The sequence below is a fragment of the Crocodylus siamensis genome, chromosome 10 (assembly GCF_052110815.1).
Source record: "Crocodylus siamensis isolate JL-2025a chromosome 10, ASM5211081v1, whole genome shotgun sequence".
NCBI lineage: Eukaryota > Metazoa > Chordata > Crocodylia > Crocodylidae > Crocodylus > Crocodylus siamensis.
Genome location: NC_143404.1, coordinates 70,253,018 through 70,324,791, shown reverse-complemented (window position 1 = coordinate 70,324,791; position 71,774 = coordinate 70,253,018). Strand labels below are relative to the sequence as shown.

The 71,774-nt window shown below is 46.1% G+C and overlaps 1 protein-coding gene across 1 annotated transcript; it reads left to right on the top strand.

Annotated features, from left to right (window-relative positions):
- Positions 1–34,590: 34,590 nt before the first annotated feature.
- On the top strand, positions 34,591–40,424 carry LOC149856804 (uncharacterized). The gene is made up of 6 exons (XM_090064778.1): positions 34,591–34,969; positions 35,082–35,141; positions 35,398–35,742; positions 36,612–36,687; positions 37,347–37,433; positions 38,320–40,424. Exons 1-6 carry the CDS (start codon positions 34,795–34,797, stop codon positions 38,765–38,767), a joined length of 1,191 nt encoding a protein of 396 aa, XP_089920904.1. The 5' UTR covers positions 34,591–34,794; the 3' UTR covers positions 38,768–40,424.
- The last annotated feature ends 31,350 nt before the right edge of the window (positions 40,425–71,774 follow it).

Genomic DNA, 71,774 nt, shown 5'->3' with positions numbered 1-71,774 from the left:
AGGAGACAGAAAGTATTCCCGCTTGTTGCATATTTCATCGCACTTGTCTCAGTTCGGCATGCAGGCATTTGCCGGGGGTAGATCCTGTTCCATCCGCTTCCAAACTTCTGGGACTGCAGAGGTGGCTTCAGCTCTTCCTTAGGGATTTTGTATCGTTCTGCAGAAGGCCTGGGGAACGCGCTCGTCACGTGGGAGCCCACTCCTCTGCAGGTTGCACGATCGTCTCACTTCCAGGAACACTTAGTCATTGCAATCCGACTGCAAATAAATTCCTGTCTTGCTATAAATAAAGGAACAGTTGTTATCTCCCAGAAACCATGGAGCAAAACCAAAGAAACCTATGGGCAACGAGGCTGTAGCTATCAGCAGTGGCTCTACTGGGGGAAGACTGGCAGATGCTGTCTTTGCTTAACAAAAGAGGCTGGAGGTCAAGTTTTGTTAGTGTTTGTCTTCCCTGAGATCCTCCCCGGGAACTGGAGGCACAAAACTATATGCGCTCCTGGCCTCTTAACAAGATAAGCAAAATGGATCGTGCACACATGCATATGCGCGCACGCCCATGCGCACCATCACCTTTTCATCTATTTGTTTTGTGTCCAAATATCAGCTCTGACACAGCCGACGTAATAAGCATAGCACCACGAAAGGTAGTGGAGCTACCACGAAACTCTGCCCCCAGAATCCCCATTTGGAAATGAAAACCTCTTCCCTATGTCCTCACAGCCCGACAAGTTGCATTACCCCTCTTTCGCATCTTTTGGCTTCCAAGTGCTGTCACACTCACCTCTCCCTTTGATCACCTCCTGCCTTCTGGATAAGAAATGCATGTATTTCTGCTCCAGTTTCGGCTTTGCTTCCTGGGCTTGTTCACCAGCCCCGGGCTCAGGGTTTTGGCCTGCTCTGTGCCTACAGCTGAAGCAGTGCCATTTCCCTGCCTTTGCCCCCCCTGCAATAACAACCTCATCTGGTGGGAAGTCAATGAGACACGGCCCTGGGGGAAAGGGGCCTCTGTATGAGCATCTACAGCCTGCCGAGGTGTGGTGTTACCTAGGTTTTACTGGCAGTAGCTTAAGGCGGCAGCATTGTTCCCAAGCGGCGGAGGCACGAGATGCTCCCGAACGAGCACGCCGCCCCAGCTGGAGCACTGTAGGAAGCAGGCTGCTTTTCATCCCACCCTGCCTGTAAAGCCAAGTTGCCTTAGTTACAATGGGCCGTGGTTTTGAAGGGCGTTCCCTATTTTTCAAGCACTCTAGTATTACGTAATGCCCCCCCCCACCCCAGGTGCCAGAAAGGGGAGCAAGATTCATGTATTTCTAATTAGTTTTCACAGTGGCTCACAGCGCCCCAGCACTGCCGTGTGCCCATGAGCACGCAGGGGAAGGTCCCACTGAATCAAAGTCATAGAGACGCGTACCATCCTCCTAGCAAATAAACACCCGTTGTTCCTTTGTCGGTCTGTCTGAATGCCCTATAATGCACAGATTTATGTAAATTCCCTTAACATTAGGCTGGGAGGAAAAAAAAAAAGATGCTATTTATGGCTGCATCTAGCAGCAAAATTACATCTATTGTTACAAGCTCTCCTGGAAGAAGGCATACACCCAGGGATTACAGAATCTGTTTTCCTTGCTTTTCATAGTGGTAAAATCAAGTCAACATCAGCCCCAACAGCATATTTATATGTGGCATCTGCATCTTTCAAGCCAAGGGAGATGCAAGAGAGCATCTTTTATTCACCCCCATTTTGAAATTGGCACTAGTGTTTCAGACTAGTGGCACTGCCGCTAGTGCCACAGATTAGTGGCAGTGCCACTGATTGGCACTGCCATCAGTTTTCCCTCCTAATCCCCCTTTTTTGGAGAGCCATTGTGTTTCTCTTGTTCTTATTTATTCCAGTTGGTGAATTTATCCTTCTGGGGCTACTTCAAATAGCTGGGCTGTAAATCGGGCTGGTGGAAATTTAAAAATTTGCTCTTTCAAATATTTCTGCTGTGGAAGGCCTGGGTCCCTGTTTCTCTAATTAAGCACTACGTGTTTCCCAGCCAGGAGGATTTTCAAGATATCAGATTTCAGCTGATGCTAATCTTGGATTTAATACAGCAAGTGTAATCAAACCTCTGGTTTTATCCATCAGAGGGAAGGCAGGAGGTAGGAAGGGGGAAGGAGCCATTGCAAAAAATGTTTTAAAACATCTAAAATAATATAAAATATCTCTACTATGTATGGGGACATCAGCTTCTCACCCCCTCTGGAAAATATATATGTGCGTAACTTGCTTCATCTGACCAGCCCTGCTAAACGAACTGTGATTATTCACCACACTCACCCATGCTTACGCCTTGCACGGGTTCACCAGTAAGTACCAAAATCAATTGGTTTTAATTGTTATTGTACTGCTCTACAAGGATATATTCCAAGCCACAGATTATCTGAAGTCACTCAGTTGAAAAGCCCACTTGAGAAAGTCCATTGAGCCAACATTTCCATTTCTTCGACTTCAGCTAATTTGCCGATGCAGGCTCCTCATTCAGTTTGATCTGAATCCCTGTTTATTTGGTTGTGACAGATTCTGTCTTTATATTTAATAACTGGCGCTAACTGGCAGCCGGATGCATAGTGGGTATAACACTAGATGTCATTCCAGGCCAGAGGATAATTATTTAATTGCAGGCCTTGTTTGCTTTCATTTAAATAATGGACAATGAGCCTGTATTAAATTTTCCAGTGCAGTGAGAGAGATTTTCCATGGGCATGTTTCTGATGCCAGATCAACAGGAGAACTCTTACTGGCTCCAGAAGAGCTGAGACTTGCCCTTAAAAACAGGGGAAAAAACCAAATGAGGTCTAACAAGACCAAAAGTCCAAACACCCACATGCCATTAACATACTCTCATTCATAAAGGAGGCTTAACCAGCTCTGCCCGTGATCTGTAGATGCACCATACAGGGCACTTCTATTAAACAGCCTGCTAGTCGTGATACTGTGCCATGAAAATAACATCTTGAACATATGGGAGGGTGATGTTCAAGGGAATGTAGCTGCTCTGTGTGCAATGGTAGCAGCTTTTGGGGGCAGCCAGCTGCGACAGAAAGCTGTGCTGTAGTGAATGCCAGCGGGGAGAGTTTGTCCCATGTACAGCTCTGCATAAATCCCGTTGACCTTTACGACTGTCTGAAGCCGGATTTGTCCCTGGTATTGCAGAAGGAGAGCACGTGCGATGTGAACGGCCAGATTTTGCAAGACGGAGAAGATGATAGCAAGGTAACTAGGCTAGGCTTTGAATCCAGCCTCGTTGTCCATTGCAGTGGGGGGGCACAATGGTGCCTGGAAACACTGATCTACCAGACGGCAGCCCACGGGAGGCAAACAGAAGGCATCTCTTGCAGGGACATTTCCATGCTAAGAGACTGCCGCATTTCGAGATGATTTGCTTCCGTGGATCCAAGCAGTGAGTTGGTGGCTAGGAAAGAAAATGCTGTCCTTAGAGAGCTGCTCCTTGGAAACAAAAAGCAAGGTCTTCAAAGTAGATGGGAGTCAGACACGGAGGGGCAGTCGCCTACAGGGTGCGCAGAGCAGGCATTGACGCCTTCAGCCAGCAAGAAGAATCAGCAGAGCCAATGCTGCGAGGCTGATCAACGTTAGCTGGGGCTCTGGCCCCATCCATGGTCAACAAGGAACCCATCAACCTATCACATATATCTGCGTGATGCCCAGACGTCCACACGACCCCTGGGATATAGATGCCTGTGGGCTAAGACCTAGGTTGAAATAGCAGGGAGGGCTGAGCACGGGTGGTTGCGCACCTCCGCTGCATGCACGGCTCTGACCCAGCTTTCCCATAGGAGTTCATACCCTGCTTGGGTACAGGCAGCATTTTATTACCTCGTGAAGGTGGCAGACTGCTGCAGAGGGGCCTCAGCTGTTCTGCTAAAGGTCCCCACGCATTTTCCGTCAGTATAGTGGTGTCTTCTTGGCCTGAAAGTTCACCCCCTCCCTAATTGTGCTGCAAGGCAGCTGTCTGCTTCTGCTCCAGAAGCGGCTGCATGTCAGTAGCTGAACTGGAGGCATGGAGGTAGTTGGTAGTTTTAAAATCCCTTGTGAGAAAAGACAGACTATTGACCCTGGACATAGGGGTTTGGCTTTGAATTGACAGCAGTTAGACTAAAACTCAGTGCACCCCACGTGTAATTCTTGCTAATACTACAGCTTTCTAGCTTGTTCCCTTGGTCTAGAGGCAAAAGGAATCAAAACCCGTGGAAGAGGTGATATCTTTTATTAGACCAACTAGACATTTGCAAGCAAATTAGTTTCTTCTACCAGAAGCCACGAGGTTGAAGACTCTAAGGAGCTGATGCAGGGAGTCTGGGGCAGGTGTTTAAGACAGGGAGAAGCTGCTATTTGTGCCCTTCCTCCTCGCTGGAGAGGACACCGTAACATCGACTTGTCAAGCAGAAGTCAGGCCCAGCATGGATGCCTCTTCCCTAATGGAGAGCTGGACTGATTTGCCAATAACCCAATTTGTTCACATTTAACAGGAGCACTCTTCAATTTTGCAAGGAGCATGAACTTGCCTGATACCCGTATTCGGAAAGCTTGTGTCGGCGCTGCCTGCCGAACCGTCCCTTGATCTGAATGTGTCTTTCTTCACCGTGTGTACCTGCATGCTTCCCAGCCATTTGGAGGGATTGAGTTTGCATTGCCTGTTCTGACTTAAGGTTTACTTTTTCTTTGTTCTCCAATTCTCCGAGGGAACTTTCCACTTGTTCTGTGCCCATCATTTGTTAGAGGTATTAGGATTAATTCCTCCGCTGCAGCTTGACTGTCTCTGCATGTCTCAGTAGCTGTTTTCGGTGAAAGTAAAGGCTGGATGAAGTCTGTCTAGCTTTGCTTAAGAAGTGCGTTCTCTGAAGGCAACTACTTCCCTGCACACCTCCACCGGGGAGGAAGTTTTGGTGCGGAGAACAGGGTCAGGGAATGAGGGCTTTCCTCATTTCCATAATACTTCTGCTTTCATCCCTTTAACTCCTCAAGGCCGTTTCATTACAGGGAGGGTGAGCGTTGTAGGATGGAATATGCCCTGTGAGCAAGACTTGTGTCTCAAAGCAAAAATGCAAAGGCTTTTGGAGGAGATCTCTACCCTGTGTGAAGAGAGGCCTCAAGGCTTTGCTGGAAGAAAGCTGGTCTGTAATAGTCCCAGGCAGGAGAGGCAGGTACTTCATAGGATGAGACCCTAAGATGAGATCGGACCATTTTCTACTCTTATTCCAGCTGCACCCAGCCGCAGCTATCAACTGTCTAATATCATGGGACCTTTTGGGGTTGTCTGTTTGGGTTGTTTGCCCTTCCACCTCTTTCTAATGATACAGTTAGCACAGGAGAGCAGACAAAAGTCAAACCGTGACGTGCAGTGAAGTTCATTTGGGAAATAATGTTTATGGCATGCACATGGCATTCAGGACCTAATGCTTCATTCAGCTGGAAAGCAAGGACAGGACATGACACCACTCCATGCTGGTTGTCAGAGGATCAGAAACACCTTTCTTCCTATATTCTTGGGTTATCCCTTCTAAGCAGCGATGCTATGTTTTTCATCCCTGAAGGGTGAAGAAAGAAGGTCAGGGATCAGCAGAACTTCAACAGAGAAAGTCATTTCTTCTGTCCTGAATCCTTGCTCTGGATTGACGGGGCAAGGGAGGGACATGGAGCTGAAATTTCAAAAAATGTTTGCAAATTGTGTGGGGAAAGAAATGGCTTTGGCCAACTGGAATATTTCATTTTAGTCTGGATTATTTTGAAATAGTCCAAGGAAATATTCATTTCACCATTACTGATGGGTTTTGGGGAGGGCATTCCCTCCATGTACTCTCCCTACAAACTTCTCCCCCTTCGGGGAGGGGGGTGGGGAGGAGCAGGGGAGCCAGTGCCAGCACATTGCAAAACCCCGGCTCTTCCTGAAGGGCAGGTATGATGTTTTCAGTGGGGAAGATGATGGTCTAACATTGGGCATTGTAACCTGCCTCTGATATTGCAGTCTTTCAGTAGTGATGACCTGGCAAAGCCACCTTAGAGAACAGCTTTGCTTTCCTTGCCATGTTTGCCGGTGATTTTAACAAGGTAGGCATGCCCAGAGACTTTCTTCTCCACCCCTTCTACACCTTCAAGGAATCATCCTCACTTGGTGCTTTAGTTTCATATATCCCCTTTGCATCTGGCTGCATTTATTGCACCTCCGGACACTGGAAGAAGAAGGAAAGGGAGAGCAAAGGTCAGAACAACTCAGAAAAAAGCAGCTGTAGGGCATCCTCATAGGATGTGCCTCCCAAACCAAGCACAGGGGACAGGCAAGAGGCTGCGATGACTTAGCTAATAGAGCAGCCTGTACTGTGAAAGGCAATATTGAATGGGTTAAACACCGGATGAGTGCAGTTGATGTGCCAAAGACCCCCTTTCACTGCGCTGAGATAGCCCACGAAGACCTTTTAGTACCCATCTCTCTAGCACACAGCTGTCTGGGCTCGGGGCCGTGAGCCAAGGGACGAGGGAAGATAGGCAGTCGTCCTCTGCTTAAACCAGGTCACGCTGGAGTATGACGACACGCTGACTCGAAGGGGGCATCTTCTCCATTTATACAAGCAACTGTTGGGGAGTGCGTTGATGCAGATATACCTCAGTTTAGTGCCTGCCTGACTAAACAAGAAGTAGAGGAAAGCCACTACAAGAAATAAGAAAGCTATTGCGGACTTGATGGTAGGACTGGTTCTGGCCGAGTCAGGCAGGAAAGGATGGGACCAGATTCTCGAATAGCGGAAATGGTGAACTCAATGTGGATGGGTAAGTTTATCCCAACGGGGATGTGGTCCCATTGCCAGGGCTGTGCAGAAGAAAGCTGGATGGCAGGAGTTTCTCATGAGCTGGGTATCAGGAAGAGGGACACCAAGACCAGGTGCCTTGTCGAGTTGGACTCTAACCAGGCCCCTCAATCTTAATTGCAATGAGGTTAAAAAGTTGATGGCCAGGTGGGAGGATGGGGTTGTACCCACATGCTCTTGTGAAACGGTCTCTTGCAAAATGTACCAGTGGCCCAGAAATCCCACAGATTTTCTTTCCTTTAAATGAGGTAGAAGGCTGTACCGATGCAATCCCTTACTCTCCCTGCTTGTAGACAGATCTCACTAGTTTCTAGGCCTTTCCATGCTCCTCCTAACATGGAAAATACAGAAGTGGGCATATTTTTTCCTTCCCTTCAAGCTCTATTTCCACCATACTGGGTGAGAGAGGAAAGGGTGTGTGGGGATGGATGGACAGGAAGGTCTGAGGAGCGGTTACGTCTCTGTGCATGCGACTACAGGACCTTACTTAGAACAAGGCAGGCAGCTAACAAGAAGATAAGCAGCGGATCTGTTATATGTAGCTATTCAACATGATGAATTGAATAATGTATTCCCTTTAGTGGAAGTTTTCCCTCTCTCAATCACAGGCAAGATGAACATAAAAAAGAGAAGAGCAATAATCAAGAAATTTGTCTTGTAAGTGCACAGCCAAGCGTGAGCAAAGACCCTTGCTATGATCAATGTACAAGCAATCAGGTTCTGTCAAATTATGCAGTGACTTCCAAGCAACTGCTCTGAACATCTCGAGGGGACCAGCTCCGCGAGTTTATGGCTAGACTGCAACGTGGCATCAAGCACATGTGTTGCTGGAAGATGCTGCTACTCCTTTGGGCCTAGCATCGAAGGGGACAAACTGGAGGAGGTGGAATTAACACCGGTTTTCTGCCTTGGGAGTAGGGAAGAGGGCAGGGGGTCAGGACACTCAGTCTTACCTGCCCCAGGGACTCAGAGATCCTGGCTGCTGCTGCAGTGCTGTTGTCTGGTAGGCTCTGACTCACCAAAGGTGCAGGCAGAAGTGACAATTTTTACCTGATCTGGCCACAAAAAAAAAGCAGTTTAGAACTATGATCAAACACACGTGCACAGCTGTAAACAGCTTCAAAAATGGCCGATTGGGAGAAAATCTGACCCCTCATTGCATGACGTGTCAAATAAAGATGGTGCAAAGGTAGTGTCTTGTAATGTGTGTCTGGGAGCCAAGGGACTGGCACTCCAGTGCCCCCTTTAAGTTAGCACCCGTACTCACCCACCCCTATCTCCACTACTGCTGGAAGGACTAGGCATGCCGCTGCTGGGGCCAAGCATCTGCTTGGGCATGTGCCGATGGTACTTTCCAGAGGGAAAAGTCCCATTGAAACCAGTGATAGCAGAACCGTCTGTCCTGTCTCACACATCAACACCGAGCAGTGCTGGACCCTTAAATCACCAATATTCAACCACAGCCCCCTCATGCATGGGTGGAAGGAGAAACTCCATTACCTGGTAGCAGTCGGCTGTTGACTGGGTTGTTTTGAGGTTGTAGCCCTCCTGCGCAGAAGCAGATTGAATTTTATTAGTAGATGTTAAAAATCACGAACCAAAAAGATGCCAAAGCCAGAGAGGAAATACAGACGGCCCGAGCAAGGGGCTAACAGGAGGGGTGAGGATGAGGAAGGGGACGCAACTAGGTTACAGAAAATACAGCGTTAGCACCTACACCCGCTCTGCCAAGAACTTTACCTGAGTGAGAAACCAAAGTCTGCAGCAAATCTCAGGGTCCAAAATTCCCATGATACATAAAATTAGAAAATGATTGCTCTTCGGTATCTCTCAGCAAACATGGAAGGTATTGGGCCCATAGATTATATCACTTCCCACAGAGGCACTGTTGTTGGATGCCGATGTCTCACCTGACCTTTTTTCACTTTTAGAGGAGAAATAAACTTTGCAAGGCACATTTAAAAAGTGTTTTACTGTCAGATGCCAGGGCTCTGAGGACATTAATAAACTGAAATGGCTATCAAATATGTGGTATCCACTAAGCCATTGCAATTTGTCTGAAGGCAGCCTGATGAAGCCAGCAGTTAATGACCTAATGAGTAGAATTTAAAACAGCTCTGCTGAGACATTGCTTTCCTGGCACTGTATTCTGCAGGATATACCTATCAATTTTGTAGAGCTGTAAGAATTTGATAAAGGTTACGTGCATGAGGAGGCCTGCACACCCACTTGGTCTGTGTGTGCACAAGGCATTCTTTAGTGCATGCACATACAAGCCTCCATACACATGTGCAAGACTCCACACATCCCCCGTCTGTCTTGTTTCATGCATGGAGAACCACAGAGACAGACCTCTGGTGTGCACATATACATACATTAATGCATGTTCTCCATCTGTCTGTCTCTTTTGCACAAGCAAGTGTGTGTGCATGCGCGCACGCACACACACACACGCACACACTTTTTTCCAGACATTTAGAAAACCTCAGTGTGCTACCTGACTTCCCTGGCCACTCCACGTCTCGATATGGAGTTAACGGGAATTCCACCAAAACAAAAGTGAAGCTGAAAATCTGCAGTTTCTGGCCAGCTCCTTCGTTGCAGACAGCACGTTGGGCAAAGCTGAAGAGTCTGTAATTAAAAATCTTGCCCATCCATAACCTTTCTCCATAAATCCTTTATCACAGGCTGCATAATGTATGCTCTGTTAGAAAGGTGCTCTATCTCCAGCACCACCTGCAAATGCAAATGAAAGCCTTTATATGATCTACAATGCCTTGCACCAAAAGAAGCTGAGAAAGTTTAACTGGAACTTCTCAAACCGATGAATTTAGCGAGGGGGAGAGAGTTCTCCCCACCGACGGTGGATGAGAACAAACAAACAAGCAAAATATCAAGTTTTTTTTTCCCTTGATGAAGGGAATAACATTCCTCACTTGGCTGTAGTGGGTGCAGCTACACATGCAATAAATGTGACCGAATATACTCCAGCTCTACTTGAGAACCTGACATCACCATCTACACATGCATTTTAAGTGCAGTAATTTACTGCAGCATAGGAGAGTACCTGTGCTTTCCTAAACCAGAGTAAATTAATCTGCTGCGCACTAATTGCAGTGCATGTGCAGACAGTGATGCTTTACTGCGCATTAAATCAGTCTAATGAGCAGTAAAGTGCACGTGTAAAACCACCCAGTGAGAATGAAGGCAGGGTAGGTTTGCACCCTATAGACTAACCATAGTGAGAATGCCAGACCATCGTTTCTACAGCATCTCCTAGCTGCAGTGCCCAGGGGATCATAGCTGCTCTGAAAGGTGGGGGAGAAACTGGTGCTTCCACGGACAGATGCCTTTCGATTGCACCGAATTCATCAGGAACAGTTTAGGATGAAAGATGCCTTTTGCTGTATGTAGGAGGCCCCTGAACTGCAAAAGGAAATAGGGTAGGAGGGCGAGTTCAAGCTAGCTCCCGTGTGATTGGAACAGCACAAAACTTTCATTAGCTCCAGAGGAGAAACGGTCCCGCTCCCAGCTGCAGGCTCTACCTTCCCAGCTGGTTCCCGGCTTCCTTCTCTCTATCAGCCTTCTGCAGCCATGGTAACAGTCTGAAAGGTCAGTTCAAACCTGGGCAATGAGGCAGCGTGTCACAAAATTGTTAATACCGTAACCAGGGCTTTTTTTTTTTTTTTTTTTACCATCCCTCAGGATGTCAGGGAGCAGGAGACGAGCTGCCAGCAGCAGGCTTGGGGAGGAAAATAAAAAGCTGAGACATAGAGACAGCATCCCCTTAAATGCCAGGAGTTCCTGGTGTTGAGTCAACTGGAGCCTTGACCCCTTTTCAGAAAAAAGTGGGGAGTGATAATGGGGTCAGAGAAATATTCTCCTTTGTTGCATCGGCTACGTCTGTCCTCTCGTGAGCCGTCTGCAGCTGGCACAACTGTGCATCCCTCTAGAGAGGACCCATATGGGCGCGTTGGGGACAAGGCGACCTAGTGTGAGCAGGCAGTGTCGCTGCATGGAAAGGGCAGTATTGGGGCTTATCTTCTAGCCAGCAGGCCTGTACCCTTCTTCCCCCAAAACAGAGAAAAGTCTCTCCGGCTTGCAGCGGCTGCTGTGTCCCAGGCCACTGGTCATGGCTGAAGGTTTGAGTAAGGGAGTGATGTAGAGGAGGGAGACAGTCCTGTGCCAGCTTCCCCAGGGGCTGTCTTCATCACGTGCTGCCCACTGCCTTCGCTCAGCTGGAGAAATCAGGGCCCGTCTTCACTTGCTAAAGGGTAGCTGCGTGAACAAGAGGCCTGTGAGCATCCCTCTGCCACGTGTCAGTGAGGAGAGGACAAAATCATTAGCCATCTGCGCGGGAGGAATTAACAAGCACATCCTGGCACGTAGCCACTGGAGAGCAGGCCTCCGAACCCAATGATCCGCGGAGGTGATGAAGTAGCTAGACCAGCTGTGCCGCGGTCTGATCAGTCGGTGTTGACCGCAGCAGTCTCTTTGCGAAGGAGATGCCATGGCTGTGGCTTTCCCATATCAAGGGCCTGCTCAGCACAAGAAGAGAGGTGGGAAGGAGCAGCTGCCTGGTCCTCTCCCCGCTATTTTTGGAACCAGCCCTATCCCTCCAGCCCCAGTGCCCAGGATGCCACCCTGGCTGCTTTATTCCTGGCCCTGGGTGGCATATGAGGCATAAGCCTCAGCAGAGCATGGAGCCCTTTCTCTATGTCCTGCTTGCATTGATTGCAAACCACTCAGCATACCGAGGGCTCGACGTCAGACAGGACAGGTGACAAGATTCCCAAATCAGAAAGGGCAAAAACACACAAGCCAGTGCCTATAAGAAGCTTGCAGCACTGCAGGATTTCCTTGTCTGTGTGCATGACACTTGTACAGCCCTCATCTCAGGTTTCTCTACAGCTGACTTTCAACAGGGAAAGAAATGCAGCTGCCAGTTGGGGAAGGATAAATGTCTGGGAAAGACTTTTGAGAAGCAGGGCAGCATGGAAATGCCCTCATCTCTGCAGCAAGAAATAATCCCAGATGCCTAAGCCAGAGTTCAGGTGCCTGAAATCAAGAGCAGACAAGGTTCTTTGGGTAAATCCAGTGGTATCTTTTATTAGACCAACTCAACTAGTTGGAAAAATTCTTCTTGGCAAGCTTTCGGGTACCAAGAGGGCACCATGGCTTCTGACGCTGCTATGAACATAGCTCCGGCCAAGTACTAGCTTTGTCGCTCCGCTCCATCCAAGTCTGAATGTGAAGTGCATGGTTATTTTTCTTTTAATTCCACTAATGGAGCTAACACCTGTTTCATGGGAGTACGCTGCAGCTTTATCGTGTTAAGCCAATTTCTGCCACTTACTAGAGACCCGTTGTGGGGTGTAGCAATGAATAGCAAATGAAAAGCAAGTTGCCTGTGCTTTACATGGCCGGAGAGGCACTCAGCACGCTCGTCTCACCACGGCCAGGACTTCTCAGCACTAGGTCAGATGCTTGTGCAATGACATTAGCAAAAGCTCTCTTCACAATCAAGGCTACAGCCCAACATCTGCTCCACCTCTGAAATCTTTAGGAACTGCTCACACGAGCTTTATAAGGAAAATGAAAAAAAAATCAGATGACAGCAAAAAGGAAGCCAGTTAGACCCATGAGTGGGTCCTTGTTCCAGTTGGAAACCAGTTTTGTCCATTTCTAGGCACAATCTCTGTCCAGCCTCATGTGTGCCGTACTCCCGTGTCTTCTGAGCCCTGTGCCATGCAAAATGTTGAAGCAGAGTGAAGAAAGCACATGCTGTCCTGGGGATTCAGACAGGTTCAATGCACTCCATACATAAAACTCCCTGAAAGCAACGTACACCACTCCAAGCATTTTCCCCGACCACCTGTCAGATTGCTGCCCTGGCATAGACCAGTGTCTCCCGACTTTAACTTGAGTTTGGCTTCTGCTCTAACCATTTCTCCATACCCTAGTCCCTGATAGATGGCATGCTACTTGTAGACAGAAAGCTGGAAACGAGGATGGGATGGTTCTAAAAACTGAGAAGGAGGCATGCTCTACCTGATGAGGTCCCTTTGATGCGAAAGCCAGAGGTTGATTTTGGGATGGCTGCTCTGTTTCTAACTCACTGGCTGCATCAACATGTTCATAGATGCACTGTAGTTATTATGCAGTAAGTTTAGTACCTATAATAACAGGTACTAATTCCATGTGCAGTGACTGGTGCTACTGTGCAGCAGCACCAGCGCACGCCTTTTAAGTGACGTTAATGTGCAGTAGAATTAGTCTACTGCACATCAGCGTATTAGCGTGGTTTTTGCTGTGAAATGCTACTGCGCAGTAGACTTAATCTACTGCACATTTAGTGTCTCATGCATACGCGCCCACTGTGTAACACCTGGGCCAGTTCCAGGGTCAGCCTGGGTAGCACTTATGGCACTGACATTATAGGCCTGATCTTTAAATGAGTGAGGTGTGCTGTTGCAGGCTTATACCGTGCATGCAGATACCTCACTTGCACAGCTATGCAGGGCATTTTTGCATGTCCAAGTGCACAGTTACAATTATTAGCATAAGCATTCACACTCCAGCAGTGCAAGTGTAAGTTAGACATGCAGTTGTGGACTGCAGTTGTGGGATTATCAAATGTCTTGCATATGTTGGTAGGACCTTTGATGATATCGGTGAATGAGCTGTGTGAAACCCAGGCCTCCAGCAACTAAATACATTCTAAATAATATCTTCTGCTCCTGTTAATGGCCCTTCCTCCCTAATTGTGGCACAGGTGTGGAAGTTCAGTGTGTTATAATGTCTCATCCTTATATTCTTCGATGAGAGACCCTTTCTCTACTTTAATGAGCACTTATTCTTAGTTGGAGAGCCTGGTCCTTCCAGATATTTAGTTCTAATAACAGCCTATTTTCATTCCCTGTGCCGTGATGTCATTTGAAGAAGTGTTGCTTTTTGTGTTGAGGAGCAAACAGTTAGCAGATTTATTTGAAGAAGGCATTAAAAATTGGTGTCACCCAATGCAGCATGGAATGGGCTCCAGAAGCAGAATATCTCTGCTCCAAAGGAAGCACATGGAAAATCCCAGTCCTCTATTTCAAAGACATAGTATCCTCCAAAGCCTGCACTAAGCTCTTTCTGTGGAGATATCTATCTATCTAGATATATATGTGTGTGTGTGTGTATGTATGTATATAGATATATGTGTGTGTGTGTATATATATACTCTGTGTGTGTGTGTGTGTGTGTGTATATATATATATATATATATATATATATATATATTTCATCTCTAGATAAATTTGATGCTCAAGAATTGGCTTGTGAACAGGAAAGCTGTCAGCAGAATGAGTGAGTCCAAACAGGGAAAGCAAAAATGGAGGCGAAGGAGGGGAGAGACCCATAAACAACAGGATGCCGAAATAATTGAAAGAGCAGTAAATAAGGACAGCAAGGCATTAGCTAAAAACCTCTCCTTCCAGCTGCTCTGTGTCATTTGGAAACCTTAGGAAACTTCCTGTGATTAGTGCTTTAATCAACACACATAACACTTTGTATTCACGATGATCAGCTGAGCAGGTAGAGGGGCAGCAGCAAGGGATTTTTTTTAAAGCTGCTCTAGACTTGCATTTCCCCCTTTGTGTTTTGTTTTTAATGCACGAATGGGTCTGTAGAGAGAGCAAGATCATCAGCTGGTACAACATGGTGCAGCTCCCTTGCTTTTGTATTACTGATTTACACTAGCTGAGATTCTGACAGTCAAGCGGCGAGGAACAAAATTGGTCAGGAAATAATAAGGCAACTTCCTGCTGGTTCGGTGTTTTTTTCTTTCTGACACTTTTCAATAAACAGCAAAGCATCGCACGTCCTTTTGGCTTCCATCGCAACAACCAGGATCATCGCTAGGCTCCCGTGTGTGCGCGGGGCAACACCGCCCCTCCGGGAGTCCTTCCCTGCCCCACCTTTGACCGACCCAAGATCACTCTTTCCCAGGCTGGTGGCTAATGAAGGGTACATTTCTCTCATCATCTCATTTGGCTCATTCACTGGCACTGATGGATGTGACAGCAAGCTGGGATATCAGGCAGACAGGCTGAGTAGCCTGCTTGGAAAAGATGGGTAACTCAATGGCTTATCACGAAAAATCATGGACTAAATATAGACGTTGGATTTACGACACATTATAACCTGCCCGACATCTGACTCCGCAGGTACCTCGCCACTATTTTCCAGCTACATTCATTCCTCTTTCCCCCCCACCCCCACCTGTCTCTCACCCCTCGACTCCTCAATTTACATCTTCACTTTCTTTCTTTCTTGGCTTTCTTGCACGCAGGCTTCTTTACTATTTTTTCCGTCCAGAAGATCACACACCAACTGCAGATGCTTCCTCAGCCTGACAAAGGGTATTTATACCTGAAAGCTTACAAAGGAGAAATTTTCCAGCTACTTGAGTTGGTCTAATCAAAGAGATCAGGTTTACCCAAACAACCTCATCTGCCTATTACACCTGTATCAGGTGGCTAGGTTGTAGCCACATTGGTCTAGAGGCAAAAGCAATCAGGGCCTGGGGTAAGGGTGATATCTTTTATTAGACCAACTAGATTTTTGCAATTTTTTGCCATGAAAGGATTTTTTTTCCAAAAATCTAGTTGGTCTAATAAAAGATATCACCTCTACTACGAGGTCTCATTCCTGTAGGCATTCAAAGCTCATGCTGCAGGGAGCAAAGAGCTGTCACAGCCATCACAAAGGTATTTGCAACCATTTCCCTCCATACACTGTTGTGCAACTCTGCAAAATCTTTAGTGTTTTCTAAGTGCAAATGATACCCGCCAGTAAAGAAGCAATACAGTGCTACAAACGTCCCCCGTCATGGTGAAAAAATGGCAGTGCGTATATACAGCACTGGAGAAGGAACTCAGGGTACATGAGATTAAAGCTCTAGTTCGAAAAAGACTTTCTGTGCTGCCCTGGGCTAATTGCTTCCTCTCTGTGCCTTGATCCCAAGTTCCTCCATATATGTTGTAGTGCTTTCTCCAACCTGTTGTCTGTCACGTCTCTTTAACCCATAAGATCTTTAGGTTAAAGCCTGGTTCTTATTATGGGTTAAGTAAAAAAATGAAATATATACAGTGCACTGATCTTGATAGGGGCCTGTAGAAGTTACTTCAATATTGAAGAGCTTCCAGGTGCAATACAATATACATGCTAACTCTTTTACCTGTGTATGGACCAGGGTGATTTGAGCTTGCAAAAGGCAGGGTAATGCAGGAATTAGGTTAATCATGTGTGCTGGTGTGGCTAATGGTATATTTTTATTTCTTCATCTGTTTTGCAGAGCAGAGAGCAAGTTGCCGCAATCTTGTGGGTGAGATTACACACAATTTTCCTTTCTTGTTTTGATCAGTTTTTGGGCTGTGGCGTTTCTGTGGAGTTTTGAACGATGGCTTTGTTTGTTGCAGGAGCCCACGTGCAAATATGAAGCACCCTTCTCTTAAAAAAAAATGTTTGCTTGGGACTTTTGGGGCGCAGGAAAGCAATGGACGGTATTCCTCTAGGCAGTGGAAGGAGGGGGATCTATGCCCTCCTCTGCGACCGGCCAATCCAGGGGCTGTCCTCTTTACAACCATTGATCGTTTAGCAGGAACCGTGAATGGAAACTCCCTCAGAGAGGGGAAATGATTTGCACAGCAAATCAGGCTTGGCTCAGACCCATGCCTGAACATGATGCCTTGTGCTCATGCACACAGATAGATCAAATGCATGCATATGCACGCCCACCTACACTCACTGTGTTGTGTTTTATCCTATTAAGTGTGTATCTTCAGCTAAAATCAATCCCACGTTCTTAGCCGCTTCTCCACCTTCCCCCTCTACTGACATCCTCTTCTCTAGTGAAGTGGAAATCCATAAACAGGCTGCCTGTTAATTTATTTCCCCCACCCACACTCCCCCTCTTCCTAATCCACTCTTCGTGGAGGAGATCCTTGCTACTGGAGTGACAGGTGCTTTCAAATTGGCCTACGATGTGGCAGGCAGTGAGTTTCTCCAGGCAGCATGTCAAATTGCCAATGGCTGTCATGCTAAAAATAAAAGATCAATGATGTTCCCAGGGAAGAAAAAAAATTAGCAAAAACAATTTCATGTTATGAACTGAGCTTACATGACTGGAGAGGCTGGAGGTGGTTACAGAGTTATCTCTTGAGAGAAGGAAATCAATGCTGTCAGCTTAGCAAATTAGGGACAATATGTTTGCACCTGATAAGTGTGCCGATAGCACAGCACGGTAGGGGCACCAGCGCCTGGGATGTGGATCACAGGCTGGAGAGCAACTGTACAGGTAAACAGTCTTCATACAAACACCAAAAGCTTGCAAAGAAGAATTTTTCCAACTATTTTACTTGGTCTATAAGAGATATCAGATTTCCCCAAAGAACCTTGTCCTTCTTTGATGTAAAGCATTCAGAACTGGGCTCGACTCTAACTTGGTCAAAAGAACCAGCCCCATATTTGTGCAGTCCTTTATTTGATGCTTTGTTGTTGTTGTCTTTCTAGTAAATCATTTGACCGTGACCTTTATCTCTGCTCATCCTTGCAGTCCATAAGCAAGAGACTTCTGTTCATGTGTTTATCTGTCCCTCCATCCACCCATCCACGCAGTAACCCCACCATGTACTCATCTGGAATGCAAATGAAAGCAATTAGATGCCTGGAAAAACTGCAGAGCCCTTATTATTTTGTTTTAAAGCACTGAAAGGTTACAGGGACGTGCATGAATTATTCAGTGTTACGAAGGGGGCACCGTAAGAAATAATTAGTGCTTCACCGGGATCCAGTTTTGCAAGGTGAGAACAGAGGGCAGTCACTCCAGCTGTAAAGCAGTTATTCCCCTGTTGCTTTGCAAAAATGGGAGGGTGTCTTGGCACCTGGTCTTGGCCTCCAGGTATTTTCCTTTCTCTTGACACTCCCAGACTAAGAAAAATGGTAGTTTCAGAGTTGGGCAGCATCTCTCCCACTAATGTGAGCACAGATGCCCAGCCACATATGTCAGGCAGTCACCAACAGCCACACAGCCCCAGTGACACTTTAATACAGGAGTCCACAGAGGCAGGAGGTTAGGGGGAAATAGTTTCCAATTTACTTAAGGTGGCCAGTTATCCAGAGCCATGCCATTCAGAGCAAGCTGGCTTGCAGAGATGGGATCACAATTCCCCAGCTTTCTCCGAACGTCTCTTTGCCTCTCCCTTCTCTTCCCTCTGCACACAAAGGTAATTTCTGCCTAATCACATCCAGTCATCTCTGCCTTGTGATTTCAGTTGCCTGCTCACAGGGGAATCGTCTTTGGCACTTGGGAAGGAGGTTGTGATTATGGTCGAGGAAGAACAAGTGTCTCATTAAATAAATAGCAAACAGCTCTGTTCTCTGGAGCCCATTCTGCACCCCCTCCCAGGACAAGCAAGAAGTGGAACAACAAGAGTAAGCGTTTAATTAAAAGCGAGTTCATTCTCCATGGTGTAGTCATTATCGCAGGGTCCGTGGAGATGCAAAAAGGGCCGCAAAGCCAGGTCTGCCTCCGAGCTCTGTTCCTTGCTCAGGCAGTCACACTCCACTTGACACCGAGCAAGTCACTTAACCTCTCGAGAGCTGTGCTCTTGCTGATTATCCCTTGCTAATAATTAGCAACAGGTGCGGAGATTTTGCCACCGGCATTCTGCCAGCTGCCGATGAGGAGGAATACAAAACCCCACGTTCTCCTGGTGTTTTGGCTCTGAGACATTTCTGGCAATACCAGTGACGACGTTTGTCAATGTAGTAAGGAGCAATGACACTGATTTTGTTCCAACTGTATAAAACTGGCATTTAGCTTTTAAATACTTCTGGCACATCTTCATAGTTGAAGTTCCCTGGCGCACAGGCTTCTCCAAGGCTCACGACCCGGTGCAATATCTGAAGCAGAACTTTGCAACTTTGCAAACTATGAAACTATGAAACTGCATGATTTCTTGGATTATGGATGGCCAAGTGATGGTGCCTTCCCCAGCTGGCCTAGTCCCCGTGTTCATGCATTGCTTGCTGAGATAACTTTCCTGCTAGCTTGTCGGGCCTGTCTGCACTGGCTCTGGACCATGCTAGAGAGCACTGCAATGTGGTGTCCCCTTCGTGAACACTAAACCTAAACATGGGGGTGAGGTGGGCACCATGTATTGTCCAGGCAGTTGGAAATGCCTTCATATGCTATGGTAGCATCTCTATGAAATAACATGTTGCTGGCTGGTGTTGGTGGACTGAAACATTTTCAGCACATAATTTAAGAAATGCTGCCCCTCATAGTGGAGGTCGGGATTTTGTGGCATTCCTTCCATGTTCTCTCTAGCCCTAATCACACTCTCCTCACCCATGAAGCAACAGGAAAGCGAGTATGTTATTGGGCAAATGTTCCATGATGTATTTCTAGCCCCTTTTAATTTCACCTGAAGTCAGTCAAAAGACTCCCATATCATAGAAAATTAGGGTTGGAAGAGACCTCAGGGGGTCAGATCTAGTCCAACCCCCTGCTCCAAGCAGGGCCAGCCCCAACTATATCATTCCAGCCAAGGCTTTGTCAAACCAGGTCTTGGAAACCTCCAAGGATGGAGACTTCACCACCTCTCTGGGTAACCTGTTCCAGTGCTTCACCACCCTCCTCATGAGACCATTTTTCCTAATATCTAACCTCAACTTCCCTTGCTGCAACTAGAGACCATTGCTCCTTGTTCTGTCATCTGCTAAATGGTCTTGTGCATCCTAAATCATGGAAGTCTTTCTGCTTCACATGGGATTTGGCTTGGAATATGAACTTGGATTTGATCTCAGATTTTTTGACATGATTATGATAGTGGCCATGAATAAGGCATTGGTTTCTATCTTAGGAGACCTAGGATCTGGTCTCAGCTCTGCCACTGGCCTACTTTATGGCTTTGGACAAGTCCCTTTTCCTATCTGCATCTCTCTTTCCTCTCCTGCTCTTTATCTGCCTTATCTGTTTGGATTGTGAGCTCCCCTGGGCAGACACTGTTTCTGATTCAGTGTTTAACCAGTACCTAGCACAAAGGGGCCCTGTTCGTTGTTAGCCTGGCCGGGGTGCCACATGCAGTCACTTATTACATCCATCAGATGATTTGCTGTTCCTGCTTAGGTCAAAGATGTCCACAGAAAATCACGAAGCTGAGCTGCTATTGTGTGGAAAGCTACATTATGAAGCCATCAAGGAGAGAGTTCCCCCTCTGGACCCTCTTTCTTGGGGATAGAGAAGGTGGTGAGCCCAGAGAACCAACAGATGCAGTGTGAGAAATAGGCTTGCAGGGTTGCTATAACACTATTCCCAATGAAAGGGATTGAGTTGTGTAGCAGGATGTACATTTCAGGGGTTGCAGTTGATCTGTAAGCAATAGGAAAGTGATTGCAGGCCTGCCTAGGAGGACTGGGCCAGCTGATGAGGATAACTGGTTGGCCCAGAGGAAGTTGAAAGCTCCCAGGGAAGGGACCTGGGGAAGGCTGCGAGGCTAGAGATTGCAGCACCGAGCCGAGGCACTCTCTCGGGGTCTGGGAAAAGACTGCAGGGTTTAACTGCTTATCATTTATACTTAATGTATAATGGTTTATGGTCATGTTGGGTTCTGTGGGGTAAGCTTGCCCAGAAAAATAAGGACTGTGGCATGCTACCTGACAACCCACTGCAGGTCAGTGATGAGATTTGTGTTTAGAGTAAGGAAACACTGGAAGAGCAGTTCATTAAGCGTGGGCTGGTGAGAAGGAAGGAATATAAGGATTGGCTTTTAATATCTTGAAATCTTGATTGCTTTTGTAACTTCAGGCCCCAATCCAGCAATGAAGTGGGCATGCACTTACCTTCAGTTATAGGAATGGTCCTTGTTGCCATCCCAGAAAGTGCTGACATGCTTAAAGCCAAGCAGGTGTGATTGCATTTGAAGGATTACTGGGGCTTCATTTGAATGATAACCTCCCCCTTTTGCACACAGGGAGTCTGCCCTTTATGTCACATCTTCAGTTTGGTTGCTTCTTGCTGCTTATTCAAAAGCACACAGCAGCCCCAAGCCTATCAAGACTCTGGGGTATTTGGGACCTGGCTCCGTTTCTGTGGTTCCCCCCCTCCTCTAAATAAATTCTTCTCCTTTTTTCCCTGGCATGTGTTTTGGCAGTGGCAGTCGTGTTCGCTCGCAGTACAAATGTAAAAACAGGCCAAGAAAGCAGCCAGCCAAGCAGATAAGCAAACAGATGCAGCAGAGAACAAAGGTCAAATGCAATCCAGGAACTAAACTTTGCAAAAGCACAAGGGGGATCATGAATAAGAAAGAATATAAGCTCAAAAATAGAATTGCAAAGAGGAAATCCATCCAGAAAAACAAAAGCCACTTTGGTTACTGAAAATGCAAAAGAACAGAGGAGAAGCTATAGAAATAAATGTCCCATTCAAATCCTGCATTAAAAGAGGCTGAGCTCGAAAAGAAGGATGACTTGGATGTGAGCATTGCTTCCCATAAGCATTGGGATGGTGCATACACTAAGACCACTGCAGCATATTTGTTTGGCATTTTGTCCATGCTCAACTGACTGCTTATAATATGCAGCCATATGGGTTGGCTCTTCCAATAATCAACGATACCGCACCTTGGCTCTTTGCATGTGTGTTTATGGTGATGTCTGCAAGCGGTGGTGCATCAGTTTGCTTGTTCCTGACACACTCTTCCTCTCGTGTGCTCTGAATCCAGATGATAACAGAAAGGAAAAACACACCCTTTTAGAAAGCATAAAGAAGAACGGTGCCAAAGCTGGCTCAGTGTTGGGTACACCGCTTGATGGCCTTGTTTATTGGAGAGAAAATCCACTTCCCGAAACTCATGGGCTAGTTTGAAAATGATGTTTTCCCCACCCCCCCCCGGTTACTGTACATCCTCAGCACAATAAATGGTAGGAGGAATGGAGAAGCCTTTCCGACCGAGCATGCAAATCAACTCATATTGCTGCCAGAGGCAACTTCAGAACAAGCAAGCACATGGACAGTGACACAGATTAGAATAAATATTAGTTTTGGGAAACTCTAAAGCCTTCCAGATATTTTCCATGGTACCACTCTGTACTGTTCCCATCACTTCCTGTTGTTGGAGAGAGAGAAAAGAGCCCACAATGACCATGGCAACCTACACCTACCGAAAACCAGGAGGTTTCTTTTGGAATCTGCACTTAGGTACTGAGACACAGAAACAAAGAGGGTCACATAAATGTAGCTAGGGAGATGCCCATAGAGAAGACAATGAGTTTTAAATAAAAGCATGTGACTGGGCTACTGGTCCAAGGTCCCTTGTGCTTAGTGAAGACTCCCAGTGGACCTCAAATTTGCAAATAGAGGCATCTTGCTGGAACCTTACACCTACTTAAACTTTTGCAGCATTGGGTCACGAGGGTTAAAACTTGGCATCACTGAAATCAGGGAGAGTTTTGCCATGAATTTATGTCTGTAGCTTTGAGGCACTCACCTCATGTCAACGATTGTAAGTATGGACCCAGTTTGGCAACACATGATTATATATCCAGCTCCATTCAGTAAAGTGCACAAACAGATTGCAAACCATGGGATGAGAGTATCTGCGTACAGACGGGCTGCTAAGGGGGAATTATGTTCTTACTGGCTGTTTTGCCAGCCCTTTAACACAAACTCACTGCCCTCTTTTCAGATGTTTTGGCGTTTGTATTTAAACCACAGCTTGCATTATTATTCCGAATCACATTTTGCTTCTCTCCTTCCAACGTCAGCAGAGATGGCAATTGTTCTTCCACTTATTAAAAGTGTCCCGGGTCACCAGAGGGTCCCTCTCTGGTACAGGCAATGACTCATGCTGTTGTCACATCACTTATTAATAAACATCTAGTTCTAGTCTACATTCACGGGACATGAATCCGCCTGTATTCTCCCCAGAAGGGGTTGTGCACCACAGGGTCTCCTCTAATTGATTGAACCCCACGGCTCATCTTGTATCCGGACTCAGTTCAAGCCAGAACTTTGCACTGCGACATTACGCTACAGGGCAGTCTGCAATCTTGCCGCTTGCCGACGTGTTGAGTCCCAGGCTGGGATGCGATGCCACAAGAATAGGGCATGACGTCTTATTGATCCAGTCCCTTCCCATTCCTGATACTCAACAGGTTCTTCTTGTAGCTTTGCCTACAGCTCCCAACAGGCTTCACCGTTCATACTGCTATCTATACTGGTCTAAGCAAAAACTTTTGCTAGTCTGGACCCATCTCCCCAGTTTCTCATGAGGCTATTCCACGAAGGACTCCTGTGGGTGGCCCTCTATGCAAGGAGAAAAGGGCAAAGATTGTCCAGTCTATCCAAGCTCCATGTTCAGATCTTAATTACCAACAGTGGTTTAGGGCTCTCATATCACTGCATAGCAGCAGCAAGAATTAATGACAGCGACGTAGCTGTCAGGCTCCACAATTAGCAATTATTAAAATATGACTTCTCTCTAAAGTGGATGGTTTTAATATGTATTAAATGTGCCAGTGCTGCTAATGCCATGCCAAAGCACTATTAGAAAGTCACACAGATAGAAATCAAAGCGGGATAAAAAATACACCCTTTTATCCAAATTTCCCGCAACCAAACCATCAGTTTTCAGTCGTTCTAATAAAGATAGGTCCAGTGTCCAAGCAACTGCTCGTCTTGGTTTTGCGATAAGTTGAAAGTTTCCTCGTTCCATCTCTAGTGAACCTGGAAAAATAAGTTGTCTTTTGCCTACCATGGCATTTTAAACATGAGTTTCTCAAAGTGTACCTTGGGATACAGAAGGACGCAGGAGCTGTAATTTGTGGGACAAATAGTATGGCATCTTTTAACAGTTACAGAATACAGTGGTTAGTTTTCTTACAGATGTCTTAATGATGGCATAATGGTATTTTGTGTTTGTTTTTAGAAAGTTAATATAACACCCAAGTGGACCCAATGACTGTCATTCACTGCACAAAACTCCTTTGGCCTTGAACTTCAGAAAACTTTTTCCTCTGTGAATTCAATAAAAGTAAAGTACCTTTCAAAATATTTTTTTAACTTCCTTTTCTGTGGCCTTTCACTAATATTTGCTAACTGAAATTAGATCAAGGCTGTGTCCTTCTCTCAAGAATTTGCAATGGAACAGACATCTGCGCCTTCAGGGTCGGATATTCATCGCCCGCGCCTTAAGTATAGTTGATTTTCCAGTGGAATACAGGCAATGCGTCCAAGGAAAGCTACTTATGCAAACAGGTTGCATTTGGACTGGGTTTTACATAAAAAACGACTCTGATCCTATTTTTATTGCCAGGTCTTTCCATCAATCTGGCTTTTAGCATCTCTTTTTTTCATTTCTCCCTGAAAGGCAGTGCTTGCCACTTAGCAAAACTATTCAACCTGCCATACAGCTAAAACCCAGCTACGGCTTCTTTTATACTCCTGCCTGTCTGGATATATTTTGCTATCCCTGAAAGATCTCTATTTGAGCTTATTTTTGCCTGGGCTAACATATTCTTTCAGTCGTAAATATTATAAACCTCGATTTGGTTTTCTTAATCCACTTTTAAATCTAATAGAGTTCCTTTTTTATATGTCACCGAATGCATAAATGCCTGTTTTTTCCTCCTTATCTTTGACATTCTCTTCTACTAAACTAGAATAACAATCTTCATTTTCATATAGGTGATGGGGGAGGAGGAAATAGAGCAAGTTACTTTAAGGTGGAATCTTATCTCTTTATGGCTGTAGGCATAGGCTTGACTGAATAATAAGGCACTCAGCAGAAATGTGCTACTTTGTGAAGAACCCTTGTTTTTTCACACTTCATGCATTGGGGCAGATGAGGCTAGATACAGAAAATGTGCCTTTTTGATGGTTATAGATTTAGAGCCTGATTTTAAAATCAGCAGCCTTTAACAATGGCCTTGCTCTTGTCTAAGCAGTACGTTAGCGCCCCTTTGATATCAGTGGGACTGTATATAGATTACATACTTTTCTGTTTGAGGAAGGGTAGAAGGACCGATGCTCCAGCCCAGCCAGGAATCTGGTTCTTTTGCCTGCTACAGCTGACAGTACATGGACGAATATCTGGGAAGGAAAGAAAGGGGAATGGGGAAAGCGATCTTTCTACTACACCAAACAGGTGAGCCCAAGAATGCATAAAGCGAAGTCAGTCCCTTCGGAGAGCATCTCTTCCTACAGTCCACTACGTTGATGCCTGTCATATGTATCCGTGTCTCTGAATGCTTCCTGGTGGAGAATTCAGGTAGACAGCAGGTTAGATCTGCATTGTACAGACTAACCAATGTAGAGATACAGCACAAGTACCTCTCCTAGCACTGCGCCCTCTCCCCCTGCTCACCTTTTCTCTCTTTCTCTCCCCCTCCCTTGTCTTTTGTCTTCTAATTTCTTTCTCCTTCTTACACACAGCTTGTTGCACATCCCTTAACAGCATCTGCAGCACCCTGCAGGAAACGGATGGCTTGTTATTCACAAGAGCTCAGCTCCCAGCATGCACCCCAGCACATTGAGCTCTTCAGAAAATCAAGAGCCTCTTCTGGGGACAGCACTGTCTCCTGGCATTCATCTTTTGTAGGTGTTTTATGGCGCTCATCAGCGTAATCCCAGAGACCTGTGGTTTGCAGGAGATCTCATCTCCACACTTTATAGCCAGTTCACTGCACCGTTTGATCCCCTAGATCAGTGGTTCTCAGCCTCAATAGTTTTGAGGTTCCCCTTTGCAAAATGCTAGCTCTTAATTTTCACTTGTTTTTTGACTACAGAAAAAAATACTAGACTGATTGTGCTGCTACAGGAGCTCAGAAAGACCACAGCAGGTCAGAATGGATTTAACACAATCCTACTTGATATTTCCAGGTCTAACTCGTGAATCTGGTGTGCACACCGGTCAGCACTAACATGCACAGTGCAGCATCCATGAAAGATTTTCAAGGCATCCTTGGGTGCCGCAGCACCCTGGCTAGGAATTAATGATCTAGACCAAGGGAGAACTTTTTGTTCCTTATTCATCAGCAAGAGACTGGATTTTCAAAGGCATATTTTTGCTGGTGTGAGTGCTAGGCATAAAATCTGCACTTGTAACCTTGCACATGGCTTTGAACTATAGGCACACGATTGCTTACTGAATTTGCTTCTTCATGGAGGGCTACAGTCATGGAGGTAGAGAAAAGGAGCAAGGGCGTTGACAGATGCCCAGGGTGCATTTTATAGGGGCAAAGTGTGCTCCCTGAAAAGGAGAGGGTTGGTCTCAGCTCATCTGATCATTTCAGTTTAATCTTGCAGCTAAAGAGCAAACTATTTTCCTAAGAAATTATCTGCCCTCCACCTCTTGTTCAGGAAGATACCAAATATTAGGTGGTTGGATCTTATTTAAATTTACAAGCAATCCAGTCAATGCAATCAAGCCGCTGCTAATCAGCATTTGCATCTGCCAATGTTATCCCAGATGGGACAGTCACGGGTGGCTTTTCCCTTCTTGCCTAGGGCTTTCACTTTCCTCCTCTACATGTTTCCATTAGAGACCTGCAAGGAACTGCCTCTGCCCCCCGCTCTTCCCACTGGGTGAAGCAAGCAGATTGAACGTTATCTTGGCTTGATGTTTTTGCTCCAACCTTTGCTAGGCCAAAGCAGCTGCAGCCACTGCCGGAAGTCAGAGGATCCTGTTGATTAAATATTGTTCTTCTGCATTTTTTAACAGTTCCTCCTTCTCTGTAGCTGTCTTCCTGGACTGCTGGGAGTCCTCAGGGCAAGTGTATGTCCTGGCTGAGTGCATGGTAGAAAGATTTGTCCTCAAGCACAGCTGTATTCCTTGTGTACCTCTTCTACCCAGGACAGCAGGGGCGCTTGTACACGTCACGTTTTTTGCCCTTTCTTGCACTGCAACAGCGTGACTGTTTGCACGAGCAGGTTTTCTGGATGCTTTAAAGACTTTCTGGCGCATTAAAGTAAAACTCCTCTGACGTAGTTTATTTTGGCTCGCTGCAAATTAAAGTGGCGTTGCATCCATCACTGTGCTAGGATGGGACGGCACAGCACAGGCTTTTCTGTGGGGAGGCAGCTGTTGCCCTTCTTCCAGCACTGCCTGGTTTGAGAGCAACCTGGACCATGTTTTTCCTGTCCTCTTGCCTGCTTTTGAGGTGATATGTCTCCACACCGAGCTCTGTTGCTGAGGATAGGGTCTGCTCTGCAAAGTAGGCTTCCCGCGGCTGAAGTGGATTCAAATGGCTGAAAGTCTGGGTGTTTTATTCTTGGCATATCACTCACTCCGGTACCTTACAAACTCTTCTGCTGTGTTCAGCCCTTGGAAAATAAAGGTGTAGAGAGACCTCTGCAATGAAGTCTTGTGCCCTGAGGACAACACACCCTGCCTCAGATCACTTCAGTGGGGACTTGGTTTTTTTACATCTAACAAGTGAGAAGCACCACAAAGTTAGCCCTGTACTGCCCAGGGAGTTAATGAGTGTAATATGATTACAGAGCACAAAAGAAATGTAGTCAAGCTTCCTGATGCACTCTGCATTGGTACAGTTATCCCAAGGGTGTTGTTCAGCATAGCAGAGCTTGCGTTTCAGGTGTTATGGGTATTCAAGGCTGTCTTCTATCTGTAAAGAAAGCGAAGAGAGGCAGAAACAGAAGATACTCCGTTGTCTTTCAATTCGGACCCAGAAGTGTTTGCAGGTTTCAGGGGTCTTGGCACATTTAATGGACAGGCTCCTCAGACTTTGGGCAGTGGCTGCAGCTGCTTTGGGAGGCTGGCATTAAATTTACAGGAGAAGATCCTTTAGTCAAAGTCACCAAATCTGCACTGGAGTCATTCAAGCTCATTTCCAGCACCAAAAGACCTGGTCAAGAGCTTTTCCCCTTTAGCAGCACCTTTTATAGGTCTGCATGAAAGAAGGGTTGGAGGAGTCTCTCTCTCTCTTTGCTCTGTAGCATGTTTTATTCATAGGTTGACATCTATGAAGGATTTATTACAGCAATGCCCTAGGTCAGGAGACTTCAAGGCTAAGAATAAGTGACATATCGTGGGTCATAGCTTGCCAAACAGCCTTGATTGAGAGAAACCTGAAGCATCTGGCTCTGCTGCTTTCTCAAGTTCAGGGACATAGGTGCAGAAGCAGATAACTGGCAGATTGCACATGCCTCTGGTGAGGCCTCTTTAATGCAAGCTGCTTGGACAGATTCGTTTCCTAGCCCCATTTCTAGAGGCAGGTGTCAGTGATAGCAATGAAAAGCTGCGGATCGGCCAACGCTGGGATGCTGGTGTTTCAAGAGGCAGTTTCTTTCGGGAGTCTTGCCGTGGGCTTCAAGCATAGGGCACTGATCTTGGCCAAGTTATGAGCAAGCTGCTGCTGCTTCTCTTTTATTATAGTGACAAAGGAAATTTAGGCCTTATAAAAGGGGGGGGAGAGCAGTGATCGTTCACACAGCTCTGCTAAAGCTCCTAATATTGACCCTTGCCCTCCCCTTCTTCTCCAGCGCCAAGACTGCTGGGTGTTTGATGCTGATCAATGGGGATTTAAGGCAAGTCCGATATTTATATCTTTACCTGTGCTGCACTCTGCCAGGGCTTGAACCTGGGCTTGTTAAAGTGAACACACATTGTGATAACACCCTGCACTACTTAGCTGCCAACCAAGCTATTGCTAGGATTTTGCTTCGCTTCTTCTTGGCACCAACGCAATGCTTCTCCTGGATATCTCACACTTGCTGAATTAAAATGCCCCCTTAAGAAATACTATTTAGCCTCTGCCCTGTATTTGAATGCATGGTCATAGACCCAAATAGGTACAAAACCCAGTTTTTTCAGAACTACAAACCCATAGGTATAAGTTGCAGCTGCGACGAATGTGTCCTCTTTGTAGCAGAGTTTGAGGGGTCCAAATCCCCAGCCAGGATGAAGGCCCTCTTGAACTACTGGTGGGTTTCTATTCATTTCCATGAGTTATTCATGAATAATTCATGAAAATGCATGATTAATTCAGGTTCATGAATTATTCAGGAATAAGAAGAACCGGAAGACACATTTCTAGAGAATCACAGGAATCCAGAGCTGGACGGGGCACCAGGAGGTCACAACTAGTCCAACCCCTTGCTCAAAGCAGGAGCATCCCAGGCTAACCTATCCCAGCCAAGTGTGTCTAACTTGCCCTTAGAGATTTCCATCGAGGAAGATGGTGCAACCCTATTCACTGAAGAAGAAAGCTATAGGACAGGTCAGTTTTCTAGCTGCTGTTCTTCTCCCAGCCAGCCCTGCTGAAGCGGGGGAATTGTGCTGTTTCACCACGCTCAAGAAGACGTGTCAGCCAGCACTCCCTTGGACCGTGTTTGCATCCTCTGTGCATCTGCTTCTGTTGTGAACATGCCAACATGAGAAGGAGGCTTGTCCTGTTGCTTTGAGACCGCAAAAGGTACCCAGGACTGCTGCGGCACGTGCAAATGAAGCAGGAACCAGCACGAATGATTCACGAGCAAGCCACGGCCGCGGACACTCAGCTGTCGATTATTCATGTGCAGACACTGTCATGAATACACATGCTTAGCCCATGGCAGGGGCCCTGTGAGCATGAAAGGCTGGCAGACACTTATGCTGAGGAGATACCAGGATCGCTCCATCTCCGTTTCTCCAAGCAATGCAGACTGCCAAGGATCGCTTGTGCAATCAAAAGGAGCCACTGCTCACCCTGGGGGCCGGAGGGATGATACCCCCTGGGTAACGGAGTACCTGCTCCCAGGTGCAGTATTTACAAGGCTCACTCCATCCCACTGCTGCCAGTTGTTTGCACAAGCACCGGCCTGGATTTGGTGACCCAAAAGGTGCGCCTGCAAACTGTTACACGCTCCCGTGACACCCTCTATCCAGGCTGAGTAAAATACACATTTCAATGCCTCGTGTCCCTGCAGATCACACTTGGTGTGTGTGTCCTGGGGACACGGTGAGCACAGCAATAAGCTCTAACCTAGCTACCTATAAGAGAATTTGTGCCATTTTTTCTGATCCCCTCCCAGATACCTGATTCTGAGATGCTGATGGCAGAAATGGATGATGATGTTAATGCCTTTGGAGAAGGGAGATGTCATGTTGGTGAGGTCTGGAGTTACAGCCAAGACCCCCCCTAAGGCCTTGGGTTATTCAGTAGTGTCCCCCCACCCACCTAAACTGCATCATTTTGATAAGGGTTGCTTTCAAAAGGGGCTTTCACTGACAATTGCCCATCCCTCTGGCACAAATCTTGCAACCGCTCTCAACCCCTTTCCCCCAGAAACAAACCCAAAACATCCCCAGGATCTCAGTCGCAAGTGGAGGAAATCCTGTGAGTTTGGCTAGATTGCAGGGGCTCGTGACTATCCTGGTCCTTTCAAGAAATGCTATGAACTTCTGCACATACTTGGCAGCTCCAGAACAAGATCTAGTTCTTGATCTGACCCAGACCCTGGGCTCCGGGGTGGGAGAATGGCAGACCCGAGAACTCCAGATCTGGAGCAAGGTGCAATTATGATTCTGGTTCAGGTCACTTCTAATGATTATACCCATCTCACAGGTACAAAGGGTGGTAGGGACACCCTGTACTGATGCTTTTAATGAGACTATTCAAAGGAAACTGTTATTTGTAGTGGTCACTGGTGAGGTACCCAATGGGGCAACTGGGATGGAGTCCAGATCCCAGTTGCCACCATGGAGTCATAAGTATCTGACTGCAGAAAAGAGGTCGTTTTCACTGGCTACTGCAGGAGAACTTGCCTGTTCATAGCAAAGCAAGTGGCTATGAAAAGCTCTCTGCACATATGCACGGGGTATTGGGATGGCAGTACCCCAGCAGCAAAACCATACAGCAAGACCACATCTAGCCAGCGAGCTAAGCCCAGGAGGTGAGCCCCATGGTTGACTGCCACCAAGAATAATTTAATTACTCAATTAAACCAGTTGCAAACTGCTGGACTTTCGGGGTCTATGCAAAGAAGTCAAGGTGGTTTGCAAGGCTACGTAGGGGCAGATGGAGAAACGTCGTTCTTGGCTTCCTCCGGCTGGGCCTGAGCGCCTTCTCGGTTTCAATACATGGCAGGCGACAGGAGATGGATGAGAGATATCTTATCCAGGGCTGGCTGCGGATGGAGGAAGAGGGGGGAAATGCACAATATGGTTGGGGTGGTGTTTTCCCAAAGGTGCTTTGAAAGGGTGCTGGTTGCTGCCAAGTTTTTCCTTTTGTCTCCAAGTTCTTTCTGTTCCTCCGTAGCCTGCAGGCTTCAGGCGCCCTGCCGCTCGCTCTCCCTTTCTGGCTTCTGAAGGGCCCCAAGAATGGGTTATTATACTGTGCCGAAAAAGGGGAGGCGTACCGCGCAGGGCCCTTGCGAGCCTCTCTTCTTCATCCGTCTGGGGGAGAAAGAAAAGAAGAATTCACCAAGCCCTAGAGCGTGACTCACTCGCTGCACAAGCATGAATTAACCAGGAATGTTCGCGAATTAATCCTGAATAATTCATGAACCTGAATTAATCATGCATTTTCATGAATTATTCATGAATAACTCATGGAAATGCAAGGTTTATTCATGCTCCAAAAAACCCAAGCCTTTTTCCTCCTCTTTTCTGTTCTCTCTTCGGGTAAGAAACCGACTGACACGAGGTTTTTTCGGAGGGGGAGGAAAAAAAAACAACCCAAAAAGAAGAAAGAAAAAGAGAGCAGAAAGGTGTATTTGTTTTGCAGTTGGGGGCTGCCTGGGGGTTTGCTCCTCACCCAGACAAAGGAAACCTGGCGAGAAATTGTGGTGAGGGGATGCACAGGAGGCAAAACAACTGTGCGGCTACCTTCCCTTCTGCAGCAGACAGCTGAGAGCTGGATAGACAGGAGACATTTTGCAAGACTCTACCGTGCTAACCAGGCAAGGACTGCGATGTATTGATGTCAGGCTCTGCTCTCTGTCTCTCTCTTTCTGTCTCTGTCTCTCTCTTCCTCTGTGCGTGCGTCGTTAGCTTTTCTTTTTGCATTCTTTAAAATAAACTGGAAAAAAAAAAAGAGGCCAGTCAGTGGGCTTGGAGGGCACAGGAGGCACTTAAGGAGATGAGGTTTAAACACACACCAAAAAAAGGGGAAGTGATTCAAAGAGTTCCTCTTTAGGCTTGAATTGTGTTTGCAGCTTGGTTCGCTAACCGCTTTGAAACAGGGCTATAAACCTGGCCGGGCAGTTAAGGGAGGTAAAATCTGAGCTGGTTCTCTGGCTAGATGTGATGTCTTTTATTAGACCAGCTGAACAGCTGGGAAAATTGTTCTTTGCAAGCTTTTGGGCACAAACGCCAGCTATGCATTTATCTCAGCCCCCTCTCTTGGTCTCGAGACCAGGATTATTTACAGTCCTTGTGCATTTAGACGGGATGGTTATTAGCCGCCTGTGTTTCAGGGGCAAGCCCATTGATAGATGAAAAAGCAGTGAGGGGCATGGCATCGATTTCATGGACATTCAGGCTGGAAGGGACCTCGCAAGATCGTCGGGTCCAGCCCCCCGCCCCAGGGCTGGAAGTCAGCGGGGGTCAGATCACCCCAGCAAGAAAAGCATCCATGCGTTTCTTAAAGGGATCAGAGTAGGTGCTTGCACCGCTTCTGGGGGGAGCCTATTCCAGACTCTGGAGACTCCGACAGTAAAGAAGTTTTTCCTTCTGTCCAGTCTAAAATGGTCTTCCAGCAGTTCGTAACTGTTAGACCTTGTCTTTCCTTGGGGTGCCCTGGTGAACTTGGAAGTAGGATAAATCCCAGGACAGTATTAAATAGGCAGGTGAATGACTGTTTTACACTGAGCTTACAAGGTTGGTGAAAGTTACTTGCCTTTTTATTCTTTTTTGGCAAAAGAATTTGCACAATTCTTGCAAAACTCATTTTGAGGCTGGGGCAAAAGATGGCAGAAGGGAAGAAGAACAAGAAAGTTTTCTGCATAGGGGTCAGAGCCCGGGGTTAATGGACTCAAAATGTGGATGGTGCAGGAAACACCAAGCCTTTATTTTGGGCATCACAAAGCCAGAGGAGAGCAGCATCAAACAAATTGGTTTGGACTGTGTGAGGTCTGACCTGTGCTCCCAAACCCATTTCTACCAAGGTAGGATTAAGTCTTCGCTCATTTTTGGACTGGCAGCTGGCTGCCTGTGTCTCTTCAAAACCCACCTGCTGTCTGGCAGCCTTAGATTCATTTCCCAGGCTGTTCTGGGATCCCGTATCCAGGCATGGCTGTGGGTCACTCATCTCGAGCTGACCCTCTGGGCAGCCCGGGTGCCTCTGTCTGTGCATGGCCTCCCAGCTCACCCTTGCTTGCTGCTTGCTTGTGGCTATTCCCCCTTGATCATTATCTTGCAGGGAAAAGCCAAGCCAGACTGCCAGGCACTGAAACAATTGTTTCCCAAACAATGAAAAGCACTTTGTATTGCTAATAAGTGGGGGTGGAAGAGGATGGAGACTCTTGTCATTAGGGCACGGGGCTGCAGCTCAGGAGATCTGCTGTCAGTCCATTCCTCTGCCACAGACTCAGTAACTTGACCTTGGTCAAGTTACTTACCCATGGCGTGTTTCATAGCCACCTCTGTACAGTGCAGGTGGTGATTTTTTTCCCTTTGGCTTTCATGTCCATGTGGGCAAACCTTGGTTAATAAGCACCTAGCACCACAGCAGAGAGAAGCTGAGTGGGATTCCTTTGGCAGGTATTGATGACAATGTGCACACCTGAAAAAAGGTGCTTTGGACCTGCGAGCTTTGCTCTCATCTGCCCAGTAGAAAGCCACGCTGCAACATGCTTGGTTATTCCAGTCCAGGACTCACTCTTCCCTCTTCCATCATGCTCCTCCTTTCTAGATCCCATGACAAAGGCTGCCCGCTCCATTATTCCCATTTTGCAGGAGGAGAATGCTGAGGCCCAGAGAAAGGAAGTGACTTGCTCGGGGTCACACAGCAAGCCAACCTGCTGGCTTGTATCCCCCAATCCACCCTGGTTAGCATCAGTACGCAGAAAGGGGCTCTCTGTGCCTCACTGTGCTTCAGTCTTGTGGGAAAGGGAAATGTCAGTGACGCTAGTTGGACTGAAAGCGCACAGAGCGCTAGGGAGGAGAGCTGGGCGCTCATGCGGAGCCACCACCTGGTGATATTGCCACCCGTTCGACTGCAGTGACCAGCAAGCAGTGAGCAGGCAGATCCGGGCACAAATGTGGGTCACTTGATTGCACATGTGGGGTTGAAAGAGTTAATTGTAAGCCGCCCCCTCCCCCCGCCTTAGTTCTCCCATGCAAGAACTGTGGTTTTCAAATACTCATTGCAGTACCTGAGCAGGATACCCCCATTCCTCAGATTATAAACCCCTCAAACAGGCTATTTTTCCTAATTCTAACCATTTCCGTAGCATTCACTACTGTAGCACTAGCACGCGACTTCCCGATTATTCCCAATCCATTCTCGACCGTAGCCTTATTTTTACCCCAGAGCCAGACTTTAACTCAAAACCCGAGATCTGATTTCGCCTCTTATAATGAACTGGTCTCAGCCACGCCTAAGCTGCTGGTGAGCGCCCTGATTTAGTCGGGGGTCGAAACTGCATCCTCATATAACTGTAAGTCGCTCAGAAACCTTGCAGTCCTCGCAAATGCGGAGCAAACTATTTGCAGCCAAGGACGGCCGAGATTTTGCAAGGATTAGGTGTCTGGTGCGATGACCCGGCTGGTGTGATTAGGCATTTGATCACAAATTCTTCCCAGGATCCAGGGGCCTGGAGTGTATCCCTAGTAATGAAAGGGGAAAGGATGGAGGACTAAGACGCCAGCCAGGGGGAATTGGCATAGCAGGACTTTGTGTTGCTCATCTCCTCTCCAGGTGGGGCTGGCCCCCATGGCTGCAAGGCTGTACGTCCTGATCAGCTGGCCGGACGGCAGCCGCGTGATCAACATCGAGAACATCAAGGAGCCCCGGAAGCCGTTCCACCTCTACGCCGTTGGGGAGCAGGTGCTGGCCCGCTGCCCTGGCTTCAGTGGTTTGTACTGGGGGGTCGTGGAAGGCATCAGTGGTAAGTGAGCCTCATTCCTTCCTCGGCTTGCTCCTCTGGGCTGTTTGGGAGCATCCAGGAGGAACATTAAAAAACCCCAAAACAACCCCAAACCCCCTCCTTTTCCCTGCAGAGCAGAAGGATATTTTAGAGAAGAGGCTGCAGGAAGATAGACAGCTCCTGGAGAAGTTAAGTAAGTACAGCTTTGCACTGGAGCAGGGAGACAGGCCAAAAAAAGAGTGTTTTGGTTCTAGGAAACCAATTGCGCTTGGTAAGCTTATACCCACAGTGGCCTTAAACGAGATGGGATAAAAATGCACCCTCGTTAGCCCCCTGTGACTCCTACTGCTGTGTGCATGTGGTCAGGGCTGAGGACGTGGTTGTGGGCAGTGGGAGTCTGGATGTGGTGTGCATGCCGTTTAACTGTATGCCACCTTAAATGCTTTCAGAGGAAGAGCCCACCGTGCACCATGTGCTGTCTCCTTCCCTTAAGAAATCGAGGAAGACTTTTCCCAAGTGGACCCCAGGAAGCCCCTTGAGGAAGTACGCTGGCAACAGGGCCTTCCACGCCAGGCCGTCACTCGGGGCCGATGATGCGGGCGTCCGGCACAAGGAGGCAGCCTCCTCGCTCACGAAGGGGAGACCCAGCCTTGGCAGCAACCCCGGGCCCCACTGCGCAGTGTCGGTGCCTCGCCATGGTTCAAGTGCCTTCAGCCCGGCGTCTCCATTTGTCAGCCTGGCTGAGCCTGGGACATCCCAAAATGAAGAAGCAAGGCCCGCCACAGCGACCAGAAGTAAAGCAGCTGCGATTACAGGCTGTGCAAGGGGGCCCATTCATCAATTTGCTCCAATTCTTGCTCTGCTTTGGATGCCAGTGTTAATGCCGGTACTAGTGAATAATGCAGCGTGCCCCCCTTGGGGGTGAGACATCTCAAAGTGCGAGGCACACTGCATTATTCACTAGTACCAAGTTTGGGGTTTTTTACTGGGCTCAGTATGACCTGAACTACCATCTACCATGCAAGGGGTCATCTTGCCTCCCTTCTATCTTTAGCATTTCTCATTTGATTTAAAAGGTGACCCCTTGCATGGTAGAGGGTTGTTCAGGCCATACTGAGCCCAGTAAAAACCCCCAAACTTTTCTTACATGCTAATCATTCTTTCCATATAAGCCAGTGAAGAGCTCTCCTTGCTTAATTAATTATCATGCCTTGGGAAGTATGGTGATCTGTGTATCTGATCCTTTCCAGTTTTGCCCATCTTGCCCCTGTATCCATTCATCCACTAACCCACAAATAACCCATGCAGGTATCACCCTGTCTACTACGTGTTTCCATCCATACCGATTACTACACTAGTGTCCCTAGACTCTTGTCTCTTTGTCATCCACCTCTCTCTGCCCTAGCTGATGGCACAAGAACCTGCTATGGACATTGTGGTCGAAATATAAATAGGTGTTGTAGGACAAGTGTTTTCTCAAATTCTCTACGAGATATAAATAAGAGGCCTGAGTCACACGTGGCTGATCATTTGGTGACAGGCTACTCCTTGATATCAAGCAGAAGCGTTTAGATGAACCGGTCCTGGAGACCGAGGGATCCAGGTGATAACAAATGCAACATCTCTCTCTTTTTTTTGCATCGTACTCCAATCCTGTTTCTAGATTATCTCACCCTGGCAGTGAAGAGGAAGTCAGATGGTATTCTAGCTCAATGCCAGCAACGGCTCTACGCAAACAGGTAATATGCTCAGGAGCAATTAGGATGATGCATGTTTTTCAAACCATATCTCATCGCACCCTGTGCATGCTTGCAGAGCCGTGTTTTTGTTCCCTGAGGCCATACGTGCTGGTTTGTTTTGCTTCTCAAGGCCTAGCAGATAAAGGGAAGTCCCCTGAGGGTCTGGAGGAGTTGTGGAGGGCTCTGCATTTCTGCCCGGAAGGCTTTGAGAAGGACAAGGCAGAAATCAGTGCAGCTTTTTCTGTGCCCACAGAGACCCAGAATTTGACCTCAGGATAAATCTGCTGAAACTATAGCAAGGGCCTGGATTTCCACTGCCTTGCCAGTCAATGAAGTCGTAGTTTATATCAATGTCACGTCAGAGATGGTAGTATTTAGGTTTGTCATAGGAGACTTCACATGGGTAAGATAACTGGAAATCAAGTCTACAATATTTACCATGTATTAAAATGGCTAGTCTTTTCCATGCCAGCTACCGAGATCTGCAACAGGTGTCTAAAATGGTTGTCTTTTAACACTGGGCACTATCATATTTTCCTCTAAATCAAGTTAACGCTTGATTTAATGACAGTGGAGCTGGCTGGTTTAATCCCTAGGAAATATATCTGAAACATCTTGCTCCATTATTTATTGTGCTGTGTTTTTTTTTTCTAATTCAGCTGTGATGAACCAAAGATGGAAGCATCTCAGGAGACGGAGGATTTTGAGGTCGTTCAGCAAAATGTTGGCTCTGGTGCAATGGAAAGGTAAATTATTGGAAGAAGCAGGTTGGTGCAGGCACCTGTGCCTCCATTTCCCCCAATACCTCAGAAAATAACTGGGTTTAGATAACAGCTGCCTGACAACGCACGGTCATTATTTTAGACCCAAGACGGATCAACCCCTAACATGGGTAGACTCTGGTTACAGCTTCCTTCAGACTTTTGGGTTTCAGTACTAGTATCAGGCAGCAGAGATCCCAAACACTGAAAAATCATATCACTTTTCAGCATATGCCTCCATCATTTACCTTTGATGGACAACTGACAGTTTGCCTTCACTTTTGTCATTGCCACCGCCTTGCATGAGAAATGTAGGATCTGGGTCCTGAGTCTCTAGACAATTTGATTCCCCAGAAGCAAATCCCTCTTTGCACTATGCATCCTGCACTGCCATTGCTTGTGTGTCTCTACGAGTTTTGTTTCTGACTCTACCAAGCTGCCCCAGGACTCTGGGAAAGTAAAGACAAAACCAGGACAGACTGATACCCTCCTCTAAACTTTAAAATAAAGCCAAAGGTGAAAATCCTCATCCAGGCAAACTTTCATGAGTTAACCTGGGAGTCTAAGTTAAAATAAAACAAAACAAACAAGCTGGACCAAGCTCCCAAATATTTCGGGCAGTCAGAAATGTTTGGCTCTGTTCTGGTTAAAATAAGTCCCTTATATCCAAGTCCACTATAGCTGAATGCAGGGGGGCATTGGGAGAGAAACAGCCATTCCTAGCCTGGATTTCCAGCCATAGAGGGTGCAGGTATTTGGGAGAAAAGCTGTTATCTGAGTCAGCACGACACACCGAGCCTCACCGGTTACAAGGCGAAGGGTGGCCTGCGACTCGGATTCACGCGTGCATGCTTGATCTTTTGTTTTGCAGGGTACAGAAGATTGAGCAACTGGAGAGGATCGTCTTGGACCTGCAGCAAGAGGTCCTGTCCCTGAAACGGAAAGTGCAGCGGCTGGAATCGCTCTCCTTCCAGGAAGAGCCCCACCGGCAGCCCTGCGAGGTGGTGGAGCTGTTTAACGGCTACACGAAGGAGCAGCTCAAAGAAGCCATCCGCTTCGACCAGAAAATCAGCACCGCCTGCAAAACCCTGCTCTACAAGCTCTTCACGTCCGACTACATCCAGAGCCACTCCATCACTGGGCGGAGAGGCAACACCTTTCGCGAGGCCAAGCCCATGATGGATGAGCGATGCATCAAAATCATTCGGGTTCTGCTCAAGCAAAAGTTTGGGGATCACCTGAGCGACACGGTCATCACGGAGAAAATCCAGAACGTGCAAAAAGCCCTGCGGCAGAAATTTAAGACCGAGTGTCTCTGATGCACGTGGGATTTGATGCCTCTGTTTCCAAGAAGGGTTGCTGCTTGGAACGCAACGTGCGGAGGAGCCTTTTCGAGAAATGCGGGGCTCGAATTTGTTGTTTTGTTGCTTTGGCCCCAGGAGGACTGGTGAAAATGAAGTGAAATGCTTGCTAGACACAGCACAAAATATTCATGGCCAGGCCCCTGTTGGCAGACACACAGCAGGAAGTGTCATTCGGCTCCGTGGAATTTTCCAAGTCTGGCCGGGCTCTCGAGTCTTTCCCTCCTTGCTCCTCTTGCCAATCTGTTTTCAGAACTGTTGTTCCCTTTATGAAGGTCCTGACCAGGAGGCCCCTCCAGATCGTCTCTGAAGACCTCCGTTCTCATCAACGCGGCTGCAGATCTCATTAGAAACAGACCTTAGGTATTTAACCAAGCAGACCCCAGCTCTAAGGGCAGGGAAAGGGAAGACCAGGGGTGTGAAAATGTCCCTTGTGTGCCCAGTCTAGCTCTAGGCTCTGAATGCCAACACATGCCACCTAGTAGCTATTGAGCACAATGCCCAGTGCCACTCTGAAGGGACACGAATTACACGTAAACCGGTACAAGGGATCGGAAACTGGTTCAAATCTGCAGCACAACTGAAGTTCAGTGCACACAAACTGCTTTCAAAACTTATTTAAGAGAAACCTGGATGGATGTAGTAGCAGACTGAACTGATTTAGGTTGAATCGGTTTACTGAACTTCTGTCCCACATCCCCTCCAGATTCAAGTTAAAACACAATCCCACAGTATCCCAGGATGCTATGCCCTCCCCTGCGACCCCCTCTCCTCCCCTCTCAGGGTGGGCAGGCGAGCCTTGGCTCGGGGAATGCACTCTAGCGCCCCCCCCCGGCTTCTGGCCTGGGCCTCTGCAGGCATGCGGCTGCATTTCCAGAATCAAAAGTGAACGTCCGTTCACTTGCTTATCAGTTCAATCTGCGCAGCTTAGACTAACCTGTGAAAACTGAATCAGTTCAGCCCTGGTCTATACTTAGCCCAAGTCTCTAATGTACTCATGCGAGCTGTCCTCAGTACATACAGCCCACGGTGTAAGAGCTGGTGGGCAGGGGACATTCACGGTGGCACTCCCTGCCACCTTCTCATGCCATACAGATGTGCCCTAAGACGTCTGGGGGTCACCCATTGCTGCTACCTTTTATTCTGGCAGCTAATATTTCAGATCCAGCTCATAGAGCGCCATAACCTACTTGCAGACCTACAGGCACCAGCTTTAACCTTTTTTGCTGTTCTGTATTCCCTCCCTTCCTCTTTTATTACTTAGGCCAGCAACAAGGAGAGGACCAAGCCACTGCTCACCGAAAAGGTCACTGTAGCTTTTCTAATGCACCGGGCGGCCAGATGCATGTTCGACGTGGATGCTTGCGATGGGTCAGACCCGGGGGGAAAAACCTCTCGGGGAAATAAATATAACTCAGATGAAAGGAATGACTTTGACTTGTATATGGCACTGGCTACGCCCCTGATTTATTCCATCTCCACCTGGGAATGACATCCCCCTTTTCATTCAGCCTTGCTTTTCTCCTCTCTGCTGCAGCCTCCAGGTTTTGCCAAGGCCATAATAACCCACTGGAACAAAATCAGCTCCCCTGGCTTCCAAATAGTGCATTTTAGAATTTCCTGTGATTATAGGATGGAGGGCTCAATAAAGCAACTCAATAAAACATTAGCAGGAGGAAAAGGTAATTACCAGGGTTTGTTTTCCTGGCTTGTTTCGTATTTTTAATGTTCCTAATGCAGCTGCATAGAAGAAACAGAATATATCCAGATGATCCTAAATTTACTCTTAAAACAGATCTCTTGTGCATTGAAACCACACTTTCCCCCCTCTTCCTATTTGCAAACACATTATTTTTTACTCAAATCCTTGAACCCTCCTGATGGATCAGTGCAAGATTTGGCCTTTGACGTATAACCCCTCCTCTGGGGGTTAGAAAGAGTTTGCCAAGAGTCACGACGGTTTTGATTCAGCATTTGTACTGCAGCGGCAGCGAGGGTCTTCTGTCAGGAATCAGGACCCTCGTGTGTTAGGTGCTGTACAGAGAGCAGAAAGACAGGTTCAAAAAGAAAGAAACCACATCCCAGCAAAGCTTTGCCCATATGTTGAAGTTTTCCATGAAAGAAAATTGCAGAGGCTCAGATCTGCAAAGCAGCTGGTGAACGTTATATAGCAAAATGCTGCTTAGAGGGCTTTTCTTTCCTGAGGGCCATAATCCTCAGCAGTGAAGGGTGAGATAGAGAGCTAAAAAACTCACTATTTTAAAAGCAAAGGATTTGCTTTGGGCTGCTGCAGCTCCCTGGAACGACTCCGTCCCAGGCAGCTGGAGGGGAAGCAGCTGTGTTGGGTAACCGCTAAGGCAAACTTCCCTGCTGCACAGCAGTGACACCTGGGCCAGAGCAACTGGGGTGGTGCAGCCCCGCCTGCGGCTCGTCAGCCCACTAACGAGATGCTGCTCATATGGGCCAATAAAAACTGTCCTGTGCTCTGCTCTGTGCTTTGCTAAAGTGGTAGGTGGGGGAGAAAGATGCTTGGGTGGCCTTTGGTTGGGCAGCAGTTCATGGGTACCGGAAGCTTATGGCACTTGGGGGAAGCGGTAAGGCAGTAGGTTTGCTCAGGAGCACTTGAGCTTTGCTAAATCAGCTGCTAGAGGACCGGGAACCTGGTTTGTGCCATGGGATGACTCCGGGTAGTGGCTTAGGGAATGGAAAGCTGAAGGAGGAAAACGATCTGCAGGAGGGGGATGTTGAAAGCCTGCATCTTCCCACTTGAAAAACCCACACCTGAATCATGTTCGCCTTTCAGAGGGTGAAACTGCAAAGGAGCTTTGCTGAGACACTAGATATTTAATGTCAGAAAGGAAAAACCATTTGCCCATGATCCAGTGCTTGCAATTATCTCTGTCTTTTACTGGCATTCAGCCCTTCCTGGACCCAAAGCCCAACCGTGGAGTGGGTTTGGGTGCATTGGTCGCCAATTCATTAGGAAGTGTGAGCAGTCCTTTGCTTTTCATGCACCCTGAAGTGGATGCTTCATATTATTGTTCTTCCCTCCACAAAAATTAGGAGAAAATCCCGGTATCATTTTCTTCTGAGTGCAGTCCCATTCAGACAGAAACGTGGGGCTATTGTCAGTCAGGCAGAAGTCTTGCAGGGAGCGAAGCTCTCAGACCGCCTTTGGTTTGCATTCAAGCTGTGAGACACTGAAGAGGGCTTGATTAGAATGACCTGGGCCTCAGGAAACGTGACCTTGTGCCATACTTTTGAATGAAAGAAACTTTTGGAGGCAGCATTTCTTTGCAGCTTTGTCTTTTGTACATCCCTATTCCCTTCTCTTTCCCTTACACCTAGAGAATTGAAGCGTCCTCTGAAAAAGGATGGAAAATGAAGAGCTGTAGGTGATGGAAAAAGGCAGAGGGGACTTTGAATACACCAGACACTTGCATATTCTTACCTATTCATGCAGAAGCCTAGATTTATGGGAGCACCTATTTTGAAGCACTAAACTATATGATAATAATGATAAAAGGTGAGCATTAGTTTTTCATAGTCATGCTAATAACTATGCAGTTTCTGAGCAGGATTTAAGGCTTTTTCTAACTAGTAACATCCTTAAAAGATTTTACTCTTTCAAGCATTGCCCAGCATCAGAAACACATTTTGTTTCTTGCTCCAAATTATGTTCACAAGTGATGGGGAGGAAGCCTAAGCTAGCGGCTAGGGCCCTGGAGGGTTGGGAAACCTGTTTTCTATGTGCAGCGTGCAGACCTTGGCCAAGCCATGCCACTTCTCTCTGACTCTGCTTCCACCCCTTCCCTCTCTCGGCCTTGTCTGCCCGGAGTGGGGCTGTCTGGGCCCCAAAACGTACCGTGTGTGTGGCTGCTAACACAATGGGCCTCTAATCCCTGAGGTCTCTAGATGTTTCCCTAATACAACCAATAACCTCACAACACAACACATGTTTTTAAGCTGTCGTTCCTGGCCCGACGCTGTTCCACAAAACAAGCCCAGGTGGCCTGAAGCGCTTACTCTGTGAAGCATGTGTTTGATTGCCAGCAAGAAAGTGTCCTCCTTGCTGGTACCTGGTACCTAACAACTTTTATTCACCAGCTGAACCAAGGGTTTCAAAGGTAGAGCCAGTGGCGCCCAAAGGGAACCCTGAGCTGGACCCTGCATGTGGTGCATGCCAGGCTGGCCCTTTGCCACTCGTCCCGCCTATGAGGCTCGGTGAATTTGAGGTCTCTGAGCTAAACTAAAGGCAGACACCAAGGATCAACTCCTGCGACTATCTTGGTTGGTTCCCATCTTCCCACATCAGGTTTTCCTTTAGTGTAAATTCACCCAGAACCAAAACTGAAGTCAGGGCCAGCAGTCCTGAGGCAGGATCTTACAGCAGAGAGGCTGGCTAGGAGAGGGCAGGGCTCCAGATCGGGATGGGGATCCTGGGAATGGGAGTGAAGGTTATAGGATCATAGAAAATGAGGGTGGAAGGGACCCGAGGAGGTCACATCTAGTCCAACCCCCTGCTCAGAGCAGGACCAGCCCCAAGTACATCATCCCAGCCAGGGCTTTGTCTACCCAGGTCTTGAACCTCCAAAGATGGAGACTCTCCCACTTCTCTGGGTAGCCTGTTCCAGTGCTTTACTGCCCTCCTTGTGAGAGTTTTTTCTAATATGCAACCTCAACTTCCCCTTCTGCAACTTGAGCCCATTGCTCCTTGTCCTGTCATCTGCCCCCCCCGAGACCAGCCCAGCTCTGTCCTCTTCGTAGCCCCCCTGCAGGGATTTGAAAGCTGCTATTCAATCCCCCTCGGTCTTCTCTTCTGTAGACTAAATCAGCCCAAGTCCCTCATCTTCTCGTTGCAAGTCTTGTCCCCCAGCCCCACAACCATATTTGTTGCCCTCCGCTGGACTCTGTCTAATCTGTCCACCTCCTCTCTGTAGTCGGGGGGTCCACTAGGAAAAACAAAATATATGAAGGTGAAGTATAAGACTTTATTTTAATCCTGTCTCCCTAATTCAATCCGGAGGACACTTTCAGGTAACCAAACGTTATCCAGAAGGAAGACACAAGATACCCAGGGATGGTTCAGGAGGAACCTGTGGGCATGGCTCACAATATGTGACTATGGGAGTATCACTGGGATGTGATAGGAATGCAATGCCATAGGGGTTTCTACAAATCTGGAGGGCCCCAGGAGCATTTCTACAGTCTGTTGAAGGAAGATACGGTCTTGTCCATCTCTAGGGGCTCCCAGGAGTCATGGATCACTTTGCCTCTCCCGTTTCGTGATGCGGACCCCGCCATGCACTGGGTTAGTGAAATCCTATGAAATGCAGCTTACCCCCTTCCCTGTTTTTTAATCAATTCTACCCAGCTAACACTACCACACTGCATTTGTACAAACCCCAGGGAACTGAGGAATCCTTCGGCTATTATAAGTTGCTAAAGGCACTTGCAAAAACCACCGCTGTCTCAGAACAAAAGACACGGTGCAGGAGGGAAGTTTTTCATGCTGTCAAAGCAATAATCCCTCCATTATGAATTTCTTGCCCTTCCCACCCTCCCTCCCTCCCTCCCCCCATCCCACAGCTGGAATCTGATATGTAATGAGATCAGTTTTTGTGATAATGAAATATTAAGGACCTGCATTTGGACTTTTTGAGGTAGAAGCTTCCTGCGTTATTTTGGTCTATTTTAGTACCCAAGATTTGGCAAGGAAGCATGATAGAGTGCTTACAATGATTTCTTTGCTTAACCTCGCTCATTTAATAATATAAAATATATATATTTCAGGGTAAGAAAGTGGGAAATTATACATAAGTGTATCTGTCACTCATGTAAATTAGCAGCACGTAACAATATCTGCTTAGCTTTTTTCTGTTGGGCTTAAAATGTTATATATATACTTGTGAGTTTGCATATACACACATATAATCATACAGGCACGAGCCATCCATTATATCAGTATCTATTATTTGTCTTTTTACTTTGCTGGATGCCTGCTTGTTTGTATAAGCAAATATGCAATGACGTTTGTGTGTGATTCATATTGTGTAGACCCACACACATGCACACACATTTTAAATATTGCTGCAGGAAAAAAAAATCATATTATCATTGGATTACTTTTATAATTATGCAGACACTCATCAGTATTTCTCCATCCACAATATAGGCTTATCTTATTCACGTTCATAGGTAATGGACTATCTTCTCATCCACCCATTCAAAGAGGGAAATGGAATTGGGGAGATAGGTATTACAACATGAAAATTAATGTAGAGATGAAATTAAATATATTGCCAGCTCTCTGAGTGCTGAATAAGCTAAGGAAATAAAAGGCATTTCCACTTCTAATAAAATCTGGATATGAATTGCCCGATAACAGCTAAACGAATTAGATCCAACACAAAGAAAAAAGAGTGTTTCTACTGAAGAAAGGACCTTATCCATCCCCTTTTCAGCTGCGCATCGAAACTTGTCATAAGTTCAAAACCAGGCGGCACATTTTTTAGGAGAATGTGATCTTTGAAAATTGCCTATGCGAGCAATATTATTAAGCAGTGAGACACCATAGATGAACTGCTTCTGGTCCCTCTCAAGTCAATGGGACTTTTTTTGCACTCGTCTGTCATGCAATTCTATAGGATCCTTCTCTCAATCTGCTGATGCCACTAAATGGCATCATAGATAAATGATAAATGAGCCTTATCCCTCAGTCCTTCAATACTCTGTGAGCCCCCGGACCTCAGTAGAGATCTGAAGTGCATGCAAAAATGTAGGATAAGGCCTAATACATAGAAATGAAATGCAGTGTAGTGTCCTGAGCATGGCAGTCAGTGACACTGGAGGTGAATACAGGGGCTGTATATGTGTATGTGTGTGAAAAAGTTTTCCCTGGCTTTCTCCCCTTTGGACTTTGCTATATGTGTGTGAGGGAAATGAAGCCGCAACTTGGCACCATTTTTAATTCCTTTTCAGAAGTCTCCCATGTTCCTTTGCAAACGGGCTGCAAGCCACGTTTGCACACCTCGTACTCTAGCTTGGGCATCTCCTGCATTCTTCAGCTAGAAGAAACAGATTCTTTAACTTTTTTTTTTTAAATCAAAGCAGGGATTTAGATATAATACTGAGATCTTCGTGCCTCATCTCATGCATGGGAAATCAGCACTTTCCAAAAAATAAATCTACAGGATGATTTGTTATGGCAGCTCTTAAATATAAGCAGAATTGTTGACCTTTGTTACCTAAGCAAGTGTCTGATATAAAGCAGGCAGCTATAAACTGTGGTCCAGGTGAACCATCATACGGTATTAGACTCATGATTACGGTCAGCTTTATTAGCAGTCATGCTGGTAGTATAGTATCCAGTATCCAGAGGCACCTCCCCGAACACATAAGGTAATTTTCCCAATAAGACCGTGATCTATATGTTGCATGTAATCCCAGTTAACCAGTAACACAAGTGAATCGAAACTGTTTTAAGTCCAAATCTGCAGATGAGAGCATAAATCTCATTTATAAAATGTTACCCCTATTAAAACCCCACTGCGTTCCCTTGAATGACAACACTGATGAGGCTGACTTATTGCCCGACGTGGCTTAAATTCCAGTTGAGCCTTTAGGTGGGGAAGATGACTTGCCTTGCTGCAGTGTTGATCTCCCTTGACCAGGGGATAAGATTGGCAGGGATCTTTCTCCTTCCTGATGTTTTGACCGGCATTGCATGTCTTCAAGTGAAGATAACACAGTTTGATTTATTATTATTATCATTATTATTATTATTATTTGTATAGTCTTCAAATGAAATCACACAGACTGGGGAAAGCCAGCAAAGGCGGAGCAGGTTGGGTCTGATAGGTGGCCCTCTGAAGTCACGTTGAATGCTTCCCACTGACTTCAGTAGGTCTTGGGTCAATAATTGCTAATACTCCACTACTAAATACCTTGGACCAGATTTGGAGTGGTTTTTACCCACCTAACTCCCATGGATCTAATAGGAGTCTGATACCTAAATTCTTCTAGAAACCTGGTACTCTCTCTCAACTTTTAACAAGTTTATAAGTGGTTCACAGAAGACTTCCCTTCCCTGCTACACAAAGCCCTTCAGGTATTAGCAGTCTATTTTATATCCTGAAAGAGAAGCAGTACAGCTGACTTTCCAAAGAGATGACTCTCCTTTCTTCTACGGACAACAACAGAGAGAGACAAGTTTCTTTCTGCTTTCCTTGCCCTTTGCCCAATGCACATCCTTGTTCTCTCTTGAGTTAAGCCAAGAGGAAATGTTCGGAGATACAGCCTTTCATGCCAGGCACTCAAGGCTGTTTCTGTATTTCTTGGCTTACAGTTGAAGAAATAAATGCCTGTGTATCCACAAATCTTTTAAATGAGACCACTGGTGCGTAGGTTGAAAAAAATCAATCAATCGTTTTGTTGGGACTTGTTTTGAAACAAGATTTTTGTGGCGCAGGAGTCTTACTTCTAAGCCCGTTCATTCATTATTTTCTAAGATAAACCTTAGCTGCATTTTCTACTGGACTGATTAAAAGCAGAGCTTTTCAGGGGAGAGAAAAAACCTTCCGGGGAGAGTGTGGAGCGCAAAGGATTAACCTGATTTCTGATGTTGCTGCCAAACATTCATATTTCCCTAATCTCCTTAAGAGTTTGAATGTACCCTCATTGGGGTATGAGCTATGTTTGTAAAGCTCCAAGGGACAGATTGAAAATGGTAGTGAGACTGTATTTTCAAAAGTCCCTGAGCATGTGAAGCAACCAACTCCCTTTAAAAATCCCAATAGACACCTATCTGCATCTTTATTATTTATGCCTTTGAGCATTTTTGAGACTCCTGCCTTCTGCTGGTAATGTTTTTGCTCCTTCTTCTGTTAAAATTCATTTGAATTTGCTCCCTGTGATGGTTAAGACCATTCAAAGCTCCACAGTAACCCACCCACTCTTCCCTCTGGCAAGGAAAACAAATGAACCTGCCTTATAAATGCAGAGTAATGCTCAATGGCAGATGGGCTGCCAAATACAACCCTATGTACATCATTCTGATTTGTAAAAAACCCCAAAAACTTAATTCTTTGGAAAGTGCCTGGAATAGAGGTGCTTCTAGCTATAAGGAGATTATCCCGACATTTCCTATTCAAATTCAGCATCCTAGCAAGGACAGTTACCATGAATTAGCTGCAGAATAACTTACACTTCATGGTAGTGGTCCCTAAAGCCAACATGCCAGAAACTTTTAAAAGAATAAATAAATGCAACGGCAGCCTTTGATACCTGCCCATTTGAATTTATGTTTGCTGGTGATTAAAACTAATACCCAACGCTAGGTGTGATTTCTGCAGGGGGTTCGAGGCTGCTGCTCACACTTTGTCTTGCCATCTTGTAATGGATAATGATGAAGGCTTCATTGGTTCCAGGACGGCAGGTTGAAATATAGGCAGGCACCCAAACTAAGTTATCTTTTTCTATGCTGAAAATCGGATGAAAGGGAGAATTAGTGATGCCATCTAATTCCCAGTCTCCCCCAGCTGAGCTCCCACGCTTTCTGGTTATGCATCCTGGCCCTTGATGCACCACTCATGGCTCACATGAAACACACTGGGAGAGCCGGGTGGGGTTGTTTTTCATTTTGTTTTTTCACTTGAAAAATAAGTTGCAAGGGAAAATGCCACCATGATCCTTCCAAGTGGCCAAATAAAGGAACGCCCTCCCTCCGGCTTGTAAGGTTCATCATTGGTTGCTTATTTGAAAGTCTCCCAATGTTACAAAAGCAAACTGTGCTTTCAGTACGTTGGAAGCAGTTATTGGACTAATGAGGGGAAGAAATGAACCTCCCTAGGTTTGCATGATCTTTTCCAGGTAGCCCCCTCCAACCATTTGAATGCAGGGGCCATGGCTTTCTCCTGCTCCACGGTTGGCTCAGCTCTGCTTCCCTAATCTGGGGATGCATTAACATAAAAAAAAATTGAGACATGTTTTGCTTCCCCCCCATCCTCAAATATTTCTTGCCTTGTTATAATGTTAATGAGGTCTAATATTTCAGGATTTTTTTTTTCACAGGCTATTGCTGCTGGAAATTGCTTTGGTGCTTTGGGACTGCTGCCTGCCGTAGAAATCAGCAGATCTGTACACCATGGAAACAGGGACCACAAGAAGGGACCTCCTGAGATCCTTTGTGATAGGCTCAGGCCTTTATCTCATGTTGGCAGCAAGGACTGTCATACTTCACAAAGTACAGGAACAGTGGGACAAGGCAAAGCTTTTCCTTTCCTTTCCTTTCCTTTCCTTTCCTTTCCTTTATTTTATTTTATTTTTTGCTGTTGTCCAGTGAACAATATTGCAATATTCCAGATCAAACAGTACAAAGATTAAAGGAATAATATACGGTTGGGGGAAAAAAATGACACCTTTCTTTTTTTGGTGGTTTGGGAAATGGAAGGCCTGGGAATGCTTTTAGAACCAGAGTTTAATCCATAGTCACTACCAAGAGCTGCAAAAATAAATCAGTCTCACCCAGGTTCGGAATTAATCATAACGAGAGCTGCAGGTATGTTGTAGTGACTTCCCTCCCGTTAATTACCGGCTTGCTCTGATGTTTGAGTGACTGTGATCTAAAGAGGTGTACTTGGTAGCCGTGTTGGTCTGAGACAAAAAGACATGCACAAAACTAGAACTCTTGGTTCCAAAATGATACCTTTTATTAGACCAACTGGAAAACGGCAAGAAAATTGTCCTTTTCTGCAAGCTTTCCCGATCAAAGTCCCTCCGTCAGGCTCTGGGAAAAGTGTAGATGGTGCAAGATGTGATCTAAAGGCCCACTTCAGTGCTTGAACAGTGATGCTGGTAGAATCACAGACAACGAGGGTTGAAGGGAGCTCAGGAGGTCACATCTAGTCCAACTCCCTGCTCCAAGCCCCAACTACATCATCCCAGCCAAGGCTTTGTCTACCCGGGTCTTGAAAACCTCCAAAGATGGAGAGTCCACCACCTCTCTAAGTAACCCATTCCAGTGCTTCACCACCCTCCTCGTGAGACAGTTTCCCCCATATCCAGCCTAAACCTCCATTGCTGTACCGGGATGGGCTGGAAGAGCAGAGGGAACCAACAAGAGAATATAAATTTCACCAAGTTCATTTGCTTGCGTCTGGGATCCCTTGAGCGTCTTGGTGTCTTTAGATGGCAAACTTCAGAGCAGGGAGGTTTGCAGTGGCCCACCTCAGCCCTGCCTGGAGAAGGACTCAACAATTCATTGTGAATATTTGCAACTCCCACAAACCTTAAAGCAGTTTCTCTTACTGACCTTTAATGAAGTAAAGGTTTTAGGGCCCAGGGCCAGATGGAGTGAGATGCAGCCAGCTCCATAGGAACCAGTAGAGAGACAAACTCTTGGATCTGTTTGTACCATGCCTTATCTCTGGCTTTCTCAGTCCTGCTGGAATGTGCTGTTTGCCGTGCACTTGTTGGGAGAAACACTCATCGCTCTTCATCCTTAGAAAGGAGCTATGTTTGGAAAGGGGAAAGCCTTCCCTGAACTGCTTCAGTCTACCTGGGAACCCTGGGATTGACAGATAAATACTGTAGGTTAGAAAAAGAAGAGAAAAATCTAATTAAATGAACTGAAAGCAGGGATTTGGAACAAAAATAAGTACATGCTGTAAAGGGCCCAGTCCCCAACCTTTCAAGCTCCTGGCACTCGACTATGCTATGCAAGATGATTCTTGATTTATTTTACAGTAAGGCGTATAAATCATAGGCCAGGTGGGAGCCTCATGATGCTTTGAGTATGTACAGAAATACCACCACTGCCCAAAGACTGTAAAACCTCAATGTCAGGAAAGGCTTGCAATTTGGGGAGTCAGGCAACACTACATTTATGACCCCTGGAAGATGTCTAGATTGGTTTTTGCTAACAACACTCCCTTATAATCCCCCAAGAAGCAAACAATCTTGGTCACAGCCATGAACTCCTTGATGGTTGTTCCCTGTTAGGCCATGCGCCTTCTTAAGTGACAGACAAAGGGAGCTGCTTGATACAACAACTATGTTTTTTGCTCCGTGACTCATGAGAGTTGATGACCCACAGTTTAACTTCTCTCCTGACATTTTGAATGGCACACATGAGAGCGACAGGGACCACATGGTCGGTATTCTCTCATAACACAATCGATCCGTCTCCTAAGACCAGCCACGGCTTTTGAATTGACTGTGCTGTTGCTGACTACAGTGCAGGGTAATGAAAGTGAGCCAAGGCCATTGACTGGAAAGCTGTATCTATTGTTGAACCTTTAGATCATTGGTGTATTGGGAGCAGTAAAATAAAACAAGTGCTTGTTAAGCTAGAAAATAACACATGGCAACTCCTCCGCACTAATTGATTGCAACCCCCCTCCAGCACTTGTGGATGGATAAACACATCAAGGGTATCTGATGACATCAAGGTAACCATGCAGCCCCGCTCAAGTGCCTTGTGTTGCCCTTAGAAGCCGGAGAGGTTTGTTTTTCCCACCTCTTACAAGGAAGAGAAACGGATGGAGACACAGCTCTTGCCCTAAAGACCATCAAAACAGAAAATAGGAGAACACTTGCTCTGTGTAGAGCTTTCTACATTCATGCTCCGTGAACACGGTTTGGAGCAGGTTTTGTCAACCACCCTCGGTTCCAATGTGCAGAAAGGTTAATAGCAGAAAGTGTAAAGGGACTGAAGAACTGTAGTCCATATCCCTCAGGTTTAAGTCCAGAAACTTTACACCCCTCCCCCATCCCTATACATATATGTATATACATATATATAATTATATATATATACTCACACACACACATATATATAACTATAGATGTATATAGACATATATATCTATATATATCTCTGTGTGTGTATATATACATACACATATACATATATATATAGACAGAGAGAGAGACAGTTATATGTGTATACATATACGTACAGGTGTGTGTATATATATATGTATATGTGTATATATGTGTGTGTGTATGTATATGTGTGTGTGTATATCTATCTATCTATCCATAGGTAGATAGATATAGAAGTATAGTGTATATAACACGGCATCATTTAATATAGACCATGGCCTGTCTTCGAGAAGCAACCTGGCCTGTTGATGGCAGCAGGTAAGGTGTTAAATCAGGCTGGGAGAAGCCGAGCTGATTCTCTTGGATATGCCTAATTATTTGCGGGTATGTGTCTGTCACCAAATAAAACTCAGCTTCTCCCTCCAGACCCTGCTGAAGGAACATAATTTGTATGCTGCAGAGATCACCACCACCTGTCCCGGGCAATGGTTATGGCTGCATTTCCCAGAATGGACGGGAGGAAAGGGTTTTGCATTGTGAATGATTCTTGCATTTCCATGGACATAGCAAGCTCTATCTGCACCCTCTCCTCATCCACCAGGCTGAAAGCATTGAAACGTGAACACAGGGAATTCTTCCGGGAGCCCCACTTTCTGATTTCACTGCAGCAAGTGGGATGTGAAATCAGATTAAAAGGATGTGCTTTATGTTGCACCTTGGCGTGGGCTAATCAGAGTTCTTTACTACTTGCACCCTATGCGATGCTCCAAAAGCAACAGGAGGCAGAGGTGGGTTCATAAATTTTTGCATCGAGTCTAATATGCCTGAGAGGAAGTCTTTTGAATGTAGGTAAAAGGGGTTTCCCCTGTGATGGGAGCCAGAAAACACAACAAGAATAACTCCTCGAGCGGCAGCATGCCACTTCCTCCATCTCTTTAAGACCATATAGCCAGGAAGGGGTTTGGCAGAATAAAAAAGGTGCACAGGGGATTTTTTTTTTTCTCTTTTTCCATCACTTGTTAAGAGATACCTTCAAAGGGAAGGAAATGGAGTCATGTCCCCTTGGTTTGCCATTGAAGAAATGCAAATCAGCTTTGTCCTCGCTTGCCGGGATTTGCACCGGTGTTTCGGGCAGTGCTTGCCTGAGAAAATGAGTGGGTTAAGTTCCAAGGTTCTTTGAGTGATATCTTTTATTACATCAACTTAAAAAGTTGGGGAAATTATTTTTAGCAAGCTTTTGGGTTTAAAAACCCTTTGTCAGGGTTAAGTACGGTATCTCCTAGAGCATGTCCACTCAGAGAGAGAATGTAAGACAGCACCTACATCCCAGGTCTCATGGTCCTGGGGAACATGCCAGGGGGGCCTGAATGCAATGGGGCTCCAGGCACTGGAGAAGGGCAGGATATGGACGGTCCACGTGATGGTCTGTGTCCACTGACTTCCAGGCAGCCATGCCCCAGGAGGATTGCTGACAGGGATAAGGTAGGATGAGATTGAGAGGGGATTTGATAGCAGCCTTCAGCTCCCTGCAGGGGGGTTGCAAAGAGGATGGAGCTGGACTGTTCTCAGTAGGGGCAGATGACAGGACAGGGAGCAATGGGCTCAAGCTGCAGGAAGGGAGTTTTAGGTTGGATATTAGGAAAAACTCTCTCACGAGGAAGGTAGTAAAGCACTGGAGCAGGGTACCCAGAGAGGTGGTGCAGTCTCCATCCTCGGCAGTTTCTAAGACCCGGGTAGACAAAGCTATGGCTGGGATGATGTAGCTGGGGCTGGTCCTGCTTGGAGCAGGGGGTTGGACTAGATGTGACCTCCTGAGGTCCCTTCAACCCTCATTTTCTATGGCAGACTGGACACAAATGAGATGCAATGGAGAGAATCCCTGTGGGGAAGACTTGTGGCAACTGTGGAGACTACGTCAACCCCAGGAGTAACGGCAGTCACTGCAGAATGGATCCATGGATGTCCATTGCTAACAGAGCCCGTGTCCTTGGAGCGAGAGCAGCACAGCTTGGCTGCGAGAGAGGAGGCAATGGTAGGAGAAAGCGTGCCGTTAGATGGGTCTGAGGATGGGCCATCATTCAAGGGAGCCATGCCAGTGGCATTGTCAACAGTGAGAGTCCCGCATCGGGCTGGACGCTGGTCAGCGGGTGTTGAGCAGCCAGTCAGGGCACGCAGAGGGGAGGGGGAAGTGACGTCCCTGGGAAGGAAGCTATTCGGTGGTCCAGAGCCTGCAGCTGGGCATGGTGTGGTATGCCAGATAGAGACTTTCCCTGCCCCTATGCTCCTCTAGCTTGTGAAGCCAGCATGTCCACCAGATACATAATCGGTGGTGCTCAGAGCCTCGTTTCACTGGTTTCCAAACTCACCGAGCGGTAGCTGGCAACGGCATTAATCACGGCAGCAATGCACGATCCCTTCTAATACAGGAGGAGACACCATCAAAGCCAGCTCATGAGCTCCTAAGGAGTAGATAAATAGGTAGGGATGAATAGAGGATGGATAAATAACCTGATAACTTAAGAGGCCTGTCTCCTAGTATTTTGATCTGGATAGCCAAGAAAGCCCACTCCCCATCCAGTACCAGAATTCAGAGGTGGTTTGGTCCGGCCTGCTGAGCTCAATAGTTTTCCCTTTGATTTCAATGGGATATAGAACAAGCCACAATTTGGGGGTCCCACCCTGCTGTAGTCGCCGGTAAATTAAGGAGTGTCTGAACCGACAGCTCTGATGTAGGGTTGTCTCTGGTAACAAGACATTCATTTCCTGAATTTCTGCATTATTAAGCTGCAAGTTGTATACTCCACGTGGGTCTAGAGCAATCCACTTTGCCTCCTTTCTCATGCCCCTCTGCAGGACTCTCGTGGCCTGCACTGTTGAGCAGTAACTATCTGCCTTAAAATGCAGTTTCTCAAGGTGTGGCGACATTCCCAGTGTACTGAGGACTCCTGTGAAAAGTCCTGTGTAGCACAAAAGCATGTTTTAGATGGTGGATGCCAACGGCTCCATCCAACAAGATGTTTGATGGCTTGTATGACAGAGAGCTATAGGGAAAGGCGTGTCATTTGCATGCACCTCACAGGGAATTTCAGGATTTTAAAAAATGCATTTCTGTGCTAAAGGGACAGGCTGCAGTTCCTGAAGGGCTATGGGAGTGGCCAGGAAATCAATGGGAGCATAGTGCTGTGTAATAGCATACGAGAGTCAATGTAGTGCAACTTTCTTAACTACCGGGACTAGAAAACCTCTGCACTGCAAAAGTGTAATGGAGACAAAACCACAGAAGGAAGCAAGGATTGCTCCCTGGATCCACTGGTATCTCTGGGACTCTTAAAAGGCCTAATCAACAATCAAGAGAATCAAGCTAATGAAACTGCACTGATGCGTAGGAGCTGTGCAAAGGAAGAAGAGATTTGATTTCAGCTGAAGCCAATTAAAAATAAAATAAACCTGCATGACTCCAGGCCAATTAAGGTGGAACAAGAAGCTGTGCAGGAGAGGAGCAGCCATTTCAACGGAGAGGCAGGTTTTGCCTGATAAACCGGAGCTGAAGAAACTGGTTTGTCTTTTTGTACAGGTTAAAGCTAAGCTGCAAAAGTGGTCACTAATGAGACCCACGGGCAACGGGCTCCACGGTTTGGCTGTAGGTGCAAGAAGCCGCCCAAGGAAGAGCATCTCATAGGCATCCCCACCCCATCGCATCCTAGTGAAAGGCTCCGACTAATGATGTGCAGAGCCGGTCTTGAAGGTCAGCCTCAGGGTCAGCCATTCTCTTAATCCTGCCGTCTCTCTCAAGTGAATGCGCCCAAAAGGACCAAACAGACTTGAATTACCTCCAAACCGAATGGCCTTTTGAAATTGTGTGGCCTTCAGGAGTTATTCATATGTTCCCATGCACTGTGCGGCAGCTTGAAACACCAGTGTAATGGCATAGCCTGATTCGAAAGAGGGACTGGATGAGTTTGTGGATGATGGATCTATTAATGGGTATTGCACAGAAGGGTTGGAGATGTTTCCTAAGGCATCTCTTAACTAATAATTAGTGGATGACTTCTGCCGCCGTTGGAGACAGGGTAGTGAGTTAGAGGGATCATTGGTTTGATGCAGTATGGCACTTTTTATGTTTTTAGTGTAAGTAGATTTTACACCAGGAGTCAGGAGCGATGGGGAAAGCCATGGAAGTGGTGCCCTCTCCTGTGCTGAAAGCCTTCGCTGTTGTCCAAATATCACTGCAGTTTTTTCCCCCTCCTCTCGCAGGCTCTTCTTTCTTCTAGTCTAAGCTGAGCTGCTTTTTACTATCCCAAGATTTATTTCTCAGAAACCATTTAACTGCTTCTCTTGCCTCTGTACATACATGCACTTGTTTTCTTTTGTTCTTTCTTTCTCTCGCTCTGTCTCTTTCTTTTTAAAACTCACTTATTCTCCAATCTGCTCAACTTTGATAAATTGTAGCTTGGAAACTCTACATATTAATGGTGTGAATCACTTAAGTGAGGTACATTATGTTTTCAATTTCCATGATGCTTTTAGTGTAGGCAACTTATCAAGGCTGGCATCCAATCTGCTGTAACAATCCTGAACATTAAAGCCAGGTTATTTCATTGAGGGGGCTAATACCACCCATTATTATATTTGACATTTGGGCCCGGCCTATTACTTTTTCATATTGTGTTTGAAAGTAACTACCCACTCTTCTCAGGAGCGAAGTGTGAGGTGGGTACATTTCTGCACACATACATCAGTGTCATCCTAACAACCTCATCATGGTAAATAACAAACCCTCTTTTAAAATACATGAATTTGTTGGAAAATTCAGAAAATGCAGGTCCCGGCGGTAGGCAAACATGCAAAGAAAAGGGCTGTTATTGTGCTGAACAAGGAGGTTCAATGCTATGTTCCCTCAGGGGGTAGCTGGGAGGACCTGTCACATAACTGTGCCTACGAATGAATGTCATTACAAGGGCCTGCTGATGTGTGCTCACGTTTTTGCATGTGGAGCGTAAAAGGCTCCTTTGATGAGAGAGCCTGCCCAGTGTACACGGATATCGAAGGACCTGAAACCTTCCCTTATACTGAGTGCTGGATGAAGGGCCCCATTCAGGCCAGCGTACGAAATAAAGTGCCACTCTTAAGAGAATTACCATCTGACTTTAAAAGGGTATTTTATATTTGCAAGGAAAAAGGAAATCCTGGCCTGAAGTGCAGTGCCGTCCTGGAGTGGACAGTCGTTCTTAGTTTAACAAAGCAGCTGAGCCTTTCAGGTTGTGAAAGCTTGCAAGCGGTTGATCCATCTATTTATATAGCTAGCTATCTAGCTATCTTTCTATTTAAATAGATGGCTATCTATCGATCTATCTATCTATCTATCTATCTATCTATCTATCTCTCTATCTATTTAGCTAGCTAGCTAGATATCTAGTTGTGTTTCTATTTAGCTAGCTAGTTAGATATCTTTCTAGCTTTCTGTCTATCTATCTATCTAGCTAGCTAGCTAGCTAGCTATCTTTCTATTTAGGTAGCTAGCTAGGTATCTTTCTAGCTTTCTGTCTATCTATCTATCTAGCTAGCTAGCTAGCTATCTTTCTATTTAGGTAGCTAGCTAGGTATCTTTCTAGCTTTCCATCTATCTAGCTACCTACCTACCTTGGTTAGTATATAAGGTGCAAATCTACTCTGCCCTCTTATTTAAATCATAAGATTCTTGGATTGGAGGGTTTCTTTTCTCTGTGTGTTTTCCCAGGATCTAGAGCAGGTGATGAAAACCTCCACGATTGTGACAGCAAAGCTTTACAGAAAGTTGAGAACAGACATGCTCATGCTTCCGGGCGTTATGTGACCTCTGACTGATGAGGCCAGGAAGCAAATGTCCAGAGTGGCATCTCTGACCTGGTATCTGCTCACGGCAAGTTTCCTGATGCATTTCTCCTGCATCCTGATGCATTTCTTGGACAGCGCCAAGATCAACCAACGTGAGAGGTGAGAGACAGATCGAAGAAGCTCCGTTCAGCTGCAGTTTGGCAGTTCTTGTGATCCGAAGTTCCTAATGTTTTTGTGTAAGGAATGAATCTCACCCTTGAGCTCTTCATTCGATCATTTCCTTCATCTCTTTGGCTGGGTTTGTTCTGCATTTGGACGTGGGTTATTGTCACTATAGCTATTTTTTCACAAAGGGGAAAGAAAACAAGCACCATACAGTGGAGGGAAATGGAAAGAAGACAGCAGGAAAGGACACCTAAGCAAGAGGAAGAAAGAGTCGGTGGAATTAAATTATGACCAATTTATCATGGAGACAATTCATTAGTCAATTTAAAGGAACAGAGTTTCCGCCTTCAACTCTTGAAAGATTTCCTTTCCTTAAATCGGATCTCCTTTCTGCTTTTCCTCCTTTGATTTATTTTCAAAGCAAACTCATAATGGTCCCATATTCTCTCCCCTCCCTTGTTTTTTTTTCTTTTATCTTAGTGTTGCAAACATAAGGGAGAAAAAACACTGGTGACTTTCCACCCCTAACTAATGAAATACAAGGAGCCTGAGATAAAAAAAGAAGAAATGCATCTCTGTGAAGGACTAAAATCCCAGGCTTAAGTATCTACTGAAGAACAAACAGGAAATTGTAATTCTCACCATCTCTGAATGATGCTTGGAGAAGAGAAATACCAGGGGGTCAGCTTCTCATACTTTTAATTACACAGAGTTTGCCTTTCAGACAGATTTATGGTTGTTTCAGTGAGTTTATTAGCAGTGGAAGTTACTAATCAATGGGTAAAGGTATGTATGGAGCTGGCTAAGTACTTCCACACGCAACAGTTTTCCATCCACAAATCCCCCCTTGCCAACATTTGTGAGCAGGCCATGGAAAAAGATTGGACCCTTTTTCTTCGAATGCTCTCAGTGTTTTCTTGGGATGAGATCAGAGCGCTGGGTCTAACGTTATCGTTTCAAAGCAAATGCGGTAATTAAAATGGTGAACTTCATCATGCAAAATGAATCTGCTCAGTTGCATTGTTTCGCCACTTCAGATGTTGCCACGAAGAAGTCTGAGATGCGACACTAGAGAGAAGTGGCTAGAAGAATACTTGAATTCGAGCAAGGGAGGTTTGCTTCAGTGCTGATGGAGAAGAGCGCACTTGATATTGAACTTACCCAGAGAGCAGGGGAAAGGGAAGGGGTCTGATGCCATATCAGGGTGTGGATATTAATGTCAAGATATATGCAAAATGATGCCCTTTTCCCTACAAGGGTCCCAGAACGAACTTGAAAAGCAACAGCGCATACACCTGACAGTTAGGGTGAAACATTGGTCCATGTCATGCTCTCACCCCGCCCAAAGTTTGGTTTTAAGAAGAGACCAAAGCCCAAGATGAACGAGGTTCAACCCGAACCTTTCTGCCATCTGCAGAAACCCCCATTGCTAACCCCAGGGCACGGTGAATGGAAGAGAGCGCACGGGGTATACTTCAAGGTCCAGAGAAATGCACCTGTAAGTCGCTTGCTAAGATTCATTGTCTTTGCTTATGCTACACGGTGGTGAAGTGAAGCACTTCACCATCAATAAGCTGAGCCACTGAGAGAGTAAAAACCTACTTCTGGCTCTACTTAATGGGTTTCTTGTTGAGTTCGAGGAGAGGAACCCATTCTTTGGATAAGGGTGGTTGCAGGTTCATCCCCTAATGGGGAGCTCTGATTGGGACGGCTGCGCCTAGATGGCTTTTTATGACTGAAACTTTTTCATCTCCATCCATAAAGAGCTACTGAGAGTTATTTAAAACTCTGACTCAGGCGCACCTTGATTCTTTCCCCTAAGTGTTCCTCTTGCTGACTGGCAAGAGCATTAACAGGGTATGTCTCTGCTTTTCCAGTTCTCATTTGGAGACTCTGGTTCATGCTTTGATAACATCCAGCTTCCATTATTTCCACTTGGGTTTAGCTGGGAGCCCAGTGAAGCAAATCTGCAGGTTTCTGCTTCTAAGAAACACATCTATAAGTATAACCAGAGATGGAGGAGGGTTTGCCAGGGTGTTAGTCCAAGAAAAGTTCACAGATGCAGAGAAGTAATTAGTTATTTCAGTGCCCTGGGCAGAGATGCTGTCAAGTGGAGGACATGGATGTCCCAGAGCGGGGATGGGGTAGGGATGCCAAATGGGGGTGTGGAGAGATGGCTGGGAGGTTGAAAGAGCATCATGGAGTTTCCTGATAGCGATTTTTGAGCAGCTGGTTAGAAACCTTTGTCATTTTTTTTTTTTGATAAAAAAAAAATGCCATTTTGGTCAAAATCAAAGTGCCTTGCAAAAATGGCTTCATTTCACTGAGGAAAAAATGAGATTAAGTATTTCAGTTTATCAAAATACTCTATTTGCTGTGATTCAGAAGGTGGTTGGGTTTTTTCCTCTTGCCTTGAAAGGACATTAATATGAAATTCAATGTTATTTGTATAAAAATTACAATCTTAATGCACTGAAATGAAAACAGAATATTTCAGTTTATTCCAATCTCCAGGTTAGCATTTCAGATCTCTCCATCCACCGAGACCTTTGCTCTAAACAGGCAGAGGCTGCTGACAGGATGTAGCCTGAATCAGACTGTTCTCCCTGGATACATTTGCTCATAGGCCATTAACACGGCCTTTTCATGCTATGGGTCTTCTTGCACACGGACATGCCCCAGTCCCACAGCTTCTCCACTTGCACTCTTTCTGGCTAAGTCAAAAAGCCCAAATCAATTCAATCTTTGCAGGTTCGTCTAAAGCTGCGTAGATTGAACTGATAAGCAAGTGAACAGGCATTCGCTTTTGATTCTGGAAATGCAGCCACGTGCCTGCAGTGACCCAGGTCAGAAGCCGGGGGGGAGGGGGGGGCACTACAGCATGCCTCCTTGCTGGGCTGGAGCAGACAGCTTGGACCAAGGCTAGTCTGCCCACCCTTCAAAGCATCCTGGGATGCTGGGGGACTGTGAATTAACTTGAATCTGGAGGGGATCTAGGACAGAAGTTCAATAAACCGGTTTAACCTATATCAGTTCAGTCTGATACTACATCCATCCAGATTTACCTTAAACTGGTTTCCACCATTTTGAAAGCAGTTTAGGTGCACTAAACTTCTGTTGTGTTATAGATTTAAGCTGGTTTCTGATCACTTACACTAGTTTACGTGTAATTTCTGTTCCTTGCCGCTATGTCAGGGCCCTTCTGAAGTTGCATAACCTGTCTGAATTTTCAGTGGAATAAATGCAGGTGTTTTCAAATCAAGAGTCATGCAATAACATTTTTTCCATCTCCCTCTTGATAGTGTGAAGAGCTGCTGATAGCTTTAGGTTCAATGAACACACTTCAGTTGAAAAGTGGGTAATTGGTCCTCTAGACAAGCTTGCCGACAGAGGGGAGGGCTCTGCTGAGGAACTGAACTATTGCACTCCTAGTTAATAACTTTCCACGTGGGGAAGTGAGACAAGCCACATCCTGAGGCAAAGGAAAAAGATGATTGTCCTTTGATAGACTGCTGAAGCCATCGGTTGGACAGGGCCATTATTTCATTTCATGCCGTGTCCAGGTTCAAAAAGAGGGAGAGATGTTTCTAGCTCATTATCACCTTGTACATGTCTGGTGCTAGAAGGTAAGACCGTGTTTGTCTCCTCCCTGGAGGCCTGCTTCTTCCTATTGGGACTTAATTTCCATTTGCGTAGCTAGAATTTCTGTTTTCTTCCAGATCAGCTCTGATAGTGGCGTCTTTAACATACTTCTGTTAAGAAGCTGGATTGCTTCCCCCCAGCCCCGCACTGGCTCCTTGGTACGGAGAGTCCAGCCCTGCCTAATTTTGGAGGCATCAAAACCTGCAAATTTTATGAGTTTCAAAGAGAGTTGTTCTTTTAAACCCTCAGCTGAGTTTGGTCATCATTATGAACCGATTTACTGGAAGGCTGAGCTACGCTTGGTTGAGTCTTCAATTCACTGGGAAATTAGATAAAGGCTGAGGTAGGCTTTGCATTGCTAATTTTTCAGAGGACAACAAACCATCATCCCATGAAATATCTGCTGGTGACACACATTAACCATGCTGTCTTTGTGCATCAGTGGCTGGCTTCACATCTGCTTGGGCTGGGGTACCATGGGACATACGTTGTGCCAGTACCCTTTTGTGCAGGCATCTGCTCCCTACCATGGTTCAGTCAAATGTGTTCAAACTCTGCCATGCCCTCTTCATTCTCCTTCTCCCACAAAACCCCTATCCTCATTGTCACAGCTACAGAAGGATGTTGAAAGAACAGTATGTTGGTACAGAACTAGAATGTGATTATTTCGGTAAGGATCATCAAACTGCATATGATGGGGGGGCAGAGTTAAGCGGGGGGTGGTCCTTAATTTCAATGCATTAAGGGGGGAGGAGAGGGTGTACCTTCACATTGGAGTGCTCAGTTGCTCCATAAAAGCTCGCTCAACATGGCTCCTTGTAAGTGATAATCATAGCTGCTGATGATAATTTTTTCTCCACAAAAGGCTCACAGCCATTTTTCCCCTCACAGGCCTCTCTTTCTATGTGCCTATTAAGTATTGCTGTGAGAAATATTAGTTCAACTACATGCGCAGTAAATAGTAATAGAAGAAGGTATAATGTACCAGGTGGATGTAATCAAACTGAGAGTCCATCAACGTTTCCTAATAGCAAAAAGAAAAGCCAAACTCCCTGGAGCTTCAGGTTGAAGATTGGCTTGACTGACGTGGAGTTTTAGGGCTGTTGCATTTCATACAGCAGCATCCTATGAAAGTCCATCCTCTCTGTAGACTGCCCCTCTTTTCTTCTTCTGCATCTCAGGTCTCCATCATGGGGGATTTGGTCCTCTCCTCCTTCTCTGTCCTGTCCTTCCTCCCTCTCACTGGCCTCCAGCTTTTACTTTACTTGTCTAGGTATCGCTGTTTGGAAAAGCGCAGAATCAGAATAAGAGCCACGTTCTTTCTCTTTATTCTGGGAAAAGATCAAATTGTCCAGCCCCAGCCTCCAATTCTGCATGCTCCCACATAGGTATGTGACAGAGCCCTGCCTTTGCTAGGTAGTCAGATTTGTACTGCATATGAAGAGAACATTTTCCACATGGGAGTCAGGCTGTTGGATGCCCTAATAACATGATTTTTGCAAAAAATCTAGTTGGTCTAATAAAAGATATTACCTCTACCATGAGTCCTGATTGCTAATAGTACGGGAGTTTCTTTCACAACCCCGCACGTTGTGTATCCACTTGTGCGGGTGCACTCAGGTGTGCCCAGAACAAGGGGCCACAAAGTGGAGACAGGCTGAGGATAACTGAAAATGAATTTCATTTCTTTAAAACACTTTATGTTTTATAATGTGTTAGCTGAAGCCAAAGAGTATTTAAAGGGCACTGCCAACAGGGCTTGAGGACCTTATTGTTGGGGTGCAGAGCTATTCTGCTCACTCACCTGTGCACCCAGATCGGGCGTGTCCCGTTAGATCCAAAGCAGCAAGACACCTACTTGTGAGACCTTCAGAGGTAAGACAGAGAAACAGCCCTGGGTAAATGTCTAGGAGCAGCCTGCACTTGTGGAGACTAGACACATGTTCTTTTATCTGCCAGTACAGATCTGTTTGGAGTTAAATCAGTGAAGCCCTTGAATAACAATCAGCTCAAGGGAAAGGGTAATTTGGGTAATACCTTTTCTGTGTGTACTGCCTGGGGCTGCATGGGGCCCTAAGCATGGACAGGGTTCATGTTCTCTCCTTCCCTGCTTCTTGCAGCTAGCCAGAGGGAAAGCATCTCCAGATGCCTGGGCCTCTGCTTTGCTTTGGGACCTGAAAGGTATAATCAGGCCTAAGATCATGCTCGGACACCTGCAGTTTTCTGTTCTCAGAGCAGGGGTGGAATAATACAGCAACATATTGCCAGCTTGAAAACTACAGTCACCCGTGGGTGCATGCTTCTCTATCCCCCTTCCCAAGCACAGGTCGTAGAGGAAAGGGCCTGATTCCTACCTTACCACTGGAGTGTTCTTTATTTCCAGGTGCAGGGTGCTGCCTATCTCATCCCCATCCCTGCCTGAATTCAAGGTAATGTGAAATCATTATTGCATTTAAATCTCTCCATCCGACCTTCCTCTGTCCCCAGCCCCTGGTGCAGCCCCTGGACACCAAGGTTAGGACAGAAATTACACATAAACCGGTATAGGTGATTGGAAACCGGTTCAAATCTGTAGTACAACAGAAGTTCAGTGCTCACAAACCACTTCCAAAATGGCCAAAACCAGTTTAAGATAAACCTGGATGGATGTGGTGTCAGACTCAACTGATTTCAGTTAAATCGGTTTATTGAACTTCTCCAGTTCCCCTCCACATTCAAGTTAATTCACAGTCTCTCAGCATCCCAGGATGCTTTGCACCTCCCATGCAGGGCGGATGGGCTAGACTTGGCCCTAGCTGTTTGCTCCAGCGAGCAGGGAGGTGTGCTGTAGCACCCCCAGCTTCTGGCCTTGGCCACTGCAGGCATGTGGCTGCATTTCCAGAATCAAAAGTGAATGTCTGTTCACTCGCTTATTGGTTCAATCTATGAAGCTTAGACTGACCTGTGAAGACTGAATTGATTCAGCCTCGGGCTTCTTGACTGTCTGTATTTAGCTCAAAAGAATGAGGTAGTTATAGACTTCCCTCAGAGACAGGAACAGAGAACGAGGACAGAAAAGTCTGATTATCACACACAAGGACACCATTTACACTAATGCAGCCATAGGAAGAACAATTACCGAGATGAAGCAAATAATTAACATCTTACAACGCGTCAAGATTTTGTTCAGCTCTGGAAAATCAAAGATGAGGATTTTATCTCATCTCTGCTGCAGGGAACAGAGAAGCCTTCTTGAAATCTGAGGATAAGTCTTTCTTTCCTTGCATGGAAAAGCTCACTGGAGTAAGTATTCAAACAGCCCTGGAAATGGTTTTGAGCTATATTCAAAAGCATCACAGCTAATAATTGTCATCATCTCTATTTCTGTTAAGGTCTAAGAACTGAAGCTGAATTGACCACCTACCTCCCAACCTCCCCCCAAAAACCTCCAATAGTCATAAAATTTAACACCAGGAAGGCCCAGTAGGAGCATCCAGTCTGGTCTTCTGTATAGCACAAAGCAGAGAAATCACCCAAGTTCCTCTGTATTTAGGACAAAAAGTTTTGAGCAGTAAGAGTGAATAGGTATTGGGTAATACAAGATGTAAGGGAAAAAAACACCCAAGAGATATCTTAGCAGACTAATCTATGCACCTACCGGGCACAGAGGTTTGTGTTGTGGGAGTTGATTGTATTTTTATTTTTTTTCCTGCTCCGTAGCTCTGGGCAAAGGCAAAAATAGAATTAGGCCTTTCTGTGCCCCTCCCAGCACACTTCACTGCTATGCTAATTAACTAGGGCTGGTCAAACATTTTTGTTGAAGGTTTTTTCTTCCTTTGTTTTTTTGCTTTTTTGGGGGCGGGGGAGAGTGGATTTGAACTAACTGCATTTTATTTGAAAAACTTGTCTCCTTCCCATGGGAAATCTGACCTTTTTGCTGAAAAATTAAAACAAGCACACAAAAAAAGAATGTGCCTAGTTATCATGAGCACACATGTGTTCAGTAGTGTGTGCGTGCGTGTGTGTGTGTGTAAGGCTGTGTGTGGATGCAGGAGGGGAAAAGCAAAGTGCTAGAGAGGCATTTTCCCCTTTTCGGCAGGCTGCTGCCCCTTCACTCCATACACTTGTCCAACTACAAGAAAACATGGACAAATCATTTCGATTCCACCCTCTCTGCTATTCCAATCCACAGATCCCCTGTTGCAGGAAACCAAAGTAATGAAGCTGTGGCATTAGTTTTCCCTCTGAGAAGGCAATTGCAGCCTTGTGTTTTATAGCTAGAAGTATCAGTCCTCATTCTCTATTTACAGACACAGTTGTCAAAGGGTCCATTATTAGCAAGGGAGTGGGGGCAGGGAGGAGATTAAAATCATAACACACTATAGATGCAAGAATAGCTCAAAAGATACAAGAACATGCCCCGGGTTTGAAATCCGGGCAATGAGGCCACTCCATTAAGGCTGTGACCAGTGACCATGACTTTTGATTTCACATGGACGGCTCTCACATCATACAGGGTTGCAATTGTGGCACAGTTTTTCAGCTGCTGCAACACATTGTAAACGATTGCCCAATGAGATAATTTAATGGTGATCTAAAATCAATCCATGCATTCAACCACCTCTGGTTATCAAAGTTAGACGTTCATCTATGAATGCTGCAATCCTAAAATGTCATAGAAAAGAAGAAGTAGTGATGCATGATAGCATCGGACCATGAGATCACCTTGTCTGAGTTTAAATTGGTTTGATGGGAGTCCAAACATTATCATCACATTTGAGAGCAACTTGTTCTACTAAGAGGCTGGGAAGGACTCTGAAATCTCTTGAAAGGCATTTAGCTGACAGAGACAGCTACTTCTGATGAATACCTAGAGAAAAGGACTTTAGATAGTTACTGGAAGGAGAGAAGGTGGATGTGTTCATATGAGCGAGAGAAAACAATCAGTGGCTGGATTGCAAGAAAGAAGTTGTGCTGAACTGGGGTAGGTGTAGCAGCAGGAACATCTGGGGAAGGAGTTGGGGGAAAATGACTTTCAGGTTGTATTTCTAGCATATCTGCTTTACTAAGTATGTTCAAATACAACTTTTTAGCAATGCTTATGGATGGGAGGGCACCTCACTAGATCTGTGTTCTGTTTTGGGGGGCAAGAGGCAAACTACTTGGGTCTTCTGCACCTCAGTTTACACATCTGTAAGATGGGATGATGAGCTTTGCCTCCTTTGTGAAGATCTTGGAAGTCTCCTGCTGCTGATTCTGGCCTAAAAAGTTTGATACAACTTAGAAAGGTTCAGAAGCCCAGGGACTTTTTCCACAGCCCTTCTCGCTCCCTTCACCCGACTTCCCACCCACACCACACATATGCTCAGGGCTCTGGGTGGAATATGGAGCTGCTTCTGGCTCTTGGTTTTTTCTCTGGAAGTTTTTCCAAACCAGAAGCCTGGCTCTAAATAAGTCAGACTTGGGGAAAGATTGACTTTGTCTTGTCAAAGCTTGCCTGTGACCTTTCTGGGTTGATTCCACCTCTAGCCTTAATTAGCAACTGAATATTATACCAGTGGTCTACTGTAACAAAATAATTCCTGTGTCATCTACTTCCCATGAAATATGCTTTAAAGGAAACTTTCCTCGTAAGGGAAGAAACCACCCATCTCATCCACAGTCTTCCTGCTCTTTCCTTGTATGTCCTTCTGATTGGGTGCGTGTGTCTTAGTGACCCACGGCTGGTAGGGCCAACTTTTTCAGCTCAACACTGGAGCTATAATAGAAGTGCTTAGCATTTTCTTAGGTGGCCAGAATAGGGAATGAGCCATTGATCAAACATTCAGCCTTGCCGAGTAATCTTTGGTCCTGCAAAGGGACTTGGTCACCTTTGCAGTGAGCTCCCCAACCCAGAGTTGGGTGCCAAGGATGTATAGGAAAAGTTTGGTGACCCAGAACAACCAAGGGGAGCTCCTTAGTCAATAGAGAAATATGGAAGACAACAGTGTGTCTTAAATCCTGATTCTCTCCAAGGCTTAGATGATGTTACTTAGGAAGTGCTTTCCTCCACTTGGGATTTTAAGTCCTGAGCCCTGTCCTGAAGGTAGGCATCTGAGCCCTTTTAAATGTGGAGCAAGCTTCCCTGCTTTCTTTCAAGCCTAGCTTGCAAAATAGCTGTCGTAGCCCCTTGTCTCCAGTAGTTCACTGGGTAGTGCATGCCCCCAGGCCTGGCATACCCAGGTTTGATTCTCTCCTCTGCCTTAGCCCACATCTGAGCCCCTAACTCCCTGGAGAATGACTGAACTGCCAAGCTCTGGATTGTTCTGGAGTGCATGTGTGTATGTGTCTTGTGGGTGAACTGTTTCTCAGATACTCCATTTGGAGCTGTTCCACAAGTTTCATTGGGCTAAGCAGAAGGTAAAGACATGTCTGAACTGGTGCTATTTGTAAAACAACCTTCATTGTTTCAGTACTTTGGGTTCAGAAGGGAAGAGTCGATAGGAGGATACCCAAGACCCATAAAAGTAGTTTGGAGGAAGTGAACTTAGCATCTGTAGCACGTCCCGTTTTCTGTGCCCCTTGAGACTGAACATGCTCTTTCCACCCACTCATCCAAATAATTAGTTTACTTCATCATTATGAAGTACAGAAATGGATTTTTTTCCCAGGCATTGCTAAGCTGTAGAGCATTTGGCAGGCTGAGGCAAGGCAGTTTCATGGAAGCTGGAGCTATTAATGAGTTCTGTGTGCAGATGGCAGCACTTGAGACACCCCGTTCAGCTTGTCGCTACACAGATTAACGGTAGCAGGATGCACAGGAACTGATTCACGTTAGGCCTGAGCTGTGGTCAGCTGCGAGCATACATGACATGCCCAATGCCTGGTGTCTTCTGATTATGCAAAACAGCAAAACCTTCCCAAGAGATGAGTTGAAAGTAGCCTCAAAGACCAAAGTTGCTACCAGCAGGAAACACCTTTCTCTCCACACGTGCCTTTGTCTCCAGGTATGCACAGAAAACAACTCATTATGGAAATGGCATGAACGAGATCTGAGCACACAGTACTGAAACTCTCACCCTGTTTTTGGCACTTGAATCAACCCTTACTCGGCAAACATGCTGAGAAGTTTGCAGAAAGTTTTCTTCCCTTCCCGCTTGCCAAACAGGAAGAAAAGCAGTGACCAGCCAAGTCTGCAGACTGAAGAAGGGACTTGTGCTCTTGGGTTTTCCAGCTGGGATTAGAAATAGGTATGAAACCCCTTTGCAGGGGGATGTCCACTCTCATGCCACACACCCAAGAGATTCAACCAGGGTCTAGAAGTGTTGACCATGGATATGCTCCACTTTAATTGAAATGCCAACAACTTGCAGTGGTTCCCATTCCTCCCGGAGAAGCAGATGACAGCAGAATCAACTTGCTGGACCTAGGGTTAAAACACTCTACCTCAAAAGCTGTTGCACAAGTCACTTTTATGGACTTGATCCTGTTCAATAAACTCCCTTTGATGTCAGACTTGTTAGGATGACGCTTCAAGCGTCTGCTATCTTCATCCCCATATCTGGTCCTTATCCTGTGTTTTGTGGCCCTCATAAATGAAGGTTATTAAGAAGGTGAAAAATAGCTGGCAGGAACTTCAATGTTAGTTGGAGTTAAAAATGTCATTGTAAGGGACCTGCTCCTGATCAGCGTAAAATCAGAAGTACAAGACCTTCATTGGAGCCAGCTGAGTTGTACCAGCATGGAGCTGTAAGAAGAGGGGTTCAATTTGTGCCTGATGGAAGTTACCAAAGAAACTGCCTTAAAGAGTAGAGATTGAAAGTCTTGCACTTAGCAAAGTTCTAGGATGAAAGGTTGGGTTGAATCTGGATCTGAATCTTCATTTTCCTCCTGATATTTAGCATGTGATTTGGAGACCTGGTGATCTTTGGATGTTTCAGGTCCAGCCCTTGGTAATATGCAGTTATCTGGCTGTCACTTTAAGAACATCTGCCTTGGACAATAAATCTAGCAAGCTGTTTTAGTTGGCAGCGCAAGGCTGTTGCTTAAGTATTAAACACTGTGCAGCTTTAAAAGGATTAGTTCTTTAGTTTTAATTAATTCATGATGACCACCGCTAATCCCCTTCACTGAAGAAGCAAGGGGCTGACTGGTTGTCTTGTCTGGTGGAAAGTCATCCAAATAATGAAGACTTGCTGCCTGGAAAACAAGTGGGTTCCTTAGTCAATCTTGCATCACTAGCTCCCAGGACATGTTGCACAGAGGAAAGACAGGTATCCGCATCACGGTGAGCAGGTAGGATCAGTACAACCAGCTGCAGCATCTGTCAAAGCAGGGGCAGCTCTTCCTAGAGGTGGGAGAGGCAGAACGGGTCTATGCCTGGGTTATCTTTTCTCTTAGGGCTGAGCAGGAGAGACCACCCCATGTCATCCACCTAGGAAACTAGCCCCCAGACAATACCTCCTTTCCCCATTGCTATGCGCTTTGGCGGGGAGCTGCAAAAGAAAATCCAGCCAGAGAGTCCAGCTGATGAGAGCTGGTGCTCCCAGCCCAAGGGGATTTTCGAGATACCAAAATAATTCTCCTTTCATATTTTCAGTCCAGTCCCTTTAAGAGCCCCTTAGAATAATAGGATTATAGAAAATGAGGGTGGGAAGGGACCTCAGGGGGTCACATCTAGTCCGCCCCCCTGCTCAAAGCAGGGCCAACCCCAGCTACACCATCCCAGCCAAGGCTTTGTCTACCCTGGTCTTAACCTCCAAGGACGGAGACTCCACCACCTCTCTGGGTCACCTGTTCCAGTGCTTCACCACCCTCCTTGTGGGAACGTTTTTCTTGATATCTTCCCTTGCTGCAACTTGAGACTATTGCTCCTTGTCCTGTCGTCTGCCGACTCCCTTATCTGCCTTACTCCCTACCCAACGGATGGTGATGGTGGCGTGCCTGGGAACATCAAATGGGCTCATCATTACACTAAGTGCTCTACAAAGACTGAACAAAAAAGCCCATCCCTGCCACAATGAGCTCACAGTCTAAAGTGATATCTGTAGGGTAATCCTACTATGCATGGCACTCCTTGATGCTATGGCAGACTGTCTCCAAGCTGGAAACAGTCCATGTATGTGGTACGTGTGGTAGGTATGCCACTTAGTACATAGGGTGGGCTTGTTGCCATTGGTGAATGATAATGATAATGCCTATTAGCTTGCATCCGTGAAGATTAATCTGCCTCTGATGTGACTCCTCTGCTTCCAGCTGTGGAGGCATGTAGCTTCTGGGCACAGCCGTGGTAGGTGTAGCAGCAGGGAGAGCTGTGAGCTAACCAGGCAGTGGGGAAGGAGCCGGGGGAAAAAAAATGGCTTTCAGGTTGAGTTTCTAGCATACCTGCTTTACTAAATAGGTTAAAATACAACTTTTTAGCCATGCTTATGGATGGGAGGGCACCTCACTAGATCTGGATTCTATTTTTGGGCACAAGGCAAACTAGTTGGGACCTCGGCACCTTAGTTTTCACATCTGTAAATGGGGACGATGAGTTTTGCCATGGAGCCATGGCCTGAGTAGCATAACCCCTCTAGCCGCAAGGAAAATCAGAGGTTTGCTTTAGACCTGCATAGACCCTGAATCACCCTTTCCCAAGTCACTAGGGCATCTGCACTCTTTCTAGCCTTTCCTCTTCTCTTGGAGCAGGCTGGTTGCTGTGGATCGAGATGCCTTCACACCAAGAGGGGTTCATTGTAAGGTAGGTTATTCGTTACCCTAAGTGGGTATAAGGGAAAGTCTGAAAGGAGAGCTAGGCTGTGAGCTGAGCGGTTTGGAGGAGGAAGAGTCCCGGCAGTTTCCGAGAGGCTCCAATGTGATTTTTGTCAAGCCAAGTCTCTGGGAGGGATGGGAGGAAGGACGTTTCTCGCAGCACGCGGTGCACAGATTTTGTTGTAGAGGAACTTGGAAAAAGCCATCTCGGTGTCCCCATCGATATGCTGTGGGGGAGAGAAAAGATGGCTGTGCTTTTCCTGGGCTCTGATAGATTGCCACTTCAAAGCACTAAACACTGTCAACATTTCAGCTTCTCTGCAGATGTCGGCAGGCGATTACAGAGCCATGCAGAGACGGGAGGGAGGGGGGGAATTAGAAAAAAAAAAGTCTTAGGGGAAAGCTTCAAAGCAGAAGCTGTGAATATTGCAAATGTTATGAAAGATTTCAGAGCCTGTCAGGAAGCAGCTATAATTTTAGATTAAATTAAGAATTAAGTGAGCTAATTTGAGACGACTCTGCCAGAACCGTTTGTGGATTATAAATTCTCTTTTATTCTTTCAGTTGTCACACTTTCCTCTCCCCGCCTGCCCCAAAGTTAATCTACATTTAGACACTTGAAAACTGCCAGTGTCCTTCCTCTATATGTTTAGCCTGAAGAGCTGGCGGAAATCTTAAATAGCCCAAATGAGTCATTCACATAAAGTCCAAGAGATTTTCCCTGCACTTATAGGAGTAGTTGAAGTCTCACATACTCAGAACTACATTTCACCCTTCATTGTATTAACACAGCTGAGAAAGAGGAAAA

Excerpts from the sequence above, each read along its gene's own strand:
- LOC149856804 (XM_090064778.1), top strand. The coding sequence starts at position 34,795 with ATGGCTGCAAGGCTGTACGTCCTGATCAGCTGGCCGGACGGCAGCCGC. Across the intron at positions 35,743-36,611 it reads GCCCGCCACAGCGACCAGAA|ATTATCTCACCCTGGCAGTG; the intron begins GTAAAGCAGCTG and ends TCCTGTTTCTAG. Across the intron at positions 36,688-37,346 it reads CAACGGCTCTACGCAAACAG|CTGTGATGAACCAAAGATGG; the intron begins GTAATATGCTCA and ends TTTCTAATTCAG.